This window comes from Ceratotherium simum, chromosome 39, assembly GCF_057802395.1.
Source record: "Ceratotherium simum simum isolate JZ-2026a chromosome 39, ASM5780239v1, whole genome shotgun sequence".
NCBI classification, from domain to species: Eukaryota; Metazoa; Chordata; class Mammalia; order Perissodactyla; family Rhinocerotidae; genus Ceratotherium; species Ceratotherium simum.
The window spans coordinates 618,387-690,475 of record NC_141938.1 but is presented as its reverse complement, the minus strand read 5'-3'; the positions used below and the strand labels follow the sequence as shown (position 1 = coordinate 690,475).

The window sequence follows — 72,089 nt, the reverse complement described above, 5'->3', positions numbered from 1 at the left end:
GGCAAAAAACTTCATATATTTAGAAAAAAAACTGATCAACATAACTCCTAAGTAACTCATGTGTCATATAGAAAATTGCAGTGAAAAGTTTTAAAAATATTTAGAATAGAATTATAGGGAACCCGTTATATTTAATGACTTGTTAGATTTAACTGTATGATAGAGGTAATATATCTTAAATTTATATATTCAAAGAACAGAACAATTGAAATAAGCATTCAATGAAGAGCTAGTAGAAAAAAGAGTAAATCCAAAGAAAAGACATAATTAAGACGAAAGCGATGAGAAAAAAATCGTCAAAATAGAAAAGAAGAAAACAATGAAGGTCCTCAATAAAACAAATACAGTAGACAAACTTGTTAAAACTGATCAAAAAAAAAAAAAACAGAGATGAAGCACAAATTCACCTTGAAGACTCCATGAACCAAGCATCACAATTGAACTTGAGGAAGTGCAGGCTGCAGAGGATCCTTAATCTCCCTCCAGAATTTTGTATTCTTGAACGGTCATGTCATTATTTCTATCAATGATGTAAGGAGAGTTCAAGAGTTTCTGTCTGTGCCCCTGGAGTTAATAAAGTGCCTAAAACATGCTCTATCTCCCGCCACACCTTGTTCCCAAACCAATTATTTGGATGCTCTGGCTCATGGCATTTCTGCTTACACTCATTTTGCTTCTTCTTAGATAAGTGATGAAGATGGAAGCTCTGCCACAAGGAAGACAGAGTCATACATGAAGTCTCTGGTGGATGCCATTTTGTTTCCTTCAAGCCACCTTTGAATGGATCTAGGGGAAATACCTACAATTTCAGTGACTGAACGGATTGAGTTCTCATGATGTGTCATTAAAGAAATTGCTTTACTATCATTATTGTCTGAAATTTAGTGTTATAAAGATCAGGAAGAAAAATAGAGTACTTCTTTGTCAATTGACCATTAGGGACAACTTAGGAGCCTGGTATGGTTTCCCATCCTTCTGGGCTCTGTCTTCCTAGGAGCTCTTCTTTCCTTGGAGGTAGAATCCAGAGAGCGGGGCATATCTTGAGGGTGGCCCCTCTAGCTCTGCAAGCAGTTCCATCACTAAACTAAAGTACTCATTTGGACAAAGTCTGCTGAGATTTCAGAGCTTTGACTCAGGGACAAGGAAACATCTCTGATCAGAACCAACTCCACACAGCCAACCCTAAATGTTACCAAGGCTTCTGTTCTGATTCTGATGGTGGGCACCAGAGCAGAGAAGAGGTCCTGCGGTTAAGAGCATCAGGAGGGAGGCTTATTTTCTGGTGCACATGTTCTTTCTGGGCTTCCACAGATTTGTCGGGATAAAATGGACACAGAATACAGTCATTACCTTCACAAGTTTTAGTCCAGCTGGAGGCGAATGAACATTATGAACCAATCATGACTTTGGTTGTTATGTAAGTTGTACAATTTATGTAACATCTTGCGTGCGTGTGTGTGTGTGCGTGTGTGTGTGTGTGTGTGTCTGTGAGAGAGAGAGAGACACTCTCAGGAATTTCTCTTACCAATCATAAAGTTAGCTTGAGAAACAAAATTTATGTCAGAAAATTACTTGGTGAAAGTTCAGTGCAAAGAGGAAGAACTGAATTTATATAAAACTATCATCCGAATAATAAAATCTTGTGAACCTTTTTTACAAAGAAAGAATAATATGTCATGCTATAATCGTATGAGAGGGAGGAACAATATTTCTGGATAAGAGTCAATTAAGCTGGATCTTGAGATCCAAACCATGCCATGAACCATGAGGATCAGGACTGACTCAGTCTCACAGTTGGCTCCCATCAAGAAGGCCTCATCACACAAGTCCTTCTTCCTCTGTATCAGTAATCACTCCTTTCACTTATGTCTTCAGGTCTGTAGCTGATAAGGGTCACCACTGTTACTAAAACCCAAATACTGCATGATCTCTGGTACTTTCCATACACCATGCTCAAAATTTCAAAACTAGTTCCTCTATTAAACTTTCCTCAAATTACCTAAATTAAACACACCATCTTTTCTCTATAATAATTTTTATTGACATAAGGGAAAGATAATAAGCATATGGAATAATGGAAATGGTGTCTTTGAGGTATATACAGCATATTTATTTGAAGGGGTTAACTAGCTATCTACATAAGGGGGAAGAGAGATTGAGACAATGATATAAATGAAGATGTATTAGAATATAGGCTATGGGGGAAGTGGTGGATGTGAATAACAGGTTGGCAGTGCACAGAGTGATACTATAAGAGGAACAAAGAAAAGATCTTGGGATAATAGGACAGAGAGAGTGGTGGAGGTGGAGGAGGTGGCTAAGGAGAAGTGGCCAAAGAAATAGAGAACTAAAGACTATATTTTCATGGAATCCAATTTTAAGCCAAAAGTGAACAGCTTTAAGTAATGAGAGCAAATGTGTAAATGCCACAAAGAGATAAAGTATAAGAAAGAATGAGATGTGATCACTGACTTTGATAATGCACAGGTGTTCATGTCTTTAGCAAAGCATTATCAGTAGACTGGGTGGGAGTTCAATAGCCCTGCACTGGAAGGCTAATGGTAGGTGAGATCTTCCATTGGGAATGCTCTAGGCAGCAGGAGACAGAAAACACAAATCAAACAGATTTAAGCAAAGGGCATTTATTGGTTAAGTGTTTTCTGCACTAAAACTTAAGTAACGCAGTCAGAGAGGGAAAAATGTTTTCAAAGAAAATTCTGAAGCAGAAATTGCTTAAAATGTAAGAGAATTAAAATCAATGATATATTACCTCCAGGAATAAAGTTCATTGCAGCTTATCTTTTCCTGAGCTAATAAAAGAACCACAATTAGGGCTTCCCAGAGTTTTGAGCCCTGTGATTTGTGAGAATTCTCCAAATCTGAGACAAACATTCCTGTCACATAGAGGATGTTTCTCATTTGAAGAGTTTTTTCAGGGTCTGTTTCAAGTCTTTGTTTCTAAGGCTGTAGATAAAGGGATTCAGCATGGGAGTGACCACAGTGTATGTCACCGAGGCTACTGCACTGGCCCTGGAGTTTGGGGCAGCAGCAGAACTGAGATAACCCCAAAGCTTGTCCCATAAAACAGGGAGACAACTGAGAGGCGAGACCCACAAGTAAAAAATGCTTTATACTTGCCTTCAGCCGATGAAATTTTCAAAATTGAAGATACAATCTTAAAGTAAGAGAAAAGGATCCCAGTGACTGGAATAACACCTATAAGTCCAGTTGCAAAATATATCACTATACGATTGAGGAAAGTATCAAAACAGGCAAGTTGGACCAGCTGATTAAGTTCACAGAAAATGTGGGGGATTTTCAAGTCTGGACAGAAGGACTGCCATAACACCATTAAGCTTTGCAACAAAGAATGCAGGACAGTCATGGTCCAGGATGCCAGATGCAGGAGGAGACAGAGCTGAGGGTTCATGGTGGCTGTGTAGTGGAGGAGGTGACAGAAGGCCACAAACTGGTCACAGGCTACTACAGTCAGGAGGAAGTTGTCCAACTCTCCAGAAAGCAAGAAAAAAAATAAATCTGGGAGATGCAACCCGCATAAGTGATGATTTTGCTTTGAGTCTGGATGTTCACTAGTATCTTTGGGACAGTAGTGGAGGTGACACAGATGTCTATTGAGGACAAGTTGGCAAGGAAGAAGTACATGGGGGTCTGAAGGTGGGAGTCTGAGATGATGGCCAAGATAATGAGGAAAGTCCCAAACACAGTGATCAGGTACATTGATAGGAGCAGCCCAGAGAGGAGAGGCTGCAGCTCTGCCTCCTCTGAAAATCCAAGGAGGATAAATTCTGAAAGCTGTGTTTGGTTTTCTGGTTCCATGTGGCTGGTGTGACTGCCATAAAAGGGGAAAAACACAACAATTATTTAGTGAAAAAGCAGTTATCAGTAACGTAACAGAAATGCTGTTGTTTGTATTTTACACTTAACTAATTATTAATTCCCATATTTTATCTATAGATCTACTGCTTTTTTGTGATTATAGAAAGGATATCAAATGCTCCATTTTTCTCCTATTATTTTATCAACAAATATTTTTAAGCATTTACTATGTACCAAGCATTATTAATGGCAGTGGAAATCCATGTCTGAACCATCAGAAAAAAAATCCTTGCCCTGAAGGAAGTTATATTTAAGCATATTTGTTGGGGGTGGGAGAGAGAGTATTCATAAATCAATGACTGATGTATCATGTGGTGATAAACATTTTCAGGTGAGATGATACTAGTTATAGAGGTTAGAGAAAAAGAAAACAAAATTGACAAAACCTCAGCTAGACTAAGAAAAATAAAAAATGCTTCAAATTAATAAAAGTATAAATGAAAGTGAAGACATTATAATTGATACTACAGAAATAAAAAGGATCATGAAACCACTATGAACAATTATATACCAACAAATTAGATAATTTAGAAGATAAGGGTAAATTCCTAGAAACACAACCTACCAAGAATGTATCATGAAGTAATAGGAAATCTGAACAAACAAGTAAGGAGCAAAAAGACTGAATCAATAATAAAAAAAAATCTCCCAACAAAGAAAAGCCAAGGCTTCACAAGTGAATTCTACCAAGCATTTAAAAAAGAATTAATTCAGATCTTTCTCAAACATTTCCAAAAATTGAAGAGGAAGGAACACTTCCAAACTAATTTTATTTAGCCAGCATCACCCTGATACCAAAGCCAGACTAATCACACCCTAATAAAAGAATATTGTAGGCAAATATCCCTGATAACACAGAAGCAAAACTCCTCAACAAATATTAGCAAATAGAATTCAATAACACAAGAACAAGGTCATACACAATGATCAAGCAGGATTTATCCCTGGGCTGTAAGAATCGTTTAACATACATATATTAATAAATGTGATACCCTATGTTAACCAATGAAGGATGAAAACCACATGATCATCTCACCTGATGCAGAAGAAGCACTTGACAAAAGTCAACACTCTTTCAGAAATTAGAAAGAAATTAGGTATATAAGGAATATATTTCAACATGATAAAAGCCACATATGGCAAGCCCATAGATATCATACTCAATGGTGAAAAATTGAAAACTTTCCTTCTAAGATCAGCAACAAGAGAAGGATGCTCGCTCTCACCACTGCTATTCAATGTAATCCTGGAGCAGGAGCTGCCACACTCAACCTAAATGCCACTTTCATACCCAGCTGTGGGTGAAGGTCTTTCCTCACTGAGGCTAGTCCACAAAGTCTGAAAGAGGTGACTGCTCCCTCAAATGTGCAGCCATCAACAAAAAGGTACAAGAAACATAAAAAATCAAGGAAACATGACACCACTAAAGGAAAACAACAATTTTTAGTAACAGGACCCAAAGAAATGGAGATCTGTTAATTTCCTGACAAAGAATTCAAAATAATTGTTTTAAAGAGGCTCAGTGAACTACAGGAGAACACAGATAGATAAGTCAATGACATTAGGAAAATAACACATAAACAAAACAAGAAGATCAACATAGACTTAGAAATCAGGAAAAAAAAAAAAAACAAATAGAAATCCTGGTGCTGAAGAAAGCAATGAATGAAATGAAAAAATGCAATAGAAAACTTCAGGAACAGACTCAATCAAGTAGAAGAAAGTGTCTGTGAACTCAAAGATAGGTCATTTGAAATTATCCAGTGATAGGAGAAAAAAGAAAAAACAATGAAAAATAATAAAGAAAGCCTATGGGATTATTGGGATAGCATCAAGTGAAGTGATATATTCATATGGGAGTCACAGAAGAAGAGAGAATGAAAGGGGAAGAAAGCTTATTCAAAGAATGATGGCTGAAATGAATATACAGATCCATGAAACTCAAAAAACCCAATGAGGATCAACTCAAAGAATACTACACTGATACACATTATAATAAAATTGTCAAAAATCAAGGACAAATAGAGAATTTTTAAAGTAGTAAAGAAAAGCTACCCATCACATACAAGGGAATGTCCATAAGACAGTCAGCAGATTTATCAGCAGAAGCCTGTAAGATCAGGAGAGAGTGGTATGATACATTCAATGTACTAAACAAAAAAAGCTGCCAACTAAGAATACAATACCAAAAAAAAATTATCCTTTAAAAATAAAGTTGAGATAAATTCTTTTCCTGACAAACAAAAACTGAGGTAGTTTGTCACCACTAGAACTGTCTTACAAGAAATCTTTAGGGGAGTTCTCCAAATTGAAACAAAATCATGCTAAACAGCAATGTGAAACTATATAAAAGCATACTTCTCACTGGTAAAAGTAAACACATAGACAAATATAGATTCACGTAACACTGTAATGGTGGTGCATAAATTGCCTTTGACCCTAATGTAAAACTTAAAAGATAAAAATTTATTAATGGATATACAATATAAAAAGAAGCAAACTCAGTTTACAAGAACACAAAATGTGTGTATGGGGGATAAGAGTTGTGTTTTTGTATGTGATCAATATTGATATCAACTTAGAAGTTTATAACTACAAGATATTTTATGCAAGCTTTGAGCTAACCACAAAGAAAAAACCTATAATAGATATAAAATAGATAAAAATAATCAAAGCCAATCACTACAGAAAACCATCAAATAACAAAGGAAGACAGCAAGTGAGGATGGGGGAGAAAACCAACTGCCAGTAGACAGAAAACAATTAACAAAATTGTAATAGTAAGTCCTCACTTGTCAATAATTACCTTAAATGTAAATGGATTAATCTCATCAATCAAAAGGCATAAACTGCCTGAATGGATACAAAAAATGATCTAGTGGCTTTAAATTTAAATACATATAGGTTGAAAGTGAAGAGATGGAAAAAGACATGCAAATGGTAACTAAAAGAAAGCCGGGGTGGTTATATTTATATCAGACAAAATAGACTTTAAGTCTAAAACTGTCTCTTGAGACAAACAGGGTCATTATATAATGATAAATGGGTCAATTCTACAGGAAGATATAATAATTATAAATATATATGCACCTAATATCAGAGTACCTAAATATACAAAGCAAATATTGACAGATCCGAAGGCAGATATTGATTGCAATATAATAATATTAGGGAACTTCAATAACCCACATACAATAATGAATAGAATTTCCAGACAGCAAGTCAATAAAGAAACAGCTGACTTGAACAACACTATAGACCAAATGGACCTAATAGACATATTCAGAATATTCCATCCAACAGTAGCAAAATAGACATTCTTTTCATTGCACATGGATCATATAGATCACATGTTAGGACAAAAATGAGTTTTAAAGTTAAGAAGATTGAAATCATTCCAAGTATTTTTTCTTACAACAATGGAATGAAAGTAGAAATCAATAATACCAAGAAAGTGGGACAATTCACAAATATATGGAAACTAAATAATACCCAGAATAGAGAGCCTTATATGAAGCCAGTTTTACCGTGATACCAAAACCAGACAACAACATCACAAGAAAAGAAAACTACAGCTGAATGTTCCTTTGGAAATACATTAAAAAGATTTATTTTTTTTTCGTGAGGAAGATCAGCCCTGAGCTAACATCATGCCAATCCTCTTCTTTTTGCTGAGGAAGACCAGCCCTGAGCTAACATCTATTGCCAATCCTCCTCCTCTTTCTTTTCCCTTTTTCTCCCCAAAGCCCCAGTAGATAGTTGTATGTCGTAGCTGCACATCCTTCCAGTTGCTATATGTGGGACGCCGCCTCAGCATGCCCAGACAAGCGGTGCATCTGTGCACGCTTGGGATCTGAACCCGGGCCGCCAGTAGCGGAGCATGCACACTTAACTTCTAAGCCAAGGGGCCAGCCCCCCATGCAAAAATTCTTAGCAAGTGTACCAAGCAATTCGGTGGACAAAGAATATAGAATAGTCTTTAATAAATGGTGCTAGGACAATGGATAGTCAGTTGTAAAAAAAAATGAAGTTGAACTAATTCCTCACCACATACGCAAAAATTAACCAAAATAGATTAAAGACACAAGTGTAAGAGTGAAAACTCCTTGAAGAAAACCCAGGTGTAAATCTTTGTGATCTTGGATCATCCAATAGTTTATCAGATATGACACCTAAGGCACAATCAACTAAATAAAAAATAGATATATTATACATCATCAAATTTGACAAGTTTTCTGCTTCAAAGGACATTATCAAGAAAGTGAAAAGACAACTTACAGAGTGGGAGAAAAAAATTAAAATCTGATAAGGGATTTTTATCCAGAATATATAAAGAACACTTAGAACTCAATAACTTGAAGATAAATTACTCAGTTTAAAAATGGGCAAAGGATTTCAATTCATATTTCTCCAAAGAAGATATATATGTGTATACTTATCCAATGATAAGTGTCCTTATGAGAGAAAGGCAGAAGGGGATTTGAGAGACAGAGAAGAAGAGGAAAAGGTTATGTATGTGAAGCTGGAGAGAGAGAGTGGAATATGCATCTACAAATCAAGGAATGCCGAGGGTGGCCAACAGCCCCAAAATCTAGGAGATTGGCTTAGAACACACACCAAAAAAGAGAGATGATGAGTGAAAATAGCACAGTGGAGGTAGAGATGGGAGGGGGGTATAAATCTGTGAGAGATCGAAACAGTGTATCCAAAAATTCACTGATTAATACTAGGCACACATGGCTTTTTATATTCGTTATTTTCTTTAGTTATTTCATTAACTTTATGAAATCAGCGTCATTATTCCAATTTTGTGTATAAACGATGTGAGACCTACAGCAGTGATATTGCTTGTGCAAGGCATGTAATGGCGTCTGGAGTCAAGTTCAGAGCTCCCTGTACCAAAGTGTTTATGTTTCACTAGTAATTTTAATTTTAATGAACTGTATTTTTAAAATAGTTTTAGACTTACAGAAAAATTGTGAATATAGTGCAGAGAGGTCTTGTAAACTGCACACCCAGTTTCCCCTAGTTATACCTCCCACCCAGGATACCACATTACATTTAGTCGTTCTTTCTTCTTGGCTCCTCTTGCCTGTGACCGTTTCTCAGACCTTCCTTGTTTTTAATGAACTTAAATTTTGAGGAGTACTGGTCAACTATTAAGTAAAATGTCCCTTTATTGGGGTTTGTCTGGAGTCAAGTTCAGGGCTCATTGCACCAAGGTGTTTACATTTCACTAATAATTTTATTTTTAAAATTTATTTTAATAAGGTCACATTGGTTTATAACATTATGTAAATTTCAGATATACATAATATTTTGGCTTCTGTATAGACTGCACCATGTTCACCGCCAAGTCTAGCTTCCATCTGTCACCATACGTATGTGCCCCTTTACCCCTTTCACTCTCCTCCCACCCCCATCCCCTCTGGTAACCACCAATCTGTTCTCCATGTCTATGTCTTTGTTTGCTTATCTTCCACATATGAATGAAGTCATACGGTATTGTCTTTCTCTGTCTGACCTATTTCACTTAGCATAGTACCCTCCAAGGTCCATCCATCTTGTTTCAAATGGCAAAATTTCATTTTTTTATGGCTGAGTAGTATTCCATTGTATGTATATCCCACATTTTATTTGTCCATTTATCCATTGATGGGCACTTAGGCTGCTTCTGTCTTGGCTATTGTGAATAACGCTGCAATGAACATACGGTGCAAATAACTTTTTGAATTAGTGTTTTCATGTTCTTTGGATAAATACTCAGAAGAGTATTTCTATGTTTATTGTTTTGAGAAATCTCAATACTGTTTTCCATAGTGGCTACACCAATTTTAATTTTAATTTTTAATTAACTTTATTTTTTAAATAATTTTAGACTTACAGAAAAATTGTGAAGGTAGTACAGAGAGGTCTTGTAAACTCCACACCCAGTTTCCCCTATTTTTATCTCCCTTCCAGGATACCGCAGTGCATTTAGTCATATTTTCTTCTTGGATCCTTTAAGCTGTGACAGTTTCTCAGACTTTCCTTGGTTTTAATAAACTTACATTTTTAGGAGTACTGGTCAGATATTTTGTAAAATAACCCTTGATTGGGATTTGTCTAATGCTCTTCTCATGGTTGGACTTGGGTTATGGATTTTCAGGAGGAAGACCACAGAGCTAAAGTGCTATATTCATCACATCATATCAATAGTACATTCTATCAGCATAAATTATCACTGTTCAGTGTGACATTGGTTACCTGGCTGAGTGTTTCTCAGTTTTCTTCACTGTAAACTTTCTCTTTTTTCCCCTTTCAAATTGTACTCTTTGTAAGGAAGTTACCACGTGCAGTCCACACTCCAGAAATGGGGAATTATGCTCCACATCCTTGAGAGTAGAATATCTAAATAATTTATTAGATTTCTTTTGCATGAATGATTTGTCTCTATTTATATTGTTTGCTTATTTATAATTTGTTTATATCAATATAAACTAATGAATATTTATTTTATACACTGAGTTACAACCCAATACAACTTTATGTTGTTGCTCAAATTGTTCCAGCTTTGGGCACTGGGAGTTCTTTCAGATAGATCTTATGTCACTTTGATATATCCCCATCATGGTGGGATTTTTTTGAGCACTTCCTTACTTTCTTGCACTACAAAATGCTCCAGGCTCACCAGGTGTATTTCTTGCTCCAGGCCTAGAATTAGTCACTTTTCCAAGAAGCTCAGATTCCTTCTACTGGAGAATGGTATTAGAAATCAGGATTCAAACTAGGTTTGTTCCCTTTTACTGGAGACTTTAGGCCCTGTCAGTTGACAAATAAGGAAATAGTTGTGTGTTTACTAACTTGTGTATATACCTTTGTGTATAACCTGTGTATATATAGTCATGCACCCCATAACGATGCTCTCATCAATGAAGGATCACAAATACAATGGTGGTCCCATAAGCTTAGTACCATATAGCCTACGTGTGTAGTAGGCTATACCATCTAGGTTTGTTTAAGTACACTTTATGATGTTTGCATAATGACGTAGTCAACCAATGTTGCATTTCTCAAAACACATCCCCATTGTTAAGTGACACACGAGTGTATGTCTCTAACTTGAATCATTACCACATCCTCCCCTTGCTTATCTGTAAACCCCACTGCAACAATGAGAATCCTAGTTTTTCCATCTGTCATCTATATATTTAATTGTTCCATTTCAGTATACTTGTATAAAAGCACCAAAATTGTTAATCCATGCCATGGTAAAATACAACTTTATCAATTTGAGTAATTATGTACAATTCTTTTACCTTTAATTTTATAGACTCCACTCATTTCCAACATTAGTTCAGCACTATTTCCCCCATACTTTCAGTGAGGTTTTTTTCACACATTTCTAATACAATTAGATTTTTTTTCACATTCTGCATTTCATCCAATGTTCTCTTGGCTTCCTGACTGATGTCTTCATTTGCATACATTAAGGTTCTATCTTGTGGTGTAAAGTTCAATGTGTTTTGACAAACACATAATGTCGTGTGTTCACAATTACACTATCATATAGAATAGTTTCACTGCTCTGAAAAATCTCCCATGATTCACCTATTCAACCCTTCCTTCCTTCCTTATAAACTCCTGCCAATCATTGATCACTTTATTTTCTCTGTAGTTTTTCTTTTTCTAGAATGTCATATATTTGGAATCGTACAATACATAACCTTTCAGTTTGGCTTCTGTCATTTAGAAACAAGCATTTAAGAGTTATCCATGTCTTTTTGTGGCTCAATGGATAATTTCTTTTAACACTGAGTAATATTCCATTGTATAGATGTACCACAGTGTGTTTATATATTTACTTGTTGGAGGGCATCTTGGTTGCTTCCAATTTTAGACATTATGTATAAAGCTGCTATAAATATATGTGTGCAGGTTTTTGTGTGGACATAAGTGTTCAAATTAGTTGGGTGTATACATAATAGTGCAACTGCCGGATTGTATAAGATTATGTTTAGCTTTGTAAGAACTTGACAAACTATCTTCCAAAGTGGTTATGCCATTTTGTACTCCCATCAGCAATGAATGAGAGTTTGTATGGCTCCACATCCTTGTCAGCAATTGGTATGTCAGATTTTGGGGGTTTTTTGGTCTTTTTTAGCCATTCTAATAGTTGTATAGTGGTATGTCATAGTTGTACTTTCTAATTCTCTAAAGACAAATGATATCGTGTATCTTTCCAGATGCTTCTTTGCAATCAGTAGATCTACTTTGGTGAGGTCTCTTTTCATATCTTTTGCCTATTTTAAATTGGGTTGTTTTCTTATTTTTGGTTTTTAAGAGTTCTTTGTATATTTTGGATGCAATTCCTTTTTAAGATAGGTGTTTTGCCAACATTTTCTCCCAGATTGTGGTGTGCATGTTGTTTCTCTTAGCAGTGCCTTTGCAGAGCAGAAGTTTTTAATTTTAATGAATTACAACTTATCAATTGTTTTTTTCATGGATTATTCTTTTGGTGTTGTATCTAAAAACTCATTACCAAACCCAAGACCCCCTAGATATTCTCCAGTGTTTTCTTCTAGAAGTTTTATGGTTTCACATTTTATGTGTATGATACATTTTGATTTAATTTTTGTAAAATGTGTAAGATCTGTGTCTAGTTCTTTTTGTTTGCATGTGTGTCTGATTGTTCTCGCTTCATTTGTTGAAAAGACTATCCTTTTTCTATTGAATTCTCTTTGTTCCTTTGTCGTAGGTCAGAATCCTCTATTTGCATGGGTGTAATTCTGGAGTTTTTATTCTGTTCCATTAATCCATGTGTCTATTATTTTACCAAGACAGTACTGTCTTGATTACTGTAGCTTTACAGTAAGTATTGAAATTAGGTTGTGTAAGTCCTCCAACTTTTTTCTTTTATTCATTATCATGTTGGCTACTATAAGACTTTTCTTCCCCATATAAACTTTAGAATAAGCTTGTGGATAGCTACAAAATATCTTGCTGGAATTTTGACTGGAACCGCATTGCATGTATAGATCAAACTGGAAAGACCGACGTCTTAAAATATTGGAGCTCCCAATCCATGGATGTGGAATATTTCTCTATTTATTTGGATCTTCTGTGATTTCTTTCACCTGTTTTATAGTTTTCCACCTTATATTCTGTACCTATCTTGTTAAATTCATATCTAAATATTTCATTTTTGAGGTCCCATTTCATCCTTTTATTTTTTTTATTTCAAATTCCAATTGTTAATTTTGGTATGCAGGAAACTGACTTTTGCAAATTTACCTTGTTTCAAGCAACCTTTCTATACTCACTTATTAGTTCCAAGGGTTTTCTTGTTGGTTCTTTGGAATATTCCATATAGACAATCACGTCAATTGTGAACAAAGTTATCTCTTCCTTCTCAATCTGTATATGTTTACTTCCTTTTCTTGTCTAGTTGTATCAAACAAGACTTTCAGTATAATATTGAACAGGACTGGTGAGAGAGGACATCCTTGTCTCTTGCTTGATCTTGGGGGGAAACCATCCAGATTTTCAGCATCAAATATGATGTTAGCTGTAGGTTTTGTGTAGCTGGTCTTTGTCAAGTTGCAGAAGTTCCTTCTATTTCCAATTTACTGAGATTTTTTTTTTTATCATGAATGAGTGTTAGATTTTATCAAGTGATTTTCTACATCAGTTGATGTGAATTCTCTTCATTAGCCTGTTGTGGTGGTGGATTACATTGATTTTCTTTTTCTTTTTAGTATTTTTTTTTTATTGTGGTAAGAACTCTTAACATGAGATCTACCCTATTAACAAATTTTTAAGTACATAATACTGTATTATTAACTACAGGCACAGATTACATTCATTTCCAATGTTGAATCAACCTTGCATAACTGAAATAAATTTCACCTGGTGTAAACTTCTCTCTCTATATTGTTGGTTTTGATTTGCTAATATCTTGTTGAGGATTTTTGCATCTATGTTCATGAGGGAGCTATTTGTCTGTAGTCTTACTTTCTTGTAATATCTTTCTCTAGTTTTGGTGTTAGTTAATGCTGGCCTCACATAATGAGTTAGGCAGTATTCTGACTGCTCCTCTTTTCCAGAACTATTATGGAGAATTAGTGTAATTTCTTCCTTAAAGGTTTGCTAGAATTCACTATCATTTCAGTAACATTTTAAAATATGACTGTTTTATACAGCAAAACATTTCCTCAACTCATTGGATTTTGAAAAAAAATCATTGAAAATCTTCTGTTTCAATTCTGTCAATTTTACTATATGTATTTTCCCTTTTTTATTGATCTTTATTTGTAAGTTATTATGATAGTGTGAGGATATGAATCCTTTTAGTCATAATGATTGAAAATATTTACCTATTTGCATATTCATATTATTATTATTTTTATGGGCATTCTGAGAACTATAACATGAGTATGTAATACTACTAGCACCAAAAGTTGATTCCCCAACACTCCCTCTCTCAATCAAATGCAATCTTTGTTTCTTTTCCCCCCTTTTTGTCTACTTCATTCTTCTCTCCCACTCTATAGACTAGTTTTATCTTTCTCTCCATGCATATGGCAGAAGACGACCACAAAATTCCCTGCCTCAGATCCGGCTCATTATTGAGAGACCTCCAGACCTGGCTTCCCCATTAGGATGCGTGAACTACAAATCTTAATTCTCAGAGGAGAGTGAGCTAATAGGTTTATCTTATAGAGTGTCCTCTGCTGGCTCAATCAGCTCTGCTTCAGATGCAGGAGGACACAATGCCACAATCATGGCTCTGGTGTGTGTGTGAATGGAGTAAAGCTAGTTATCAGTGAAGGGGACACAGGCTGAGCATATATCTCAAGCTGAAGCTGTATTCCACAATCAAAAATACTGGATTCAGACAAAATGGAAATTGAGAGAGAGAGAAATTGTAGTTTACGGAGGGATAAATTATATGTCATTTATATACATTACTTATATACATTATATATAGCATAACATATATACATATAAGGAACAGCAGCTGTAAGATCCCACGTCTTAAGGGCTTTCTATAGCAGCTGGATGTTCTGTCTTCTTGCTTCCTCTTGTATTTTACCTCTATCCCTTATTCCTGTTGTTCCCATTCCAGTCACACCATCCTCCTTTTAGTTCTCTAACGATGCCAGACATGCTTCTGTACCAGGGACTTTGCACTCGCTATTTCTCTGTCCTAATGCTCTTCTTATAGATATATCCTTGGCTTGCATCCAATGACTTCATTTTTTTTCCCCAAATCCCACAATTAGAAGTGGCTAAAGAAGAGAAGGGTTTCCTCTTTACTCTACAACCTCATCATCCTGCACTATTTTGTTTAATAATAATCACCACATGAAATACAGTTTACCTATTTACTGATATTCCATTACCCTCCAGCCACACACATATCCTAGAATAAAACTAGCTAATGACAAGGGTTTTTAAAAATTAATTTTACTATTGTTTCCTAGTGCCCTCAACAATACTTGGTAAAAAATAATTGGTCAAAACTATTTGTTGATGAACAAAAGAAAGTCTCAGGAAATTTGCAGAGGAAAATAGTGCCTTGGGAAAATGTTTGGATTAGGGGCAAGGATGGCTAATCAGTTTCAGAACCAAGGAGAGGATGGAGCATCTGGGATTCTCTGAAATTTTCAGGTAATGAGCACTAGATTCGTGGAAAAAATACAGGAGTTAATGAACTAAATGAGTTTAAATAATATAATAGCATTTCTGTTAATTTTTATAGTTTTGAAAATTATTTTTTTAGAGCAGGTTTAGGTTCACAGCAAAATTGAGAGGAAAGTACAGAGATTTCCCATATACTCCTTGCCCCCACATATGCATAGTCAATCTCATTATCAACATCTGCCATCAGAGCGGTACATTTGCTGCAATAGATGAATTTACATTGACACATCATAATCACCCAAGGTCCACAGTTTACATTATTGTTTACTCTTGGTGTTGTATTTTCTATAGGTTTGAGAAAATATATAATGACATGTATCCATCATGGTGGTATCATAAAGAGTATTTTCATAGTCCTAAAAATCTTTGTGCTCTGTTTGTTCATTCCTTTCACTCCATCAACCCCTGGAAACCACTGAAATTTTTTGTTTCCATAGTTTTTTATTTTCCAGAGTGTCATATAGTTGGAAACATGCGGTACGTAGCCTGTTCATATTGGCTCCTTTCACTTAATAATATGCATTTAAGGTTCCTCTATGTCTTTTCATGGCTTGATAGTTCATTTCTTTTAAGCACAGAATAATAATCTAAGGTCTGGATGTACCACAATTTATATATCCATTCTCCTACTGAAGGATGTCTTGGTTCCTTCTCTGTTAATTTCTTGATCACTGCTGTGGCTAAATTTGCTTTGCTCTTATTTCTATTTCTGCAGTTTTATCAGCGATATGGTGCCAAGAAACCAAACACATGTTTTAAAGTTTATCCTCTTGGGACTTTCAGAAGAGGCAGTGCTGCAGCCTTTCATCTTTTGGTTGTTCCTGTTCATGTACCTGGTCGCCTTCATTGGGAACCTTCTCATTATTCTGGCAATTATCACAAACTCTCACCTCCACACACCCATGTACTTCTTCCTCTCCAATCTGTCCATTTCAGATATCTGTTTCACATCCACCATAGTCCCAAAGATGTTGCTGAACACCCAGACACATAGTCAAGTTATCACCTATGAAGGCTGCCTCATCCAGATGTACTTTTTCATGCTTTTTGGAGGATTAGACAGCATCCTCTTGACAGTGATGGCCTATGACCAGTTTGTAGCCATCTGCCACCCCCTGCACTACACAGTCATCATGAACCCCAAGGTCTGTGGCATCCTGCTTCTGGCATCTTGGTTATTGAGTGCTCTTGACTCTCTGTTACATGGCTTAATGATTTTGTGACTCTATTTTTGTACAGAGTTGGAGATCCATCATTTTTTTTGTGAACTTACTCAGGTGGTCCAACTTGCTTGTTCTGACATCTTCCTCAATGATCTAGTGATGTATTTTGCAAGCGGACTTCTGGGTGTTGTTCCACTCACTGGTATTCTTTTCTCTTACTCTAAGATTGTAGCCTCCATTTTGAGAATTTCATCAGTAATGGCCAAGTATAAGGCATTTTCCACATGTGGGTCTCACCTCTCAATTGTCTCCTTGTTCTATGTTACAGGCATTGCAGTGTACCTTTGTTCAGCTGTTATCCAAAACTCCAGGGCAAGTGCAATAGCTTCAGTGATGTACACTGTGGTCACACCCATGATGAATCTCTTCATTTATAGTCTTAGAAACAAGGACATAAAACAGGCCCTCAGAAAACTCTTCAGCTGAGAAATGGTCTATTCATGACAGCTACTTTTGCCTCAGGATTAGAGCCTTACTCAAAAGTAACAGGTCTGAAAGCCCTAGAAGACCCAAATTATGACGCTTTTATTAGTTAATAGATAGTCTGCAATTTACCTTATATACAGAGTTCAACCTTTATTTTTTCCTACATTATAAATGACTGTTTTTTTCCTGTATTTCCTTGATAATTTTTGATCTTTCCAATTGTGTTCTCTGAGTTCATTGTAGAAAACAATCCTCTGTATGAATTTTCTTCAGTAAAATATTTAACACAGGAATTTGGGGCTTACAAAATTATAGGGGGAGATGGAAGAATGAAAGTGTCTTGCCTCCTGGCCAGAAAAAAAGCAATTGCTTTTTGGGTTATCTGCTTTTGGAGAAAAACTTTTGTCATGTCAAAGTCTGTGTCAGTTGCCAAGGTTTATGTTAATCTACTTCAGAAAAATATCACACCTAGAACTGAAATCATTATCAGATTAAATTTACAGTAATCCACATTCATTGATCAACACCTAATTATCTTCTGAATAGTCTAACATGTAAGTGGAGATGTAATAGAAATTACAATCCCTAGTCCTTGAAATAATATTTATCTTATTACTAATTCTTGTGATTCCTCAGCTATGCATTGTTGCTTTCTTTTAACATTTTGATAGGCTGAAACATGTTCCAGAGTTTTCTCTTGGCATACCCTATCATAATAGCCCTGACTACCAGATCATAGAAGCATTGTGGGTATCTGCCAGCTAGGTCTTTTCCAATTACTGATTCTTAAATTGGAAAATACTAACAGTATATGTATGTGTACTTATTGTATTCTTTGTGAGACTGAGTAGGCTAATGCCTCATTCATCACCTGACTTGAAAAGTCACCACTCTAATTACTAAATTTAATTGTTATTCTGGGATTAGTGTTAGATCAGAGCCATATTCAAAGTTAAAAATATTGGTCTGGGTATTTCCATTTGTGTTCACACTTTTGTAGGTAAGACACCATCGTTCTCCTGGAGCACTAACATTCTGGTAAATGTTTAACTAGTTCTGTCTTAAAAAAGAAAAGGAAGAAGGAATGAATGAAGAGAGAAGGGAAGAATGAAAGGATATAAAGTGTCAAAAAAGTAAGACAGAAAAAGAAAACAACGAAAGTACTTAATTTTGGCATTTGTCAATTTTTGTAATACAAATACTCTTGCCAGGCTAATTTCAAACTACTAATTGACATCAGTAAACAAGGAGTTGGAAAGTGATGCGTGCCATTGGTCTCCAAGTGTCATCATAAGCCAACTCCATTACACCACTGCCTTTGGGTAAGATTAGGAGGAAAATGTAGACCATAAATCTGGCAGTTTTACAGTCCATCCACATAGTTAGCTGGCTTTATGACTTGAGGGCTGGGTTCATGAAAAGTATCAGATCTGGGAATCAAGTGAGACATTTTGACTCTTCACTTAGGTTGCTCATGTCAAGATTCTTTTCACTAGAACTAGAGTGTTTGAAATATTACAGATGAATGAGATCTTAATAGGCTGTCCATATTTTTTATTTTTGGAACTGCCCTGGTCAATTTGACTTTTCCAAGATTCATGTGGCTTAAACTATTTGGATTAAGAAGCTGCCTCTGGTGCCTATTACAGTAACCACGAATGTCATACCTTTGATGGTTGAGTGATTCCTCCATGGCCTTTACCAATTCAGGATGCCACAATCCCCACTGAACTCAAGAAACACCATTTCAATGTCAGCATCTCTCACTTGAGCTCTGTGATACAAGCTTCCATGGAAGCTGTTGCAGACCTCACAAGGGTATTTCTCAATCTGTTGGTGAATGTAGTGGCCTCTGAGCCCTTTCTGAGGGGATCCTTGGGGATGAATGACTGTTCACACACACTAAATGCTTCACAGCCACCCAGATTTCTCATATTTTGATTTCTACACTCTACATTTCAATAAGGTTTTTATGTCACTGAATTTCTTTTATAATCTAGAATTTTTGATAATTCTGGTAATGCAGCCCGTCTTTATATTTCATTTACCCTAAAATTCCTTTCAGTCAAGTAATTGAGAAAAAAATTTCAATATGCTCATTTGCTTAAGATGGCAATTGAAACTAGAGTTTAAAAATTTTTTTATTGATGTTATAATAGTTTATAACATTGTGAGATTCCAGTTGTACATTATTATTTGTCAGTCACCATATAAATGCACCCATTCACCCCTGTGACCACCCCCATTCCCCTTCCCCCTGGTAACCACCAAACTGTTCTCTCTGTCCATGTGTTAGTTTATATTCCACATATGCGTGAGTCATACAGTGTTTGTCTTTGTCTGGCTTATTTCACTTAACATAATACCCTTCAGGTCCATCCGTATTGTTACAAATGGGACGATTTTTCTTTTTTTATGGCTGAACAGTATTCCATTGTATATATATATACTACATCTTCTTTATCCAATCATCTGTCAGTGGACACTTGGGTTGCTTCCATGTCTTGGCTATAGTGAATAATGCTGCAATGAACATAGGGGTACACAAGCCTCTTTGGATTGTAGTTTTCAAGTTCTTTGGATAAATACCCAGAAGTAGGATAGCTGGATCATATGGTATTTCAATTTTTAATTTTTTGAGGATCTCCACACTGTTTTCCATAGAGGCTGCACCAGTTTGCACTCCCACCAGCAGTGCCTGAGCGTGCCCTTTTCTCCATCTCCTCTCCAACATGTGTTATTTTTTGTCTTGGTGATTGTAGCCATTCTCACAGGTGTAAAAAACCTAGAGTTTTTGACAATGACTCATCAATATATTTGGTTTACTCTAAAATTTCTTTCCTTATGCTGTGGAATAGGACCAATAGAATTCATTCTCACAAATATTCTCCTAGTTTTTATAATAAAATTTGGAAACATATCACAATCATTTTGATACCTTAGTCTCCTTCTTATTTGTATTTGTCTCTTTGTGGTCTCCTGGGATCTGAATTTAGATCTTGAACTGGAGGGAATGAGAAGGGGAGCAGATGTGGCATAAGAAGAGGTGACATTCCCTGGAAAGGTGAATATGTCTTAGGTGAAGTCATTATGGGGCCTTTAGGCAAGGCACTACGTGCCTCATCAACAAGGTTGACACGTGCTGCCTAGGCTAACGTTGAAGCTGTGTGTATTTTGGAATATCAGAGTATACTAATTCACCCAGATCCCTTCACTTGTATCTACTATTTTTCTCAAGTGCCTCTTTTCAAATGATGCCTTGAAGTTTACATAAAACATTTAGCAGACTGTGAATTCAACTTATTTTGTAATCTACCAAACTGCAGTAATCCAGTGATGGAGAATTTGCAGGATCTGACTCTGTTTTGGATACCTATATTAGAGATGCAACATTTAGAGATAAAATATTGTATTCATGCAGTCCTGAAAGTGTCCTGGTTCTTTGATTTTTCTTTGATCTGAGAATATAAATCCTTAGCTTTTCATTTTCTTCCAGTAAGCTCTCCAGTGCCATAAAAAACACCCAGGGCAACCTTCTGTAATCCATCCAGCAATGGAGAATTGATTTGGTAGATTTTACCTTTCTGTGTCCTTACCTGGACCTTGAACCAGGATTTAAAACCATTAATATATTGAGCTGATCATGTTTCTTCTTCAATTCTACCTGTGCACTTAGAAATTAATCCACCAACTCATCACATTTCTCTTGTTCATTAAAATGTTGTAAGGTAGTAAACACTTGGGCTCTCAATGCCTTGCCTTCTACAGCATTGACTTACTGCTTTCTTCAAATGATAACTTCAGTTTCTGTTTGGGCAGATCACAGAATGAATTCCAGTAGGCCAGGCGTAAGGTGTCTTACTTTTGGAACCACTTATGGAATAAATAATTAGAGCTTAATTATTTAATTAAGGTAGATAGAAGTAAGGGTTCCATTATGGAACATGAACCAGTATGAATTAAGAATAATAGATTTATCATAGACTGTAGACCTGACACAGTTATGGATCCAGCCAGGGAAAAGAAGATTCGAAAGGGGGTGTAGAGTCTCAGAAGAGTCAGCAAATAATTAATTGGGAAGCAGATCACATCTAGCTGCTTAAGAGGTGCTACAAATATAAGCTGGTGGTGAAGCTTGTGCAAGTGGGTCACGTCCCTGCTTCTGCAGACAAGGGTTGGGTAACATGCTTGGAGCCACTTTTAGTCATCATGGACATCAGTTGGGAAGAAGAGTTCAGTAGAACAGAATAGGAAGAGGTCAAGCTGGAACTCATTGGCACACTTGCATCTGTCTTCACATCAAATGCAGTAAGTTTCAGAGAGTAATGATTGTTCTCCATCTCTACCTCCCAAATAACATACAAGCTCCTCTATTGGCAGAACTATAAAAGGAACATAGAATAAGACTCATTAACCAAGTTGACATTAGAACAACCCAGCACAAAAATTGTAGTTGTTTTAATGAGGGGGGTCATTCCAGGTACCTAATATGCCTTGTGGATAGAAATAGAACATAGAGTGTGGAATATTGTATTGTTGTTCAATATATTTGCCACCATTCCTTGGGGGAACTTATTTCCTTTCCAGACTGATATCAGGTTTAGACACACTGAATTTCAGTTGACAAGGCTATATCATAATTTTTAAAAATATGATACTTACAGTGTTCCATCTCTATAATTACGTTTATCTTTACATGTAGACTCTTTTTTTATTGAAGTATAATTGACACATAACATTATGGTTGTTTTAGGTATACAACATAATGATTTGAAACTTATATACACTGCAAAATGATCACCACAATAAGTCTAGTTACCATTTGTCATCATGCAAAGTTACAAAAAATTATTTTTCTCATGATAACTTTTTAAGATTTACTCTAACAGCTATCAAATATGCAATACAATATTATCGGGTATAGTCATCATGCAGTACATTGCATTGCCATGACACATTTTATAACTGCAAGTTTGTGCCTCTTGACCCTCTTCATCCATTTTGCCCGCCTCTAAATCCACTCCCCTCTGGCAACCACCAACCTGTTCTCTGTATCTATGAGTTTTGTTTTATTTCTTCATTTGTTTTGTTTTTTAGCTTCCACATATAAGTGAAATTATATGGTATTTTTGTCTTTCTTTGTCTGACTTATTTCACTCAGCATAATACCCTCAAGCTTCATCCATGTTGTCACATATGTCAAGATTTCATTTTTTTTTTTTTGGCTTGATTTCTCCTTCATTCTTGAAAGTTATTTTCACTGTGTACAGAATTCTGGGTTGACTGTTTTTTTCTTTCAACAGTGGGAAAATGTTGCACTGTTTCCTTCTGGCTTCCACTGTGTTTGAAGAGAAGTCTTCTGTTATTAGAATTATTTTTCCTTAAAGGTAAAGTGTTATTTATCACTTGCTGCTTTCACAATTTATTCTTTATTATTAGTTTTTGGAGGTTTAATTATGATGTGTCTTAGAATACATTTATTTTGGCTTTTTTTATTCAGGCTTTTCTTTGCCTCTTGAATCTATAAGTTTGTGCTTGTGACCAAATTTTGGGAAATTTCAGACTTTGTTTTAATACTTTTTCAGCCCCACACTCTTTCTCATTTTTGTGGGGTTTTTTAATTGAGATACAATTGAGGTACCATTGACGAATGAGGTGCAATTGACATACAAAAAGCAGCATGCATTTTTTGTGTACCACTTGATTAGTTTTGATATAAATATTCATCCACAAAAACATCATGACTTTATATGTCATAAACATATCCATCACCTCAAAAAGTTTTCTCTCACTTTCTATCATCATCATCATTATTGCAATAAGAACACAACATAAGATCTACTTTCTTAGGAAAATTTTAAGCATACAATACAATATTATTAACTGTAGGCATTATGCTGACTTCATAAAATGAGTTTGGAAGTGTTTTCTCGTCTTCGTTGTTTTGCATGAGTTTTGGAAGGTTTGGCATTAACTCTTCTTTAAATCTTTGGTATAATTTGCCAGTGAAGCCTTTCACTCTTGGACTTCTCTTTCTTGGAGGTTTTGGATTACTGATTCAGTCTTCTTACTCCCTATTAATGTGTTCAAGTTTTCCATTTCCTCATCATTCATTCTTGGTAGGTTGTTTGTTTCTAGGAATTCACCCTTTTCTTCTAGGTGATCCAGTTTGTTGGCATATAATTGTTCATAGTAGTCTTTTATGATCGTTTTTATTTTTGTGCTACCATTTGTAATGAAATTTTTCATTTACAATTATTTTTTGAGTCTTTTCTTTTTTCTTTAGTCTAGCTAAAGTTTTGTCAATTGTGTTTACCTTTTAAAAAAATCAACACTAAGTTTCATTGGTCCTTCCTATTGTTTCTCCATTCTCTATTTCATTTATTTCTACTCTAATATTTACTATTTTCTTCCTTTTGTTAACTTTGGACGTGGTTTGTTCTTCTATTCTAGTTTCTTAAGGTATAAGTTTAGGCTGTTTATTGGCGATCTTTCTTCTTTTTTAATGTACGCATTTATTGCTATTAATTTCCTTCCTGGAACTGCTCTTGCTGCCTCCCATAAATTTTGCTATGTTGTGTTTTCATTTTCATTTCTCTCAAGTTACTTTCTTATTTCCCTTTGATTTCTTCTTTGACCAACGTGTTGTTTTGTGTTGAGTTTTAATACTTCTTTATATATTCTGGATAGTAGACTCTTATCAGATATATGATTGGCAAATATTTTCTCCCATTATGTGGATTGCCTTTTGATTGTCTTGATAGTGTCTTTTAGTGCACAATAATGGTTAATTTTGATGAAGTCCAATTATCTATTACTTCTTTTGTTTTTTTAATTCCTTGTGATGACTAAGAAACCATAGACGAAGATCAGGAAGGTTATCTCTACACTTTCTTCTAAGAGTTTTATAGTTTTAGCTATCATATTATCTATGGTGAATTAATTTTTGAGGAAGAGGTGCAAATTCATTTTTTTTTTGCATGTGGCCGTCCACTTGTTGCAGCACCGTTTGTTGAAGAGACTGATGTTTCCTCATTGAATAGTCTTGGCATCCTTGTCAAGAATCAATTGAATATGAATATTTGGGTATATTTATGGGTCCTCATCTCTATTCTATTGGTCTACATCTCTCTCCTTTTGCCAGTCCCACTTTGTTTTTGATTACTGAAGCTTAATGGTAAGCTTTGAAACCAGGAACTGTGTGTTCTCCAACTTTGTTCCTCTTTTTCAGTATTATTTTGACTACTCAAGACACCTTGCAATTCCATATGATTTTTTATGATCACTTTTCCATTTCTTCAAGACAAGGCCTCTGTGCATTTGAAAGGGATTGTAGTGAATCTAGAGGTCACTTTGGGGGAGTGTTGCCATTTAACAATGTTAAGTCCTCAATCACAATTCTGCCTTTGACTTCACTTACTGTTTGTGTTGAGCGTGAGACATACAAAAGTGTACAGTGTTTTTAGATGTTTCTGAGCATCAGTCTTTCCCTGGACCATCTGTGGCTTTTTATATTTTGTAATATGTGTGGAAGCCTGTCAAAGCCCTCACTCCACAAACTCAGCATTTCCTGCTTTCATTGTATCTATTGCTTGTCTCAACTGTTATCTTTTGTCGCCAGCTGCAGCAGCTTGTTAATTTGCTTTTCAAACTTTTGAAAAACATCTTCATTGTAGTCACTTCCCAACCACGAGAGAGTTCTGTGTTAGGCAAGTCAAATACCAGCCTCTTAATTTCATTCCCTGGACTACTGCAAGACACGTCACATCACAAACACCATTCCTTGGAAACAGGCTTTATTGTCCTTTCTCCAAAATCAGGAATCCACAATGGGAATGCAGACAGACACTTCCCTGAACCTGCTGGACCAAGGTGGGTGATTAGGGAGGTGCAACTGAAATTGTCTGAAGGCTCTCCTATCATGTTTAATTTACCTTTTTCCTGGTTAAGAGGTTTTTGGTTTCTGCAAACGTTTGAGTATCTTCCAGAGTACCCATGAGGTTGACTCTAATTATGTTTTTTGTGAATTTTGCTGTGTTTCCAGTAAGTTACTGTCCTTCAAGGTCTACTACTCTATGAATTTTGCTAATCAATGATTTTTTTTTTTAAAGATTTTATTTATTTATTTTTTCCCCCCAAATCCCCAGTAGATAGTTGTATGTCATAGCTGCACATTCTTCTAGTTGCTGTACGTGGGACGCGGCCTCAGCGTGGCCGGAGAAGCGGTGTGTCAGTGCGCGCCCGGGATCCGAACCCGGGCTGCCAGCAGCAGAGCGCACGCACTTAACCACTAAGCCACGGGGCCGGCCCTAATCAATGATTTTTAAAATGACACTTTATTATTTTTCTGCCCCTGACATGTGCTCATTCATTCCCCATTATTCTCTTGACACTTCTGCTGTGCTCCTCCCACCCTGCTCCTTTTTCTGTGATTTTTGTAATAGCAATACTTCATTCTTCACACTGTCCCAGATGACCTTCACATAGGGAGAGCTTGATCCTGCACATTCCCTGCCGTAAAACCTGCACTGATGCTCCACCAATTTAATAATGAAGATCAATCCTGTAGCCTAAATCTATGCATCTCTGTTATCTGGCTGCTGCCTATCAGCCCAGGATCATGTTTCCATTTTCATTCTTTGCTCCTGATTGTTGTACAGATAGTATGAACTAATTGAAATGTTTTAAATAGCTCTTTCTAGTTAATTAATCCCCACCTTTACTCCCTGATGCCTTTTCCTCACATCTCCAGCTTCGAGGTTCAGGACAATGATAAGCATGTCTGTGTAGCCTTCACTCATCTCCCCTGGAAGAGTTGACTATGTTTGTATCCTCTTCATCAGATTTCAGTGCCACGTAAGGTTGTTGCATTCATTTATTCTTATGTCTCTTACCCTGTTTAAACTGTGAGTTCCTTAAGAGAAGGAACAATATCTTACACTTTTCTTCATCCTCAGGACATACTTTAGTGCTTACCATATAGTAATTGCTGCATAATCATTTGCAAAATGCCCCCAAAATCAAATGGTTGGGTGATATTAAACAGGTATTGCCTACTGTGGAGAAAGGAGAAACAGAGAAAAAGGAGAAATTCTGTTGGGGCCGGGGGTGGAAGGGAGGGAGTTCCATGATTGTGAGCCAAAACTAGAGAATAGATATTGAAGAAAGAAGATATTTAGGATATCCAGAAACTCTCTTTCAAATCAGGGTGTGGACAATTATTATGAGATATTCTGACATAATAGTGAGGGCATCTAAAGAGATGTGACGTCCTCCTGGGATATAGAAGTTTAATGGGGTAAGAGATGATCGTGGAATGCCAAAGTTCTTTCCCAAGACCAAAATTGGGACAAATTTTCTTTTTTTCCTCCTAGCTCCAGAGAAGTAAGTCCCTCAAGAGGAAGAGAGAAAAAAGAGTATTTCATTAATGAGGCTCATGGGAACTCAGCCCCTAAAGCCACAGAAACTCTAAATGCTTATGCGACATCCACTACAGTATACTCTTCTAAACTCCGGTGATAGGAAAACACTAGTGTGCCTTTCAGAGCCTTCGTGAGTGGGACCATCTACCTGCCCTTCCTGGGGCCATAACTTCCATCATCATGAATCATCTATGGAAGAAACTGGATCAATGACTTCAGGGTGTTCTGTGATAACATCTGGGCCACAGCATCTTCAGAAGTGCTGAGGAAATGTGTCATGGTGTGAGGGATCCCTTTTATTGGCAGTTACTTTTGGGACATCAACAAAGGCAATAAGTTATGGAGAATTTAATGATACCAAGTCCTGCCAATACAAACTTTGATTCTGGAAGGAAACCCTGGATACACTGAAATATCTTTCTCTGATCTGTCTTTTCTGGTGTTTGTGCTTAATTATGGGGTATTCATCCCTAAATAGCATTTTCCCTTCTTTCCTTGTTTTTCTTTTTCTCATTGTTGGGAATGTCTGTTTATCCTTATTCAACAATTTGTTCTTGCTGTCATTCAACAAACTTTTTTCTTCAGCAATTAAAGTAGAGTAGGCACTAAAATTTTTCTGGAAATAAAGAAATGACTGACAGATTGTTTATTCTCTCCAAGTATTTCTTGTCTAAACATGAAGGGAGATGTAAAAAGGAATTAATGTAATATCCTGAGGTGACATTGAAATCTCGTGAAGAGGATCCAAAGAAGTTGACTGTTCAATGAGATGTTAGTGAAGGCTTCACAAACTAGCTTATAATCGTGCCTAACTTTGAGGGAGGTGTTGGAGCTCTTCCAGGTGGTCAAGGGTTATGAGCACTCCAGGAAGAGCCAGCAAGGGAGGAAATTTAGGGCTAAATTAAACTCTAATCTGTGTTTATAAAATTACAACAATTTCTTGCTATCTGGCCAGTAACCATTAGCAGGGTGTGCAAAATAAAGTAACATGAGCCTGGCCAGACAGGCAACACTCAAGTTAACAAAGAATCTTATATTTTGGCTACAGGATTGAAATTTAATTCTGAAATTAGTCCAGAGTATGTGCAGGTTTTATGTCAGGGGACAGCCATGATCAGGTCTGCTCTGTGTAAAAGTTACCCAGGTCAATACGAGGAACAAACTATTGCTGTTTTCAAAGTATGAGAGAGATGTTGAGGGGTGGAACTAGCATATGGATACTGGGAATGGCAGGAGGGGAATGGGTGTTTGTAGGATGAAAAATAATGTATCCAAAAATTCAGACTGATTTTTCATTAATTAGTGAATTTTTTCTAGAAACAATGCCAGATATATTATATTCATTATTTTATATAAATATTTCAAAAACTACAAACTTGATATTATCTTATTTTATGGATGAAGAATGTGACTGCACCAGTGGTAAAGCTTGTAAAAGGCATACAACGGAGTCTGGAGACATGTTCAGAGCCCATTGTTTCCAAGGATTTTGCATTTCAAACTAATATTTTAATTTTCAATGAACTTTATTTTTTGAACAGTTGTACATTTCCAAAAAATTGCTATGATAGTACAAAGAGTTTGCCTAAATTCCATTCCCAGTTTCTGCTATTATTAACACGTCCTATCCATTATCCTACATTACATTTCTTCCTCATTTCTGTTTAGTCTCCAGTGGCCATGACAGTTTCTAAGGCTTTCATCATTTTTGAAGAACTTGATAGTTTTAGGTAGTACTGGTCAGGTGTTTGGTAAAATATCCTTCAATTTGGATTTCTCTCTTTTTTTTTAATGAGTAGATTTGGATTATGAATTTTTGACAAGAAGACCAGAGAAGTAAGTTGCCATTTTCATCTCATCACATCAAGGGCACATGCTCTCAGCATGACTTACTCCCGTTCATGTTGATCACCTGGCTGAGAGAGTGTTAGTCAAATTTCTCCACTGCAAAGTTCCTCTTTCCTCTTCTTTTCATACTGTATCTGTTGTAGGGATTTTTGTATGTGCAGCCTTTATATATTCACACATCTATAAACATATCTATACACAACCCTCTGTATCTATGTTAAGTGAAAGTAAGCTCATACTGGTGTCCCAACTCAATTTATTACCACATTGATCATTCTGGCCTCTTCCCTTTGCTTATCTGTAAACTCTCACTCCAAAAATGATAATCTCGTTCCCATCACTCACTATCCATTTACTTATTGGTTCAGTTTCAGTAGGCAGGTATAGAAGTATCAGCATTGTTAATAATACCCCTGGGATACAACATTATCAACTACAGTACAGTACTTCCGTACAATTTCTTTCATCTTCAGTTTTGCAGACACCACTTATTTCCCAAATTACATATTTCTGCACCTTTTCACATACCACCTTCATTGAGATTTTTTTTCCTGCATTTGTAACACAGCTAGACTGTTTTTTTGCACATTTTGCATCCAATTATGGAATTCCTTCAGTCACCTAAATGATTGTTTTGTTTGCATAGATTGTTTCACTCTCCATGCTGTAAACTTCAATGTGTTTTGATAAATGCCTGATGTCTTGTATCCCCATTTATAGCATTATGCAGAATAATTTTGCTGCACCAAAAAATCCCCTGTGCTTCATCTATTCAACTCTCCTTCCTCTTCCACCAAGACCATGGCTACCACTGACATTTTTATTGTAGCTATACAGTTGCCTTTTCTAGAAAGACATGTGATTCATGTTATACAATATAGCCTCTTCAAATTGCTTCTTTCACTTAGAAATACACTCTTACTATACATTCATGTCTTTTATGACTAGATAGTTTATTTTTATCTCTGATTAATAATCCATTTTATAGACGCACCACACCTGTTTCTCCACTCACCTAGTGAAGAACATCTCAGTCGCTTTCAGTGCTTAGAAATTATAAATAACTCTACTAGACATATTAGTGCACAGGTTTTTTGTGAACCTGTTTTCAAATTAGTTGGGTAAATATCTAGGAGTGCAATTGCTGGATTGTATGGTAAGACCATGTTTATCTTTGTAAGAAAATGCCAAACTGTCTTCTAATATGGCTGTAACATTTTGCATTTCCATAGGAATGAATGAGAATTTATATTGCCTCACATCCTCATCTGAAGTTGGTATTGTCAGTATTCTGGATTTATTAGTTCTAATAGATTTGTAGAAGTATCTCATTGTGGTTTTACTTTGAAATTCCCAAATGATGTGTGATGATGAGAACATAGGCTCAGAGTGTATATCTTTTTTGGTGAGGGGTAGGTTCATAATTTTTACCCACATTTCAAGAAGGCTGCTTATTTTATCTTTTTATTGTTGACTTTTATGAATTCTTTGTATATTTCGGATACATGTCCTTTATCAGATATGTGTTTTGCAAATATTGTCTCTCAGTCTGTGATTTGTCTTTTGATTCATCAATTTTTGTGTTTCACAGAGCAGAAGTTTTTAATTCAATAAAGTCTAACATCAATTTTTTTCTTACATGGATTATGTTTTCAGTTTTTTGTGTGTGTGTGAGGAAGATCAGCCCTGAGCTAACATCTGTTGCCAATCCTCCTCTTTTTGCTGAGGAAGACTGGCCCTGGGCCAAAATCCATGCCCATCTTCCTCCACTTTATATGGGATGCCACCACAGCATGGCCTGACAGGCGGTGCCTAGGTGCACGCCCGGGATCCGAACCTGTGAACCCGGGGCCACCAAAGCAGAAGGCGTGCACTTAACCACTGTGCCACTGGGCCAGCCTTTCAGTTTATTTTTAAAAACATAGTTCCACACTCAAGGCCACATAGATTTGGTTGTATACGTATATTTTAGAAGTTTTATTGTTTTGCATTTTATATTTAGGTCTGATCCATTTTTATAAATTTTGTGAAAGGTGTAAAGTCTGTGTCTAAGTTCATTTGTTATAAGGAGCTTTATTGAAATACAATTTATATACAAAGAACCCCACATATTTAATAAATAGTATTTGATGAGTTTTTTTCCCACACCAATTGATATGATTACATGAATTTCTCATTTAGCCTGTGATGTGGTGGATCACATTGATTTGATTTTAGGATGCTGAAACAGACTTGCATACCTCTAATAAATTCCTCTTTGTCCTGTTGTATGATTTTTTTTACATTGTTGGATTCAATTTGCTAATATTTCATTTACGACTTTCCATCCACATTTATGAGAATTGTTGTTCTCTAGTTTTCCCTACTTTTAGTCTCTTTATCTCATTTTGCTTTTAGGGTGATTCCAGCCTCATTGAATGAGGTGGAAAGTGTTTTCTCTGATTCTATTTTGTGGCACAGATTGTTAAGAATTGGTACCATTTCTTTCTTAAATGTTTGGAAGAATTCACTAGCATATCACTAGCAAAATATACTTAACAAAATTTACAATTTTGACCATTCCTAAGTATGAAATTCACTGGCATAAAGTACATTCACATTTTTGTGAAACTACCACCACTGTCTTTCTCCAGAATTTTTATTAATTATTAATGTCTCATATAAGTAGAACCATGCAAATTTCTTTTTTGTGCCTGTGTGTCTGGATTACTTCATTTAGCATATGTCTTCAAGGATCACCCATGTTGTGGCAAGTATCACAATTTCACTCATTTTTAAGGCTGAATAATGTTTCATTTATGTATATACCACATTTTGTTACTCTATTAATCCATTGGGGAGATTCGGACATTTTTACTATTGTGAAGAATGCTGTTATGAATGTTGGTGTACAAATATCTGATTGAATCCCTGCTTTCAATTCTCTTGGGTATGTACCTAGGATTGGAAATGCCAGGTCATAAGTTAATTCTGTGCATAAATTTTCAGGAACAGCCATACTGTTCTCCACAGGGGCTGCACTATTTTGTATTCTCAGCAATGTACAGAGGTTCCAATTTCTCCACATCCTAGCCAACAGTTGTTATTTTCTGTTGCTTTTTCCTTAAATAATATCAATTTAATGGGTATTGAGAGGTATAGAATTATGGTGCTGATTTTCATTTCTTTAATGACTAATGATTTTGAGCATCATTTCATGTACTTATTGGCTATTTGTAGAAGAATAGAAATTTCTTCTTTGGAGAAATGTCTGTTCAAGTCTTTTGCCCATTTTTTAATCTGTTTATTTATTTTTTGGTTAAGTTGTAATAGTTTTGTATATATTCTAAGTATTAATCACTGATCAGATATATGATTTGCAAATTTTTCTCCCCATTCTATGGGTTGCCTTTTCACACTCTTGATTGTGCATTTGATGTACAAAAATTTTAATTTTCATGTAGTCCAGTTTATTAATATTTTTGGTATTGTCTGTGCTTTTGGTGTCATTGTCAAAGATATCATTGTCAAATTCAATGTCACAAGGTTTTCTTGCTATGTTTTCTTCTAAAAGTAATATAATTTTAGATCTTATGTTAAGTTCTTTGATCTATTTTCAGTTATTTTTTGTGTATGGTATAATGAAAGAGTCCAACTTCATGCTTTTCCATCCAACTTTCCTAGCACCATTTGTTGAATGCTGTCATTTCTATATTGAATATTTTTGGCATCCTTGCCAAAAATCATTTTTACATATATGCATATATATGTTACTTTCTGGGCTCTCCATTATGTTCTACTGGTTTATATGTCTGTCTTTATGACAGTAAAACATTGATTTTATTACTGTACATTTGTAGTATGTTTTGAAACCAGGAAGTGTGAGTCCTCCAACTTTGTTCCTCCTTTTCAAAATTATTTCAGCTATCATGGGTCCCTTGAAATTCCACATGAATTTTAGAATGGGTTTTTCTAATTCTGCAAAATAGATGTTGGTATTTTGATAGAAATTGCATTGAATCTATAGACGACTTTTTGTAGTATTGTCATCTTAACAATTTAAAATTTTCCAAACCATGAACATGGGGTATTGTTCTCTTTATTTATATCTTCTTTAATTTCTTACAGAAACGTTTCATAGTTTCAAGTGCACAAATATTGGTTAATTTTATTCTTAAATAATTATTCTATGATGCTATTTTACATGGAATTATTCTCTTAATTTTCTTTATGAATTGTTCATTCCTAGTGTGTAGAAAATCAATTGATTTCTGTGTGTTGATTTTGTATTCTGCAAATTTGCCAAATTTGTTTATTAATTCTAACAGTTTTTCTTTTTTGGAGTCTTATGTTGTTGTTGTTGTTTTAAATAAGATAATGTCCTCTCTGAACAGAAATCATTTTATTTCGTCCTTTTTAATTTTGATGCTTTTATTTCTTTTTCTTGCCTAACTTCTGTGTTTAGAATATGCAATATCATTTTGAATAGAAGTTGTGAAAGAAGACATGCTTTTCTTGGTCCTGATCTCAGGGGAGACTTTTAGCCTTTCGTCATTGAATACGATGTTAGTGGTAAGTTTTCATATGTGGCTTATATTATGTTGAGGAAGTTTCCTTCAATTCCTACTTTATTGAATGTTTTTATTATGACATTATGCTGAATTTTCTCATGTTCTTTTTCTGTAACAGTTGAATTGATCATAGTTTTTGCCTTTCATTTTGTTAATACGATGTATTACACAAATGATTTTCATGAGTTAAACCAACTTTGCACTCCAGGAATGAATTCCACTTGGTCATGGTGTATAATCTGATATACCTTGAATAAAAGGCTCCTAAATTCAATTAGCTAGTATTTGGTCATAAATTTTTGCATCCGTAGTCCTAAGGAGTATTATTCTGTACTTTTCTTTTCTTGCACTGTCTCTATCTTGCTTTGGTGTCAGTGTAATATTGGCTTCATGAAATAAATTAGGAAATATTTCCTCTTCTTGAATCTTTTGGAAGAATTTGAGAAGGATCTGTGTGAATTCTTCCAATTATGTGTATTTTTTGTGATCCTTAATCCATGATTACCTCCTTGGAATGCCTGAATTACAAAACTCAATTCTCCTAGGAGAGAGATCTCTTTGGTTCATTTGGTATCATGTTCTCTGCTGCCTAAATCAGCTATGATTTAGGTGAAGGGTACACAATACCACAATCATGGGTCTATCTCTTCATTTAGCCTTGTGTTTGTGTGTATGTATGTGTGTGTGTCTGTGTGCATAGGGACTAGGGAAGTTATCAATGAAGTATACACAGGTAAATAGTTTATAGTAAGCTGACGCTGTGTTACGTAGAATTTAGACCAACTGGAAATTGAGAAAGAGAGAGAGAATTGTGGAGGGAGGAATTATATTCCATGTGTATACATTACATAAATATATGCTGTTGTAGATATCATATATAATATAATATATACATCTATAAACAGCAGCTGAAACGTAGTATCCAATATGTTATGTTTCCACAACAGCAGGAGGTTTTGATCTCCTTTTCTCTCTATTACCTTACTTCCAAAATCTACTGTTGTGCTACCCACTCCACTCTCAGCATTCTCCTTGATGTTGTCTGATGGTTTGGGGTAAGATCTTCTCTCAGTATCTTTGTACAGGCTATTTCTCTGCCCTAAATGTTTGTGCAAACTTATCTGCTTGGTTCCTACATCTACTGCCTGCAGTTTGTCCACTGAAAGTCCCCTTATCAGAGATGATGATACAATGGAAAGTTTTTCTATGATTACCTTGTCCTGTATTAATTTACTTAATAGTAATAACCATCACTTGAAACATCATTTACTGATTTATTAATATTCTATTGCCAAGCTGACATATTCTAGAATAAATCTCGTTAAGATCAAACTTATTTAAAGTTAACATCACTGCTTTTCCCAAAGTTTTCAACAACACTGGGCACAAAAATAATGATTAGAATATTTGTTTAATGAACAAAAAATGTCATTTTCCTAAAAGTGGGAAAACTTTGCCTTGGGAAATGTTTGGAATAGGAGCCAGGATGGATAGTCAGCTTCATCCACGTGGAAGACATGGACCATTTGGGAGTCCTTGAAACTTTCATCTACATGTGCTAAATCTGCAGACAATATGTAAAAATTAATTAAAGTTGTTGAAAACAGTAATCACAGCATTTCTCTTAATTTTTTGATCACTACTTTTCCCTAAATTTGCAATGCTCTCGTCTCTGGTCCAGCAGTTTCATCAGTCACTTGGAATGAAGAAATCAAATTTGTGTTCAGAATTTGTCCTCCTGGGACTCTCAGCAGAGGGAAAGCTACAGCCACTGCTCTTTGTCTGTTCCTCTCCATGTGTCTAGTCACCTTCTTTGGGAACTCTGATTATTTTGCCCATTATCACTGACTCCCACCTCCACACTCCCATGTACTTCTTCATTTCCAACCTGTCTTCTGCAGATATCTGTTTCACCTCCATCACCATCCCCAAAATGTAGCTGAACATCCAGACATAGAGCAAAGTCATAACCTATAAAGCCTGCCTCAGCCAGATGTGTTTTTCCTTGCCTTTTGGAGGACTTGATGACTTCCTCTTGACAGTGATGGCTTATGATCCGTTTGTGGCCACCTGTCACCTATTGCAGTACGTGGTCGTCATGAACCCCAAGCTCTGCGGTATCCTGCTTCTGGCATCCTGGTTTTAGAGTGCTCTGCAGTCTTTGTTACAGGGCTTAATGATTTTGCACCTGTCTTTTTGTAGAGTCAGAAACCCCTCACTTTTTCTGTGAATTCAATCAGGTGGTCCCCCTTGCCTGACACCTTCCTCAATGATCTAGTGATGAATTTTGTAATTGGACTTGCGGGTGTTATTTCACTCACTGGTATTCTTTTCTTCTCCTCTAAGATTGTTACCTCTGTTTTGAGAATTTCATCAGCTTGGGGCAAATATAAATCATTTTCCACATGTGGGTCTCACCTCTCAGCTGTTTCTTTTTCCTATGGTACAGTCCGTGGAGCGCATCTTAGTTCTGCCGCCACAGAAACTTCCAGGGCAGGTGCAGTAGCCTCCATGATGTACTGTGGTCACCCCCATGCTGAGCCCTTTTATCTACAGCCTTAGAAACAAGGACATAAAACAAGCCCTAAAATAACTCTTCAGCTAAGAAACATTCTCTATGTACAGGATACTTTGCCATGGAATTATGGAGTTGGTCTGGACTAATACATCTCAAACCCTGGAAGACTTAAATCATGATACTTTAATGTGTTTGTAGAAAGATAATCGGCAATGTATCTTTTTCATAGTTCAATCTCTTATCACATGTTATAAACACCTGTTCTTTGTTAATTCCTGTAATTTTCTCTTTGACCTCTCTTACTGTATTCTCTGGGTTCAGTATAGACAGGAGAATGCACTGTATAAATTTTCTGCCGTAAAATATTTAATACAGGGAATAGGGTACTTATAAAATTTTAGGAAGGGCTTGGTATATGATAGTGTATTGCTGTCTTTGCCAAATGAAAACAACTGCTTCTTGGATTATATCTCTTTGGAGAGAAATTATTTGTCACATCAAAAACTGTGTGGCAGGAATAAAGGTTTATGTTAACTGCACCAGAAAAATTTCATATGTGGAACTGCAGTCATGATATAATTAAGTTTACAATAACCTTCTTCTGTTCCCCAATATCTAAGTTTCTTCTGCACAGCAGAAATCTTAACTGGAGATTTAATAGAAATTATAATCTCTGATCTTTCAAACATTTATGTTGTTGCTAATGTCCCTGATTGCCCATCGATGTGTATTGCTGATTTTCTTTTAACATTTTGAGAGTGCCACTTTCAGGATAGAATCCCTGGCAGTTTCTACCACAATAGTTCTCATCCACAGATCGTGAAAGCAACGTGCATATTATGTCAATTGCCAGCTGTGTGTTTTCCAGGTATGCCTCCAGATGTCCCTGTACATATCCGTGTATCTCCATCACAAGTAATGCAGAGGATGCTTTGTATTCTTCGTCATAGAGTAAGGCACAGGGTTCATTCATCACCTGGCCGTCAAACTATCACTCTGATTTGTAAACCACAGCTGCATGTATTGAACTTTGTTGTCTGATTTTTAAGCAATGGGTGCATAAGGGTTTTTCCTCTTAAGCAGTTTCCAATTTTCAAAAAGTTGATCTAGATACTTCTTTTTCCCAGCTCACACTTTTTAGGGTAAAAGGCCACAGTTCCTTTCTAACACTAATATTCGGGGAAATAGTTAACCAGCTTTTGCTGAAAAAAATGGAAAAAAGAGAATGAGGGAAAGAAGAAAGGAAGAGAAGGAAGGAAGGAAAGAAGAAAGAAGAAATGAGGAAACAAAGTAGATAATGATGGAGAGAGGGAAGAAAGAATTAATACAAGATGGTAAGAGAAAAAAGAGAAGGATGGAAAAGTACTTATATGTAGCATTTCCAATTTATTTGATATGAATACTCTCTTCATGGTCTATGTCAATGTGACATTACTGCCAATGTAACATTACTAAGCAAGGAGGGAGTGGGGCAGAGACATTCGCAACAGGGCCTCATAAGACGTTCTGAGTCAGCTTCATTATAGCCTGCCTTTAGGTGAGATTATGAGGAAAGTACAGAGCATAAATCTGTGGCAATTTTTCAGTCTTACTCAAGAGTACCTGTCCTTATCATTATAGAATTTGGGTATGTGAACAGTCTCAGGCCTGAGAATCAAGAGAGAGATTGTAATCTTCATTTTGGTGACACAGGTCAAACCTCTTTTTACCAGAACTAGAGGATGTTTTGGGTTATACAGATTGAGGAGACCTAAAAAGGTGCCCATATTTTTTATTCACGGAAATTCCATGACTAATGTGCTCTTTCCAAAGATCCTTGTGGTTCAATCTATTTGGATGAAGATGCTGGCCCTGCCGCCTATTTCATTAACTGTGAATGACGTGCCTCTGATTGTGGAGCGATTCCTCATAGCCATCGTCACTGCAGGATGCCACAATCCCCACTGAGCTCAGGAAGCACCTTTTCAATTTTAGCGTCTCTCGCTTTAGGTCTATGATACAAGAAAAGCCTTGACAAAGCTCCCTGGGTGCTGTTGCACTCCTCACAAGGGCATTTCTCAATCTGTTCATGAACATAATGGCCTCTGAGCCCTGTCTGAGGGGATCCCTGGGGTGAGTGACTGTTCACACATGATAAATGCATCACAGCGTCCCAGACTCCTTGTGTGTTTAATTCCTTGCTCTACACTATCACATTTTTATATCACTTAACTTCTTTTAGAACAGATCACTGTTGAATCTAAGCTTCAGGAAATTGACTGAAAAACAATTTTAAATATGCTCCTTTGCCAAACCTGTGTGTGGATTCCAGAATTCTAATAATGCACCCATCATTATATTTGGTTTACTCTGAAGTTCTTTTTTTGTTTGTTTGTGAGGAAGACCAGCCCTGAGCTAACATCCAATGCCAATCCTCCTCTTTTTTGCTGAAGAAGACTGGCCCTGGGCTAACATCCGTGCCCATCTTCCTCTACTTTATATGGGACGCCACCACAGCATGGCCTGCCAAGAGGTGCATTGGTGCGTGCCAGGGATCCAAACCGGCAAACCCCGGGCCGCCACAGCGGAGCGCACGCACTTAACCACTTGCACCGTTGGGCCAGCCCCTGAAGTTCTTTTAGTGAACTAATTGAGAAAAAAATTTAAATATTCTCATTTGCCTAAGGTGACAATAGACCTAGAGTTTTTGATAAAGCACCCCATCAATATATTTGGTTTACTCTAAAATTTCTTTCCTTATTTCACGGAATAGGACCAGTAGAATGCATTCTCACAAGTATTGTCCAACTTTTTATAACAAAATTCCAAAACATATGGCAATCATTTTGATACCTTAGTCTCCTCTTATTCATACTATGTGTTTTTCCCTCTATGGTCTCCTGGGATTTGACTTTCTATTTTGATCTGGAGGCAATTAGAAGGGGAGCTGATGGGGCATGAGAAGAGTTGACATCCCCTTGCAATGTGAACTTCTCTTAAGTCATTAAGACTTAAGACAAGGTGCTACGTGCCTCATCAGCGAGGTTGACATGTGCTGCCAAGGCTAGCATTGAAGCTGTGTGTAGTTTGGGGAATGAGAGTACTCTAATTTACCCAGAGCCTTGCACTTGTGTGTGTTTTTTCAAGTGCCTCTTTTGAAATGATGCCTTGAATTTTACTTAAGAGAATGAGCAGGCTGTGAATTCAACTTGTTTTGTAACCCATCAACATGCAGTAATCCAGTAATGGAGAAATTGTGAGAGCTGACTCTGTTTTGGATACCTACATTAGAGGTGCAACTTCAAGAGATAAGAGATTCAATTCATGCAGTCCTGAAAATGTCCTTGTTGTTCTTTGATCTGAAAATTTAAAATCCTCAGCTTTTCATTTTCTTCCTGTAAGCTCTCCAGTGCCGTACGAATCACACACGACACTCCTCTGCAGTCCCTCCAGCAACAGGACATTTATTTGGTAAATTTTAGCTTTCTGTGTCTTTACTTGGAGCTTGAACTGGAAATTACAACCATTCAAAAACTGAGATGATCATGTTTCTTCCTCACTTTTACCTGCGCACTTTGAAAGCAATCCACTAACACATCATATTAGTTATGTTTACTTAAATGCTGTAAGATAGCTAACACAGGCTCTCAAAGCCTTGCCTTCTACAGCATTGACTTACTGCTTTCTTCAAGTGGTCACCTCAGTTATCATTTAACCATCAGTTAACCTGTTTCCATTTGGCCAGATCACAGAATGAATTCTAGTTTGCCAGGCTTAAGTTGTCTTTCTTTGGAATCACTTCTTGAATAAATAGTTAGAAGTTAGGGTTCAATCATGGAACACAATGGAATACAGTCAGCCATCTCCCTGACCCCCATTGATCCAGGGTGGAGGATTAGAGAGGTGTAACTTAAATTTTCCTAAGGCTCTCCTCCCACGTTTAGTTCAACTTTAACCTAGTTAAGAATTTTCTTGGTTGCTGCAAACATTTGAGTCTCCTCCTGAGTTCCAATAAGGTTGATTCTGATTATATTTTCAGCCAGTTTTGTTGTGTTTCTGGTAAATGACTCCCCACCAATGTCTCCTACACTATAATTTTTGCTATTCTACAATTTTTTAAAATAATTTTTAATTTTTCTTTTGTCCCTGACATGTGCCAATTCATTCCCTGTCATTCCATCCACACTTTTCCTGTGGTCCTCCAGTCTTCTTCATTTTCCTATGGCTTTCATAGTAGCAATACTTTATTCTTCATGTTGACCCAGGACAACCTTTATATAGAGAAAGCTTGATCCTGGACATCCCCTGCCGTAAAACCTGCACTGACCCTCCACCAATTTAGTAATTAATATCAGTCATATAGCCTAAATATATGCATCTCTGTTATCTGGCTTCTGCCTATCAGACCAGGGTCATGTTTCAATTCACATCCTTTGCTTCTGATTGTTGGTCAGATAGTATGAACTATTCGAAATATTTTCAGTAGACCTGACAATTTAATTAATCCCCACATTTCTCCCTGATGCCTCTTCCTGGAGAGCTCTTACTCATATCTCCACATTCAAGGCTCAATATAATAATACACATGTCTGTGTACCCTTCACTAATCTTCCCTGGAAGCATTGACTGTGTTTGCCTCCTCTTCATCAGATTTCAGTGCCATCTCAAGTTATTGCATCACTTATTTTTGTGTCTCACCTTGTGTAGCCTGTGAGCTCCTTTAGAGTAGAAACAATTTCTTACACTTTTCTTCATCCTTAGGACATAGTTTAGTGCCTACCATATAGTAATTGCAATATAAATATTTGTAAAATGCCTGAAAAGGCAAGTGGTTGAGTGATGTTAAACAGATATTGCGTACAATGAAGGAGAAAAGAGAAACATGGAAAAAGGTGGAATGCTATTGAGAGAGGATGTTCTATGACTATGAACCAAAGCTAGAGGATATAGATTGGAGAAAGAAGATATTATATGGTATCTAGACATAATAGTGAGAACATCTAAGGAGAGGTGACCTCCTCCTAGGATAAAGGAGTTTAATGGGATAATAAATGATCAAGGAATATCAAAGATGTTTTTCAAGACCAAAATTGGAACAAATTTGCATTCTATTTTTTTCTCCTAGCTCCAGAGAGTAAGTCTCTTAAGGGGAAGAGAGACAAAAGAGTATTTCATTAATACAACTCATGGGACTTCAGCCCCTAAAGCCACAGAAACTGTAAGTGCTTGTTACACCCACTACAGGCTATTCTCCTAATCTCAGATGGTAATAAAACCCGACTGTGTCTTCCAGAACCTACGTGAGTGACCTGATCTCTCTTCCCTTCCTGGTGACATAACTTGCATCATCATCAATTAACAATGGAAGAAACTGGATCATTTATCCTAGACTGTGCCCTGTGAACATCTAGGTGAGACATTTCATGTTCCTAAGGGTGGAGAGAGTGTGGTACAGAGTGAGGGACCCCTTTTATTGGTAGTTACTTTCAGGTCATCAACATGGATAATAAGTTAAAGAGAGTTAAATAATGCGAAGTCCTGCCAATTAAAGACCTAGATCCTGGAGGGACTTTCTAGAGACACAAAAACATCTTCTTTCTCTGACCTGTCTCCTTTGGTTTTGGTGCTTCATCATGGGCTCCCTGTATTTCAATTGCATTTTTCTTAATTTTATTGCTTGTCCTTACTTCCCCATTATTGAGAGTGTTTGGAAATAAAGAAATGACTAAGATATTCTGGAAATAAAGAAATGACTAAGATACTGTTTATTCTCTGAAGGTACTCACTGTGTAAACATGGCAAGAGCTGTAAAAATAAATAAATGCAATATCCTGAGGTGACATTGAAATCTGGTGAAGAGGATCAGAAGAAGTTGACTCTTCAATGGGAGGTTAGTGAAGGCTTCACAGACAAGCCTATAGTTGTACTGAACCTTAAAGGAAGTGTTGGAACTCTTCCAGGTGGACAAGGGGTATGAAACCTCCAGGATGATACAGCAGAGGAGGAATGTGGGGTTAAGCTATAAGGTGTGTTTATGAAATTACAAATATTTCTTAATATCTGACCAACAGTCTGATGCAGGGGATGCAAAGAGAAACATAAGCTTGGCCAGGTAGGCAGGAGTCAGATTAACAAAGAACTTTATATTTTGGCCACAAAATTGATATTTAATTCTAAAATTAGTGGCGAGTAAATGCAAGTTTTACATAAGGGCATGGCCATAATTAGGGCAGGCCTGTGGAAAATTCACTAGAGCCAATGTGAGGACCAGATCACTGCTGTGAAAATGTGAGATGATGAGGGATGGACATAGCTCAGAGGTAGTAGGGGTAGGATGAGAGAAACAGGTCTGTGAGGGATAGAAAAACAAAATGTATCCAAAAATGTGTTTTTTACTACTAGAAAAAATATTAGGCACTTTCTACTTATTATTTTATTTAAATCTTTCAAAAGCTTTATGCAGTCGGCATCATGATACTGTTTCATGGCTGGAGCAGGTGAGATTCACAGCAGTAATGTTGCCTGTCCGAGGTGCACAGTGGGATCTGGAGTCACCGTCAGAGCTTAGCACTTCCAAGGCCTTTCAATTTACTAATACTTTACATTTTCAATAAACCTCTTTTTTAAACAGGTGTGCATTTACAGAAATGATGCTAAGATAACGCAGATAGTTCTCATAAGCCCCATTCCCAGCTTCTACTATTGCTGACATTTCCCACCCTGGGTTCTCCATTAAGTCTTCATTTCCCTGTTACCTCTCTTGGCTGTGACAGTTTCTGACTTTCATTGTTTCTGCAGGCCTTCATAGTTTTGAGGAGTATTGGTCAGGTGTTTTGTTTGGTAAAATGTTCTTTGATTTGAATTTGTCTGATGTTTTTCTCGTGATTAGACTGGGATTATGCATTTGCAGCAGGAAGACCAGAGAGGTAAATTGTCATTTTCATCACGTCATAGGAAAGATACACACTGTGAACATGAGTCATCACTGTTGATGTTGGTCAGTTGGCTGAGATAGAGTTTGCCAGGTTTCTTAGCTGTAGCGTTGCACTCTAATTTCCCTCCCTCACTGTGCTGTTTTCAGTCCACATTTCAGGAATGGAGAGTTATCCTCCACCTTTTTGAGAGTGGAATATCTACATGAATTATTGGGATTCTTCTGTACAGGAGACATTTTTCTTCTTGTTTGTTTATTTATACAGTCTTTTATTTATACTGTTGCATTCATTGGTATTTACTATATTCTTTGTCTTGTAATCCAATACTACTTTCTTTGTTGCTTATTGTTCCAACTGTGGCCACCAACAGCTCCTTCAATTAGCAGATGTGTGTCTTTGGCATACTCCCATCATTCTTGGACTTTTTGAGGAGGGATCACTTCATTACTTTCTTAGACTACAAGATGCTACGGACTCACTTTCTTACATTTCCTGCCCCAGTCCTGGAATCAGTCATTTCTCCAAGGAGCCCTGTTACCTCTTACTGGAACTTGGTGTTAGAATCAAGATCTGGGTTCTGGGTATATTTGTTGCTCCCAGGGCCTCTAGACCCTCTCAACTAACATGGCAAAGAAACATGTCTGTATACTAACCTGTGTGTATGCAGATATCTATAAAAGTATCTATGTGTAACCATCTGTATCTGTGTTAAGCTAAAATAAGTTCATGCTCATATCTTAACCCTAATGTATTATCACACAGGTCATTCTAGACTCCTCCCCTTGTTTATCTTTAAAGTCCCACTCCAGAAGTGATAACCCTGCTTCCACCATCCACCATCTGTTTAATTAATTGTTCAATTTCAGTATATAGGTATAAGAGTATTACCATTGTTAACAATATCCTCTAGGATGCAACTTTATCGACTCTAGTACCGTGCTTCTATACAGTTTCATTTGCCTTTATTTTTGCAGACTCTATCCAATTCCAAAGGCACTTTCCCCCCACCCTCTTCATTTAGGTTGTTTTATACGTCTGCAATACAACTGGAATGTTTTTTTCACATTCTGAATTCTGTTAGGGATTCTCTCATCTCCCTAACTGATTTTTTCAGTTTGCGTACATCTTTTTCACTCTCCATGCTGTAAAATTCAACGTGTTATGCCCACAAATGCTGTGTGTCATGTATCCACATTTACATTATCACGCAGAATAATTTCACTGCACTAAAATTTTCCCTGTGTTTCATCTCTCCAACCCTCCTTCTCTACCACTGTACACTGTACACTGTACACTGTACTTCTCTGTACACTGGCCTTTTTCTGAATGACCTATAATTGGCATTATACAGAATGTAGCTTTTTCAGACTGGCTTACTTCACTCAGATATAAGCTTTTAAGATTCATCCATGACTTTTGTAGATTTATAGTTTATTTTTAAATCTGTGAATAATAATCCATTTTATAGATGTACCACATTTTCTCCCCCCTTCACCCTTCACCTGTTTAAGGACGTCTTGATTTCTTCCAGTGTTTGGAGATTATGAATGAAGCTACTATAGACATTTACATGTGAGTTTTTTTGGTGAATATTAGTTTTGAAATTAATTAAAAATACCTAGAATTGCAATTGCTGGATTGTATGGTAAGAATGTGTTTAACTTTATATGAAACTGCCAAGCTGTCTTCTAATATGGTTGTACCACTTTGCATTCCCACTAGCAATGGATGAGAGTTTGTATCGCCTCACATTTGTATTGTCCCACAACTGTTGCATTTTAAGAGATTTTAAAATATTTTTGATCCAAGTTCTATATCAGATATGTGTTTTTCAAATATTGACTGCTAGTATCTGACCTGTCTTTTGGTTCTGCCACAGTGTCTTTCACAGAGCAGGAGATTTCAATTTCATAAACTTCAACCTATCAATTTTTCATGTGTGGATCATGTTTTTGGTGTTGAAGGTAAAAATGTATCTCCTAACTCAAGGCCACCTAGTTTTCTCCTACATTTTTTTCCCAGGTATTTTACACTTTGTAGTTTATACTTTGGTCTAAGATCCCTTGGATTTAATTTTTGAAAAAGGTATAAAGAATGTGTCTAAGTTCATTTTTATTTTTTTATATGAACATCCAATTGTTCCTGCACTAGTTTTTGAAAAGACTATCTTTTCTCCATTGAAATGCCTTGGGATCTTTGTCAATGATCCGTTTACTGTATAAGTGGGTCTATTTTGCTCTATCTTTTCTGTTCCACTGATATATATTTCTATTCTTTCAACAAGCCTTATAGTGAGTCTTGAAATTGGGCAGGGTGAGCCCAATTTCTTTCATTATTGTGTTGCCAACTCTAGGCCTTTTGCTTTTTCATGTAAACTTTAGAATCACTTTGTAAATCTCTAATTGAGTAGACTTCAAGGTTTTCATTGGGATTGCATTGAATATATAGATCAAGTTTGAAATAATTGACATCTTAACTCTATTTAGTCTTCCATTTAATCAACGTGGGATAGCATCTCTTTTATTTAGCTCCTTTTAGATTTCTTTCCTCAGAGTTTAAAAGTTTTCTGCATATAGATCTTGTACATTTTTTGTTAGATTTCTATCTAGGTATATAATTTTTTGAGGGGGTGTTATTTTAAATGAGAATATTTTTATACATTTCTCATCCCAACTTGTTTTTGTGGGCATATAGGAAGCATCTGAATTTTGTATAATTACCTGTATCCTGTGACCTTGCTATACTGGTTTTAAAGAGTCATTTGCCTGGATATTTAGGATTCTCCATACAGAGATTCGTGTCATTTGTGAACAAAGATGATTTTATTTCTTCCTTCTAAATCTGAATTTATTTTCTTTTTTTGTCTTACTATACTAGCTAGGATATCCAGTTCAATGTAGTTTAGGAGTGGTGAGATAAGACATCCTTGTCTTGTTCCCATTCTTAAGAATAAAACGTCCTGTTTCCCCCTAATATGGTGTTAGGTTTAGGATATATGTCGATGTACTTTATCAAGTTGAGGAGGTTCCCCTCTAGTTCTACTTTGCTGAGAGTTTGTATCATGTATTGGTGTTGGATTTTCTTAAATGCATTTTTTCTGTCCAATTTATAAGATGATATGAATTTTCTTCCTTAGCCTATAATGTGACAGATAACAGTGATTTAATTTTGGAATTCTGAAGCAACCATGCATTCCTGGAATAAATCCCACTTGTTCAGGGTGTATGATTTTCATTACACTGTTGGATTCAACTTGCCAATATTTTGTCAAAGATTTTACACTTACATTCATGAGAACTATGTTCTTCAGTTTTCCTTTATTTTAATCGTTTTATCTGTTTTTGCTTTTAGCGTATTTCTAGCCTCATAGAATGAGTTAGGAAATGTTTCTGTTGCTTTTATATTCTGGAAGAGATTGTCAAGGATTGGTATCATTTTTTCCTTAAATATTTGGAAGAAATTACTGTCATGTCACTAATGTTTTTTATTGTGGTAATATATATGTAATATAAAATTTACCATTATAACCATTTTTATGGGTACAGTTCACTGGCACATGTGCTAAAGGCACTACATCTGAAAAATATGTAAGAATTAATCAATTAAATGTGTTTAAAACACAAATCACAACACTTGTCTTAATTTCTTGATTGTTGCTTGAGGCTAAACTTGCAATGTTCTTGTCTCTGTTCCAGCAGTTTCGTCAGTAACATGGAACAACGAAATCAAACCTCTTTTTCAGAATTTGTCCTCCTGGGACTCTCAGAAGGGACAGAACTGCAGCCCTTGGTCTTTTGGCTGTTCCTGTCCATGTACCTGGTCACCCTCATTGGGAACTCGCTCATTGTCTTGGTTATTATCACTGATTCACACCTGCACATCCCCATGTACTTCTTCCTCTCAAACCTGTCCTTTTCTGATATCTGTTTAACCTCCACCACCATCCCAAAGATGCTGTTGAACATGCAGACACAGAGCAAAGTCATAGCCTATGAAGCCTGCCTCAGCCAGATGTACTTTTTCATGCTTTTTGGAGCATTAGACAACTTTCTCCTGACAGTGATGGCCTATGATCGGTTTGTAGCCATCTGTCACCCCCTCCACTACACAGTCATCATGAACCCCAAGTCTTGTGGCATCCTGCTTCTGGCATCCTGGTTATTGAGTGTTCTGGAGTCTTTGTTACAGGGCTTAATGATTTTGCGCCTGTCTTTTTGTACGGAGTCAGAAATCCCTCACTTTTTCTGTGAATTCATTCAGGTGGTCCCCCTTGCTTGTTCTGACACCTTCCTCAATGATCTAGTGATGAATTTTACAAGTGGACTTCTGGGTTTTATTTCACTCACTGGTATCTTTTTCTCTTACTCTAGAATTGTTATCTCCGTTTTCAGAATTTCATCAGCTGGGGGCAAGTATAAAGCATTTTCCACTTGTGGGTCTCACCTCTCAGTTGTCTCCTTGTTCTATGGTACAGGCCTTGGGGTGTATCTTAGTTCCACTGCCACACAAAACTCCAGGGCAAGTGTCATGGCTTCAGTGACATATACTGTGGTCACACCCATGCTGAACCCTTTTATCTACAGTTTTAAAAACAAGGATATAAAGCAGGCCCTAAAAAAATTCTTCAGCTGAGAAACATTCTCTACATACAAGATCCTGTTTCAGAATTGGTCGTTCATCATAAAGGCTTGAAATCCTGGAAGAACCAAGTCATGGTACTTTTCTCAACTTGCAGAAAGATATCAGCATTTATATCATTTCCATGGTGCATTCTCTTAGTTTTTCATGCTTAAAAACTATTTCTTGGGGAATGACGTCAGCTTCATGGCGGAGTGAGCTTTCCCGTGAATTCATCCCCTGACAAGATACAACAAAAGGAACAGTCACAGACCAACAACGGAATCTCAGACAGTGAAAAGCTAGAGCGGAAAGATCCACACTGCCACACATCTGAGAGTGGAACGTGCTGTGCCCCTGGAGGAAGTGGGGAGAGGTAAGGAGAACTCCTCTCCCTCCCCATCAGAGCAGCGATCCCGGTCAGCGCGGCTCCCAGAGATGGGGGAGGGGCGGCCCTTGGCTGGGAAACTGTAGCTCTTCAGACTCTCTCAGCCAGTGAGAAACTCCCGCACAGAGGACTCAGAAGAGCCACAGGGCTATCATCAACATCTGAGCACCCCAGACAGTGGATAAAGAGGGGCCAACGAGAAGCCTCCCATGTCAGGGACCCAGAGGGCAAAAGAGAGAGCCCCACCCCCACCCCACAAACCGGACACTGCAGATCAACCGACCAGACCAGACCTAGCGATCCGCAGCAGACCAGACCAAGAGATCCATGACAGACCAGACCAAGCTATCCGCGGCAGACCTGATCAAATGACCGGACCCATGGATCGTAGCAGGGGAAAAAAAAAATAAAACAGAAAACAAAACTGCGGATCACAGCAGAAAAACCGGGCAGAGCTCAGGGGGCTTAGACTACACAGCCCTTTACCACCAGACAGTGGTGGCAGGTGGAAATTGCAACCAGAGATTTCCAGGATGAGGAAAAACAAAACCAACACAGGAACCACAATGCAAAAATATATGAAATCACCAGACCAGAAACAAAATGACAAGCACCCAGAAATCAACCTTGAAGACACAGAAATCCATAATCTAAATGACAGAGATTTCAAAATAGCTATCATAAAAACACTCAACGAAATACGAGACAACACAGATAAACAATTCAATGAGATTAGGAGTGTCTTCACAAAAGAGATTGAAATCATAAAGAAAAACCAATCAGTGCTGATGGAGATGAAGAACACAATGGAGGAGATAAAGGAGAATCTGGAATCTTTAAAGAACAGAGCTGACAATATGGAGGAAAGAATTAGCACTTTAGAGGATAGGAATACAGATATACTCCAGATGGAAGAGGAGAGAAAACTAAGACTAAAAAGAAATGAAGAAAGACTCCGAGAAATATCTGACTCTATTAGAAAATGTAACATAAGAATTATAGGTATTCCTGAGGGAGAAGAGAGGGAAAGAGGAACAGAGAGCCTATTCAAGGAAATAATAGCTGAGAATTTCCCAAATCTGGGGAAGGAGCAGGAAATACCAGTAAGCGAAGCCAACAGGACACCTATATATATTAACAGACAAAGGCCTTCACCATGACACCTAGTGGTAAGGCTAGCCAGGGTCAATGACAAAGAAACAATATTAAGGGCAGCTAGACAAAAACAAAAATAACATACAAAGGAACTCCCATCAGGCTCTCAGCGGACTTCTCAATAGAAACTTTACAGGCTAGAAGAGACTGGAATGATATATTCAAAATACTGAAAGATAAAAACTTTCAGCCAAGAATACTCTATCCAGCAAAATTATCCTTCAAATATGATGGAGAAATAGTAACTCTCCCAGATAAACAAAAGCTAAGGGAGTTCATGGCCACGAGACCCTCACTACAAGAAATACTCAAGAAGGCCCTCAGGCCTGAAAAAAAGAAGAGAAAGGGAACACAAAGCTTGGAGCAAGGAGAAAAGTAGGTAGACAAACTCAGAAAAATAGTAGATCTTTACCGGAATAGGTTAGCAACCACTTAAATACTAAATTCAAAGATCAAAGGAAGAAACTCACCAAAAATAAATTTAACCTCATCACTGTAAACACACAGCCACAACATGAGATAGAATAAGGTATAACAAGAACAACTTAGAAGGGGAAGAGGAAAGTGATTGAATTGACTTAGTATAAGGAAATAGGCTATCAGATAATGGACTATATCGTACACAAGATTTTTTGCCCAAACCTCAAGGTAACCACTAAACAAATAATCAAAACAAAACCACATATGATAAACAAAGAGAAAACTAGAGGAGTCATAAGACAGAACAACCAAACTGAATTGGCAGTCCAAAACAAATGGGACAAGAAACAAAGGAAATGCAAAAGAACCAGAAAATAAGTGACAAAACAGCAACATTCAGCCCTCATATATCAATAATTACCCTAAATGTAAATGGATTGAACTCTCCAATCAAAAGATACAGAGTGGCAGGATGGATTAAAAAGCAAGACCCAACAATATGCTGCCTTCAGGAAACACATCTTAGCACTAAAGACAAGCACAGGCTCAGAGTGAAAGGATGGAAGACAATACTCCAAGCTAATGGCAAACAAAAGAAAGCAGGTGTTGCCGTACTCATATCAGACAAAGTAGACTTCAAGATAAAACAGGTTAAGAAAGACAAAGAAGGGAAATATATAATGATAAAAGGGACACTCCATCAAGAAGACATATCACTTATAAATATATATGCACCCAACATAGGAGCACCAATGTACATAAAGCAACTATTAACAAACCTAAAAGGAGACATCAACAACAACACAATAATAGTAGGGGATCTTAACACCCCACTTACAGCAATGGATAGATCATCCAGACAAAAAGATCAATAAAGAAATAGTAGACTTAAATGAAAAACTGGACGAGATGGACCTAGTAGACATATACAGAGCACTCCATCCAAAAACAGCTGACTACACATTCTTCTCAAGTGCGCATAGAACATTCTCTAGGATAGACCATATGTTGGGAAACAAAGCAAGCCTCAATAAATTTAAGAAGATTGAAATCATAACAAGCATCTTTTCAGACCATAAGGCTATGAAACTGGAAATGAACCAGGAAAAAAAAACTGGGAAAGTGACAAAAATGTGGAGATTAAACAACATGCTACTGAACAACCAATGGATCATTGATGAAATTAAAGGAGAAATCAGAAACTATCTGGAAACAAACGAAAATGATAATATGCCATATCAAACCATATGGGATGCAGCAAAAACGGTCCTGAGAGGGAAACTCATAGCGATACAAGCCCACCTTAACAAACAAGAAAAAGCCCTAATAGGCAACCTTAAATTCCACCTAACAGAACTAGAAAAAGAAGAACAAACAAAACCCAAAGCCAGCAGAAGGAGAGAAATAATAAAAATCAGAGCAAAAATAAATGATATTGAGACCAAAAAAACAGTAGAAAGGATTAATGAAACAAGGAGTTGGTTCTTCGAGAAGATAAACAAAATAGACAAACCCTTAGCCAGGCTTACTAAGAAAAAAAGAGAAAAGGCTCAAGTAAATAAAATTAGAAATGAAAGAGGAGAAATTACAATGGATACCATGGAAATACAGAGGATTATAAGAGAATACTATGAGAAATTATATGCCAACAAATTGGACAATCTAGAAGAAATGGATAAATTCTTAGACTTATACAACCTCCCAAAATTGAACCAAGAAGAAATGGAGAATCTGAATAGACCAATAACAAGTAAAGAGATTGAAACAGTAATCAAAAACCTCCCAAAAAATAAAAGTCCAGGACCAGATGGCTTCTCCAGTGAATTTTACCAAACATTCAAAGAAGATTTAATACCCATCCTCCTCAAACTATTCCAAAAAATAGAGGAAGATGGAACACTTCCTGAATCATTCTATGAGGCCAACATCACCCTGATACCAAAATCAGACAAAGACAATACAAAGAAAGAAAATTACAGGCCAATATCGCTGATGAACATTGATGCAAAAATCCTCAACAAAATATTGGCAAACCGAATACAACAATATATTAAAAAGATCATACACCATGATCAAGTGGGATTTATACCAGAGACGCAGGGATGGTTCAACATCCGCAAATCAATCAACGTGATACATCACATCAACAAAACAAAGAATAAAAACCACATGATCGTCTCAATAGATGCAGAGAAGGCATTTGACAAGATACAACATCCATTTATGATAAAAACTCTCAATAAAATGGGAATAGAAGGAAAGTACCTCAACATAATAAAGGCCATATATGACAAACCCACAGCTAACATCATACTCAACGGGGAAAGACTGAAAGCCATCCCTCTGAGAACAGGAACGAGGCAGGGCTGCCCACTCTCACCACTCCTGTTCAACATAGTACTGGAGGTTCTGGCCAGAGCAATTAGGCAAGAAAAAGGAATAAAAGGAATCCAAATAGGTAACGAAGAAGTGAAACTCTCACTATTTGCAGATGACATGATTGTATATATAGAAAACCCTAAAGAATCTGTTGGAAAACTGTTAGAAACAATCAACAACTACAGCAAAGTTGCAGGGTACAAAATCAATCTACAAAAATCAGTTGCATTTCTATATGGTAATAATGAACTAACAGAAAGAGAGCTCAAAAAGATAATACCATTTACAATTGCATCAAAAAGAATAAAATACCTAGGAATAAATCTTACCAAGGAGGTGAAGGACCTATACAATGAGAACTACAAGACATTATTGAGGGAAACCCATGATGACATAAAGAAATGGAAAGATATCCCATGCACGTGGATTGGAAGAATAAACATAGTTAAAATGTCTATATTACCTAAAGCAATCTACAGATTCAATGCAATCCCAATCAGAATCCCAATGACATTCTTCACAGAAATAGAAAAAAGAATACTAAAATTTATATGGGGCAACAAAAGACCCCGAATAGCTAAAGAAATCCTAAGAAAAAAGAACAAAGCAGGAGGCATCACAATCCCTGACTTCAAAACATACTACAAAGCAATAGTAATCAAAACAACATGGTACTGGTACAAAAACAGACACACAGATCAATGGAACAGAATTGAAAGCTCAGAAAAAAACCGCACATATACGGACAGCTAATTTTCTACAAAGGTGCTAAGAAAATGTAATGGAGAAAGGAAAGTCTCTTCAATAAATGGTGTTGGGAAAACTGGACAGCCACATGCAAAAGAATGAAAGTGGATCATGTGCTATCGCCATTCACAAAAATTAACTCAAAATGGATCAAAGACCTGAAGGTGAGACCTGAAACTATAAAACTCATAGAAGAAAATATAGGCAACACACTATTTGACATTGGTTTTAAAGGAATCTTTTCAGATGACATGCCTACCCAGACTAGGGAAACTAAAGAAAAAATAAACAAGTGGGACTTTATCAGATTAAAGAGCTTTTATAAGAGAAATGAAACCAGAATCAAGATGAACAGACAACTAACCAGCTGGGAGAGAATATTTGCAAAACATACATCTGACAAGGGGTTGATCTCCATAATATATAAAGAACTCACACAACTGAACAACAAAAAAACAAACAACCCTATCAAAAAATGGGCAGAGGAAATGAAGAGACACTTCTCCAAGGAAGATATACAGATGGCCAATAGGCACATGAAAAGATGCTCAGCATCACTAATCATCAGGGAAATGCGAATCAAAACAACACTAAGATACCACCTCATGCCCGTTAGAATGGCTATAATCACCAAGACAAAAAACAACAAAAGTTGGAGAGGATGTGGAGAAACAGGAACCCTCATACACAGCTGGTGGGAATGCAAATTGGTGCAGCCTCTATGGAAAATGATATGGAGATTCCTCAAAGAATTAAAAATAGAGATGCCCTATGATCCAGCCATCCCACTACTGAGAATCTATCCAATGCACCTGAAATCAACAATCCAAAGAGGCTTATGCACCCCTATGTTCATTGCAGCATTATTCACCATAGCCAAGAAGTGGAAGCAACCTAAGTGTCCCTCGACTGACGATTGGATTAAGAAAATGTGGTATATATACACAATGGAATACTACTCAGCCATAAAAAAGACAAAATCGTCCCATTTGCAACAACATGGATGGGCCTGGAGCATATTATGTTAAGTGAAATAAGCAAGAAAGAGAAAGACAAAAAGTGTATGATCTCACTCATATGTGGAATATAAACCAATACATGGACAGAGAAAACTGGACTGTGTTTACCAGGGGCAGTGGGGGTGGGGGTTGGCACAAGGGGTGAAGGGAGTCATATATATGGTGATGGACAAACAAAAATGTACAACTTAAAATTTCACAATGTTAAAAACCATTAAAACATCAATTAAAAAAAACTATTTCTTCAGTATTTCTTTTAGAAATTTTTTGACGTCTCTGATTGTGTTCAGTGGGGTGAGTGTAGAAACAAAATTAGATGCATGAATTTTTGCAGTAAAATATTCAATACAGGAAATTGGTTATTTACCAAATTACAGGAAAAGGTGAATGAATGAAGGTATATTCTTCCTCCTGCCAGACAAAGGCATCTGCGTCTTAGATGATCCTCTTTAGGAAGAAAATAATCTGTTTTTTTGTGTCCCAGGCTGAAGATTTATGTTAGCTACTTGAGAAACAGATCACATGTGGAACTGGAGTCATTATCTTATTAACTCTATAGTAAATCACATTTAGTCTCCAAGATCTAATTTTCTTCAGCATAGTTGAAAATATAAGTTAGTGGACATAGAGATAGAAATTACAATCCCTAATCCTTCAATTGTTTTGTCACTAATCTATGTGATTCTTCTAGAGATCCTTTATTGCTTTCTTTTAATGTTTTGATAGGCAGGGCCACTCTCAGGACATACGCCTTGCCGGTTCCTACTATAATAGCCTCATTTATTGATCACAAAAGCAATGTGGATATTCTGTCTATTGCCAATTTTGTCTTTTCTAAATATGCAGCCCATAAATTAGGCATCAATAACAGAATATATTTGTGGATCTACCATAGTCTTTGTGATGCAGAATAAGTCAAATGCTTCATTCCTCACTTCACCGCTAGGCCACCACTTTGATTGGTAAGCCACAATGGCATTTTGTATTAGGGTTAGCACAGAGCCAGTGTCCAATTTTCAAAGAATTGATCTTGATATTTGCTTTTCCAGGTAAAAGGCCATAGGTCATTTGAGCACCAGTATTTTGGTAAATGTTTAACTAGCTCTCACTTACAAAAATGAAAGAGGGGCTGGCCCAGTTGCATAGTGGTTAAGTGCACATGCTCCGCTGCTGGCGGCCTGGGTTCAGATCCTGGGCGTGCACTGATGCACCACTTGTCAGGCCATGCTGTGGCAGCGTCCCATATAAAGTAGAGGAAGATGGGCACGGATGTTAGCTCAGGGCCAGTCCTCCTCAGCAAAAAGAGGAGGATTGGCATGAATGTTAGCTCAGGGCTGATCTTCCTCACACACACACAAAATAATAATAATAATAATTATTGAGAATTGTTTTGCGGCCTAACATGGGGTCTCTCTCTTATCATGTGCACTGGTGGACAACGTGTATTCTACCATTGTTGGGGGCGTGTTCATAAGTGGCTGTTCATAAATGTCTCAAGTCCTCTACTTCCTTCCTGACCTTCTGTGAACTTGTTCTACTTACTATTGAAAGTGGGTATTGACGTCTTCAACTGTTATTGTAGAGCTGTCTGTTTCTCCTTCAATTTTCTCAATGTTTACTTCTTAGATTGGGACTTTTCAAAAAAAGAGTGTATGTGTTTATAATAGTTTTATCTTCTTGTTAGATTTATTTTTTATCAATATATAATGATCTTATTGGTCTCTTGCAACAATTTTTCGTGTAAATCCTACTTTGTTATTAATATAGCCACCCCAGCTAACTTTTGTTTACTATTTAGTGGACTATATTTTCCCATCATTTCCCTTTCAACCTATTTGTGACTTTGTAACCAAAGGGAGTCTTTTGCAGTCAGCATATATACGGATGATGTATTTTTATTTATACTGTCAATCTTTTTTTTTTTTCTGAGAAAGATTAGCCCTGAGCTAACATCCATTGCCAATCCTCCACTTTTTGATGAGGCAGACTGGCCCTGGGCTAACATCCATGCCCATCTTCCTCTACTTTATATGGGACGCCACCACAGCATGGCTTGATAAGTGGTGTGTAGGTTCACGCCAGGGATCTGAACCTGCCAACTCCAGACCACCGATACAGAGTGTGTAAACCCAACCACTATGCCACCAGGCCAGCTCCCAATATTTACCTTTATATTGTAGAATTTAATCCATTTACATTTAATAAGGATGCACTTTTTTTTTTTTCTGAGGAAGAGTGGCCCAGAGCTAACATTCTTGCCCATCTTCCTTATTTTATATGTGGGACACCTGCCACAGCATGGCTTGATGAGCGGTGCATAGGTCCACACCCGGGATCTGAACCTGCAAATCCCCAGCTGCCAAAGCGGAGCACGTGAACTTAACCACTAGGCAACCAGATCAGCCCAAGGATAGACTTTATGATAAGGAAGGAATCATTTTTTTCCATTTTGTTATTCATTTTCTGAAATTTTTTTGTTGCTCTGTTCCTTCTTTACTTCTTTCCTTTCTGTTGAATTGATTTTTCTGTATACTGTTTTGATTCTCTTGTGATTTCCTTTTCTACATACTGTTAGATGTTTTTAGTGGTTACTTTGGATTTTAAAATTAACGTATAACTTATAACTGTCCTGTTTCAATTAATACAAACTTAGCTTCCATAGTATACAAAAACTGCTTTTATACATCTTCTTCCCTTTCCCATTATGTCATTATAAATTAGATCTTTATATATTCTGAGTCCATTAACATAGACTTATACTCATTTGTTTATAGATTTGTCTTTCAAATTATATAGAAAAAAGAGAATTTACAAACCCCAAATAAAATAATTCTGGCTTTTTTGTTTAACACTGAGATTACCTTTATTAGTGTTCTATACATCTTCAAAAGGCCTTGAGTAACTGTCTAGCATCCTTTCATTTCAGCCTTAGTCCCCCTGGCCTTCAGCCTGTGTCCCTTTAGCACTTTTTGTTGGGAAAGGCTACCAGTGATAAACTCCCTAAAGCTTTTGTTTGTCTGAAAATGGCTTAATATCTTCTTTATTTTGAAGAATAGTTTTGCTGGATATAGAATTCTCGGTGGACAGATTTTTCTGCCAGCACTTTAAATATGTCATCCTAATAAATATTGGCCTCCATCGTGTCTGATAAAAAAGTCAACTGTTAATTTTACTGTGGATTATTTTTATGTGATAAGTCCTTCTCTTTTGCTGCTTTCAAGACCTCCATTTGCCATTTTTTTCTCATCAGTTTCATCGTAACGTCTCTCAGTATGAATGAATCTCTTTGGGAATATCCTACTTGGAATTCATTGAGCTACTTAGATGAGCAGATTCTCTTTGTCTAAATTGAAATCTTTTCTACCTTTACCTCTTCAAATGTTATTTCTATCCTGTTCTCTCCCTCCTTCCCTTTTCAGACTCACATTATGCATATGTTGGCATGGTTGATATAATTGATGTTGTACCACAGGTTTCTCTGGATCTGTTTATTTTTTTCATCATGTATCCTTCTATTCCTCATATTTAAAATATTCAATTGATCTATTTTCAAGTGATGCTGATTCTTCTTTCTCCTCAATCTGCTGTTGAACCCCTCTAGGGTACTTTTAATTTCAATTTTGTAATTTGTGTGTGTGTGTGTGTGTGTGTGTGTCAGGAAGACCAACCCCGAGCTAACATCTGTTGCCAATCTCCCTCTTTTTTTTTAAACAGTTTTATTTATTTATTTATTTTGTGAGGAAGATCAACCCTGAGCTAACATCCATGCTAATCCTCCTCTTTTTGCTGAGGAAGACAGGCTCTGAGCTAACATCTATTGCCAATCTTCCTCCTTTTTTTTCTCCCCAAAGCCCCAGTAGATAGTTGTGTGTCATAGTTGCACATCCTTCTATTTGCTGTATGTGGGACATGGCCTCAGCATGGCTGGAGAAGAGGTGCGTCAGTACGTGCCTGGGATCCAAACCCGGGCTGCCAGTAGCAGAGCTTGCACACTTAACTGCTAAGCCATGGGGCTGGCCTGCAAATCCCCCTCTTTTTGTGCTGAGGAAGATTGGCCCTGAGCTAACATCCATGCCCAACTTCCTCTACTTTATGTGGGATGCCACCACAGCATGGCTTGACAAGTGGTGTGTTGTTCTGTGCCTGGGATCCAAAACTGCAAACCCCAGGCCACTGAGGTTGAGCGCATGAACTTAACTGCTGTGCCACTGGGCCAGCCCTCAATTTTGTAATTTTTACCACCAGATTTTCTATTAGTTTTTAAAAATAATTTATATCTCTTTATGATATTATCTATTTGTGCATTATCCTTCTCTTGACTTCCTTAATTTCTTTTTCCATGGTTTCCTTTAGCTCTTGGAACATGCTTAAAACAGATGTTTTAAAGTCTTTATCTAGTAAATCTAATGTTTGTACTTCCTCAGAGTAGTGTTAGTTTTTGTGTTAATTTGTTTTTTCTCTGTGGACGTGCCATACTTTCTTGTCTCTCTGAATGCCTTTTAATTTTTTTTGAAAATTGGAAAAATTCAATATTTCAGTGTGGTTACAATGGGGATCAAATTCTCCACTCTTCTCAAGGTTTTTCTTATTATTTGCTCTGGGTTATAGTTTTTTGTTTAGTAATTATTCTAAACTACTTTTGTAAAGACTGTATTCCTTTTCACATGTGGTCTCTGATGTCTCTTTTCCTTTAGCTTAGTCATCAGTTAGGAGATTGGAAGATAATTCATTTAATGACTATAACAACAGTGGAAGAAAGAAAGAAAGAAAGAAAGAAAGAAAGAAAGAAAGAAAGAAAGAAAGAAAGAAAAGAAAGAAAGAAAGAAAGAAAGAAAGAAAGAAAGAAAGAAAGAAAGAAAGAAAGAAAGAAAGAAAGAAAGAAAGAAAGAAAGAAAAAGAAAGAAAGAAAGAAAGAAAGAAAGAAAGAAAGAAAAGAAAGAAAGAAAGAAAGAAAGAAAAATAGAGAAAGAGATAAATAGAGAAACAGAAGGGAAAGAAAAACAGAAAAGGATAAAATACTCTCCAGGACTTTGCAGATTGACTTTCTTGGGGTCCTCCTTCATCCTTTGGCAAATCCATGTACAGCTCTGCTTGACTTTAGCTTCTGCTTGTGCTGAGTGTAAATATTGGTTGGATATTTACATAATATCCATAATATTTATATAATACAAAATATCAGTGAAATCTTATGGTCTCCCTTGGTCTTTTCTGAGCATGCTTTGGGACTGTGCATTGCTTTATTTGCTCTATGATATTCACATTAGCTTTTGAAGACCTTACTCCATAAAGCATTTCACTTCCCAGCTTTTTTACTTAGGCTTTTGTACTGGCTATTGTCAGCCTCAACTGTTAGCTTTTACCTGAAGTGGCAGTGGCTTGTTCACATGCCTTTCAATATTTTCAAGGAACGTTGTGCTTATAGCTACTTTTCTTCCCTGAAAGAATTCCAAGTTAGTCAAAAGAAAGGCAAATCCCTTACATCAATCTTTCAGGGAACCCCTAGCCAGGCCAAAACACACAAACACAATTCTTTGAGAACACAGTTTGCTTTACTCCCTCCCAAACCAAGAACCTACAGTGGTAATGTGGCCTGATGCTTTTAAGACAACCATTGGATGGGGAGCATGGTAGGGGAAGTTGTTTGTGCAAAAACACCTCAGGGCTCCCCTATTGAGTTTAAGTCATGTTTCTCCTGGTAAAGCCTTTGCTTGGTTGCTGACTATTTTAAAAAGTTTGACTTAAAATTTGGCTAAAAAATGTTTGACTAATTTCCATAATTCTGATTGGGTTTATTCCTGTTTTTCCCAGCTTTTATTTTGTGTTTTGAGGAATTACAGCACTGTAGAATTCCCTACTCCACCATCATTGCTACTGAATGAATTTTAATTAATATTTCCTTATTTTCACAAAATTTTATTTAAAAATTTATATTTATGAGAACATATATGAAAAAAAATATCAAGTTTTATGATGTTAGATACCTTGGAATTATCTTTGTTGGAGATGTTGAATTTTGCTAGACCTTTTTAAAAAGCAGCTTTATTGAGCTATAAATATATACCTACCATAAACCTGATAAGGGATAATTATCCAAAATGTAAAAGGAACTCCTACAACTCTGACTTTAAGTGACTTTAAAAAAATATTTTATTTCATTTACACTCACACATCTCAATTCATTTCCCTCCTTTATACATCCACCTCCAGTATGCTATTTTCACTTCATCTATTATCTGTTAATTTGATATCAGCAATAGTGCGTCCCTCATACTATTCTAGGATGGTCTTTCCATAATCAGGGTGAACTTGATTATGAACATCACCTGTCATACCCCTGCACTGACTCTCCACTAACTTTAGAATTAATCACCAACCTTGCAGCCAAACTTTAAGGTTCTCTGTTATCTAGCTTCTGCCTACATAGCTGAGCTCATGTTTCATTTTCCATCTGCTGCCCCTCATTGTTCACCATATACTAACAACTATTTACATTTCCTAAGTACACTTTAGACTTTCATTATAATGCCCAATGACTCTTCTGTAGCATCTTCTTGGTATGTGCTTACCCTCTTCTGCACCTGGAATCTCCAATCCTCCTTCAAGTTTCAGTACAATTATAAGCTTTCCTCTGAAGCCTTCAGTAATCTCCCCAGGAAAATTTGACTATTTTGGGGGTCCATTTCAGAAGGCTTACAGTGCCACTATACAGTACTGAATTTATTTATTTACACGACTTTTCCCAAGTTTAGACTGTGAGCTCCTTAGGAGAAGGAACAGTCTTACTATTTTCTTCATCCTCAGAACAATTACCATGAAATAATTGCTTAATAAATATTTGTAGAAGACTAAAAAACCAGATAGATGAGTGACGTATACAGATACTTCCTACATGGTGGGAAAATGAGAAGCAGTGAAACAAGGAGAAATGTTCTTGAGGGGGAGAGGCCCCACACTTGAGGCCAACACCAGAGAAGACAGATGAGGGAAAGAAGATATTTGTTATATCCAGAATTTCTCTCCAGAATCAGGGATAGAGCAGTTATTGTGGGGTTACCTGCATTATAGCAACTATATCTAAAGAGTGGTAACCTCCTTCTGGGAGAAAAGAGTCCAAAGAGATAAGAACTCCAAAGATGTCTCTTAAGACTAAATCTGGCACAAGTTTGCATTCTGTTTTTCTCTCCTTGCTCCAGGGAACTAAATCTCTCAGGGATTAAAGAGACAAAAGAAAACTTCAACAATGTGCCTCCTGGGAATTTAGCTCCTCAAGCCACAGAAACTCTTAAATGCTTCCTAAGCTCTCTTAGGTCTACTTTAATAATCTCAGATTATGGAAAACACAATTGTGCCTTCCAGAGGCCTCATGAGTAGCTCCATTTCTCCTCCTTTTCTGAGGGCAACCTCATTAATCATACAAGGAAGAAACTTCATGAGTGAACTCATACTCTTTTGTGATAATATCTAGGTGAACCACAGCACGTACACAGGTGCTGGGAAATGTGGCAATAGTGCATAGAACTCTTTTTGTTTGTAATAACTTTATGTGATGCAAAATGATAGCAAGTAAAGAAAAGTTTGATAATACAAAATGCTGCCAAGTTAAAGCCCCAAATTCTGGAGGTCGATTCTGGATAAGTTAAAATATCTTTTTGTTCTCATTTGTCTCCTTTGATGTTGCCTGTCACTCACTGGGCCTCCCTCTTTCGACAGCATGCCCCCTAGTTTCTTTGTTTCTTCTTTCTCTCCCATTGTTAGGGTATCTCTGTTTAATGTCACTCAGCTGTTTGTTCTTTTAGTCATTACAAACATTTATTCAGCCATCACTGTATGGTAGGCACTAAATTATTCTGGGAATAAGGAAATGAATAAGATGTTGTTACTTCTCTCAAGGTGGTCATGTTCTAAACAGGGTAAGAGACATGAAAATAAGGAAATGGAATATCCTGGCATGGCACTCCAATCCTGATGAGGGGGAACATAAAATTGGAGCTTTTTCCTGGGGATATTAGTGAAGGCTTCACAGTCAAGGTTATAAAAGTACAAGCCTTGAGGTAGACATGGAGTCATTCCAGGTGGAGAAAGGGTGAGCGTACTCCAGGAAGGGCAGCAGGGCAGTAAATGTGGGGATTAAATAAATGATAAGTTGGGTTTAGAAAATGGAAAGTAGGTAGTGTAGTGGTTAAGTTTGTGTGCTCTGCTTTGGTAGCCAGGGTTTCACAGGTTAGGATCCCAGGTGTGGACCTATGCCCCACTCATCAAGCCATGCTGTGGTGGCGTCCCACATACAAAATAGAGGATGACGGGCACAGATGTTAGCTCAGGGCTAATTTTCTTCACAAAAAAAAAAAAAGAAAAGAAAAGAAAATGGAAAATAGTTCTTAATACCTGACCAACAATGTGAGGCCAGGGATGAAAAATAAAATGTGGGCCTGGACAGGAAGAAGCTGCCAAATAACAGAGAGCCTTCCATTCTGGCTATAGAATTGACATGTAATTCTGAAATCAGTTCAGAGTCAGTGTAGAGTTTGCATAGGTGTCATCCGTGATCAGACTCTCCCTGTGTCACCTGGGTCAATGTGAGGAACACATTATTGCTGCTGTAAATGCCATAAAGAGATCATGAGGGGTGGAAATAGGAAGTGGAGGTGTAGATAGGAGGTGGGACATAAATCTATGAGGGTTTGAAACGGTTATCCAAAGTTTCACTGTCAATAATGGACATCGGTGGGCATTTTATATTCCTTATTTTGTTTAATACTTTTAGTGACTCTATGTAATTGGTATCATTATTCAGATTTTATGGTTGAAGAATGTGAGATTTAGGCCAGGCATGTAATGGAGTTTGGAGTCAAGCTCAAATCTCACTGTTTCTAAGGCTTTTTCATTTCACTAATTTTTTTAATAAACTTTAATTTTTGAACAGTTTTGTATTTATAGGGAAATTTCAAAAATACTACAGGTATTTCCCATAAACCTGCACCAGTTTCACCTATGATTAACATCTGTCATCCAGAATACATTACATTTGGTCTTCTTTTCTCCTTAGGCTCCTCTTGGCTACGAAAGTTTCTCAGACTTTCATTGTTTTTGAAGAATGTGATAGGTTTTCATGTGTGTGTGTGAGGAAGACCAGCCCTGAGCTAACCCCTGTTGCCAATCCTCCTCTTTTTGCTGAGGAAGATTGGCACTGGGTTAACATCCGTGCCCACCTTCCTCTACTTTATATGGGACACCACTACAGCATGGCTTGACAAGCAGTACATTGGTCCATGCCCCGGATCCGAACCTGCGAACCCCGGGCTGCTGAAGCCAAGCATGTGAATTTAACCACTATTCCACCAGGCCAGCCCTTGATAGATTTAACAATTACTGGTCAGGTATTTTGAAAAAATTTTCTTCTGTTAAAATTTGTCTGATGGATATCTCCTGATTAGACTGGGGTTATATTTTTTTATGTGGGGGAGACCACAGAGGTTGCCATTTTTCTCACTTCATATTAAGGAAACTCTCAACTTGGAAAACAGGAACCAGTTTAAGATGGAAAGTGTTTATTTGGGATCAAAGAATTGCAATTTGGGGAGCACAGATTCAGGTAGAAACCCAAATAATATCCCAATTACTGGTAAGGTCTTAGGGGTTTTGTGAAAAAAAGGAGAATGAGGTGAGTTGTATTAAAGAGTACACTGGTGCTGGATGAGGTGAGGCTGTATTTGTATTTCATAGATTGGCTTGAGATTTGGTCAGCAGGCAAAAGGCTAGACTTGTATTTCATTGATTGGTTAGCAATTTGATAATCAGCAAAGTCCAAATTCATCAGTCTTTACAGAGAGGAGATTCTTGTCTTTACTGACTTCTTGGAATATTTAGATTTTGGTTCAGTTTGGAAGATAAAGAAAATAAGACGCAAGGCAATTCCTCTAAAATGGCTACCCTGGCTCTATTTTAATATGGCTCCACTCATGTCATCTTTCATCAAACATACTATCATCATGACTTATCACTGTTGGTTTTGATGTTGATCATATGACTGAGATACTGTTTGTCAGATTTCGCCACTGTAAAGTTATTCTTTCTCTCTCCTTTTTATATTGCACTCTTTGTAAGGGAGTTACTACGTGTTGCCCCGGTTTCACTAACGGTAAGTTATTCTCCACTTCCTTGAGTGTCGAATATCTATATAAATGACTGGACATCTTTTGCATGGGAGATTTGTCTCTTCTCACTTATTCAATCATTCACTTATTTGCACCAGTGTGAGTTTTCTGAATTGCTCTGGAGTTTCTGGAATTCACCCTCTAATATGATTAGACTTAAAGATTAATGACCTATTTCCAGTAGTAAAGAGAGCACTGATAATACATGGCATGAGCTGGCAATAGAAATATGTAAAATATTACCATTGGATACTTCTAATTAACCAATTATTAGAAGGGAGGATCTGGGTGACCGTGTATATGATACTTTCAAACACTTTTGACAAGCTAATGAATATAATGAAATCGACTTATTGCTCCTAATTTTGCTGAACAGAGAGCGGAAATAAAAGAATTAAACTCAGAGACTTGAATTTTCATCCCAAGTCCCTGCATAAAAGATTTGAAAGCTTTTATGTGTGCCCTGAGGGAGACCTTTATCTTCTGTACCTGCAAGGCTGAGACTGCTGAAAACCTCTCATCCTGTGACTGGTTGAATTACAACACAAGTTGAATGCCCAGCCACATATGGCATCTACAGTTAAAGTGAGGCCATTAATTTGGAAGGAATGGGATCCTGAATGTTGGAATTGGGACATATGGGAAGGCCTTGATGAAGCTGGATGCATTGAACCCCTAATTCTTGTGGATCTTCTTTGCCAGAGGACGTTGTCTCCCCACCTCCAGTGGACTTGGCCTCCTCCCCTCGGGGAATAGGGTCATCCACACCCTCAGTGGTATTGCCTTCCTACCTCAGTCTGAGGGGATTAACCCTCCTTGCCTGAGGAAACTAATGGCCTCCACTGAGGCAGTTGCCATTTCAAGACAATGCTGGTCTCCTCAGGCTCCACCCTCACCACTCCTATTTGCTTTGAGGTCTCATGGACTCATGTACCAGCAGGCCTCTAAAGGCAAAGTACAAAGTGTGACCTACAAAGGGATGTGCTGCATTCCAAAAGAACTACTTGAGTTTTCTAGTTTATATAGACAGAAATCCAGGAACTATGTGTGGGAATAGATATATTAAGAGTGTGGGCTAATGGTAAAAGGAACATAAAGTTGGATCAGGCTGAATTTATTGATATGAACTCATCAAGCAGAGGTTCTGTATTTAATGTTGCAGCTTGGGAACGGAGGAAGGGCTCTAATAGTTTGTTTGGTTGGTTGAAACATGGACCAAAGGTGGCCCACAGTGAGTGAGTTAGAAATGCCAAACTTACCTTGGTTTAATCTAGAAGAAGGGATTTGATAAACAAATGACAAGCAATAGGATATACTGGAGAATATGAAGAAGCCATTTGGTGTAAAACTAATTCAGCCTGACCTTGTTTTTCCAAAAGGGCCTGATGTGGCCGTTGAAGATGCATTGTATATCTTTTTTAAGCATTTACTATGTCCCAAAGACAAGAACAATGCCCTTTATTATCAAGATTTAACTTCCCACACATCAGCATTTCCTTAAGGATAAGCATCTCTTCATTGCTGGCCTGTTGTGTTCACTTGTGACCACCCAACTTGAGACAACAGACCTGCTACCTGCTGTGTTCATCAATTGCTGAGTGAATTGCTATGCCTGTGAGGCAATCTCATGACTATTGTAAAAGGGAAATTTCAATCACATGTGATACATGCTCTTTGACAGTATATAACCACTCTGTATACCCCCACTTGTTTGGAGTGCTCCATTCCTTTGTGAAATGACTCTCCTGGGCTATATGGTCCTCAGATCTGGCTCATAATAAACTCACCCCAATTTTGATTTATAGATTGATTATGGATTACTTGTGTTGACAGATTCAAAAGCTTAGTGAGAGTGTAATGTTAGAGTGGATTTATCATTTAAGACCTACTCACTCATAATAGAAGGGTCCAGAAGACATACCTTTCACCACAACTGTGAGAAATAAATTTATGAGAGGAGCCCCAGCATCCATGAAGAGCTCTGTGATTGCTCTTCTTTGTAGGTCGGATCTTACAGTGGAAACTTCAGCCACTGAATTAGGAAACCTAAATGCAATAGGAATAATGGGATCCTGGGATGGTAGAGACCAAGTGGTGACACTAAGGAAAGGTGGGTGTGGTTACCATACTAAACAGACAGCAGACACAAAGGCACCATTGAAATAGTCTGTCTGCTTCAGTCATGTGATGTTGGCTAGTTGATCATGCTGTTCATAGAAGTGAAATGGAAACCCACTAAATTCATACTTGATCTGTATAAGCAAAAAATTTCTAGGTCAAGTAAACAAAAGTCTACACTGAATCAAATCAGCCACAGCCTCTCAATCAATTCCCAAAACCAGTTTACAGACCCAGAACTCCTTGAATGAAGGAGAGGCTGTGTCCTCTTGGGGAAAGACCTTGGTATATTGCCAAAAATTTATTCTGTTAATATTTATCCTAGTCTTCCCCAGTGAGACCTTCAGCCTTTTACCAGGGTAACTGGGCATTGAAGAAAAGGAAATAACTAGATCTTTCGGGGATTACTAGACACTGGTTTTGAACTGACACTAATTCCAGGAGACCCAAAATGTCACTGTGGCCTCCAGTCAGAGTAGGGGCTAATGGAAGTCAGGTTATCAATGAAATTTTAGCTCAGGCTCATCTCACAGTGGGCCTAGTAGATCCCCCAAATCATCCTGTGGTTGTTGCTCCAATTCTGGAGTATATAATTGGAATAGATATACTCAGCAGCTGAAAGAATCCTCAGTTTGGTCCCTTGATCTGAGTAGTGAGGGCGATTATGGTGGGAAAGGCCAAGTGGAAGCCACTAGAGCTTACAATTTTCCTATTTACCTAGGAAAATATTAAGCCAAATGCACTATGAAATTCCTGGAGAGATTGGAGAGATTAGTACCACCACGAAGGACTTAAAGATGCAGGAGTAGTGATTACCATCATATCCCCATTCAGCCCTCCTGTTTGCAGGAGACAGATGAATCTTGGAAAATAAGAGTAAATTATCATGGGCTTAACCAGATGGTGACTGCAATTGTAGCTGCTGTACCAGATGTGGTTTTATTGCTTTGGCAAATTAACACATCCCCTGGTTACCTGGTATGCAGCTATTGACCTGGAAAATATTTTTATCTCCATATTTGTCAGTAAGTTCCCACAGAAGCAGTTTTCTGTCAGACCAGAAATCAATCTTCACTGTGCAACCTCAGGGGTATACCAACGCTCCAGCCCTATGTCATAATTTAGTTCACATGTATCTTAATCACCTTTCCCTTGCCTAAGGTATCACATGGATCCACTACATTGTTGACATTATGCTGACTGGAAAAAATGAGCAAGAAATAGCAACCATTCTAGATGTATTGGTAGGATATTTGTGTGCCAGAGGGTGGGAAATAAATCTGACAAAAATTCAAGGGTCTTTTACCTCAGTGAAATTTTTATGGGTCCATTGGTGTGAAGCATGTTGGATTTGATTTGCTATTTTTATGAAGATTTTTGCATATATATTCATGAGAGATATTGGTCTGTAGTTTTCCCTTCTTTTAATGTCTTTGGTTAGGTATTTGGGTATTGTTGGTATCATCCAATGAGCTAAGAAATGTTATCTCTGTTTCTATTTTCTGGCAGGTTGTGGAGCATTGGCACTTATTCCCTAGGTATTTGGTAGAATTCACTAGCTTTTCATTAACAATGTTTTAAAATGACTGTTTCATATACCTAAATATTTCTCATCCTTATTAAATTTTGAAAGAAAATCATTGGAAACCTTTTGTTCAAACTCTTTGTTAATTTTCTTTGTGTGTATTTTTATTTTTTTGATGTATATTTGTGAATTAATCTTGATGCTGTGAGGATGTAAATCCTTTTATGTCATAAGGAGTGGAGATATTTATCTTGTTGGATATTACCAATATTATTGTCTTTTCTGGGCATTTCCTAGGGATGATAAGTAGAAACTGTAATGCTTCCATTGGTTTCCCATTGCTGCTGCCTCAATTCTGTGCCATTTTTATCTATTTCCTATGACTACCCCCATAGGAATACCTGAATTATAAAACTCCAATTTCAAGGGAGAAGGAAGTTGATTGGCTCATAATTACAGAGAGAGCTACAAAAACCAATCACCTATGCATTGTTTGCAAGAATGTACAATAGTACTGTCATTGCATTGGATGTGTGTGTGTGTATAAAGGGGATAGGAGAAGTAATCACTAAAGGGGACACAGGTTGAGCATATATCCTCAACTGAAATTGTGTTCCAAAAGCAAGATGCAGAATTTAGACAAAATGGAAATTGAAAGATAAAAAATGTAGTTTATGGAGGAATGATCTATGTATTCTTTATATACATTATATTTAGTCTATACAACTATATAAATATAACATATGATATGATTTGCAATGATATGATGTAATATAATATACACATGCATATAAACATCAGCAACTCAAATATAGGATTACATGTGTTAGTAGCTATTAACAGGAGCAAAATAATCTAACCTCGTTTTCTTTCTCTGATCTTACCACAAACTTGATCTAGGTTGTTTTTTTCCATTCAAGCCACACCATCTTTCTTGCTATTCTTGATGGTTCTAGGAATGCTCCTGTCTCTAGGTCATTAAACTGGCTATTTCTCTACTCTAAATACTCTCCTAAAGATATAGTCTTGGCTTACATCCCCATTTCCCTTAGATTCTCTTCTCAAATGGTCCTAATCAGAGGTGACCTACAAAAGAAGACTTTTCTTCTTCAAACTGTATTATACTTACATTGTACTAATTACCTTATTGTACTCAAGGTAATTTAATCACAGGAAATATGATTTACTGATAATTTACTGTCACCCCAATGCACACACATACCATGCAATAGTACTTGTTAAAGATAAGGATTTTTTTATTGAAGTCACATTGGTTTATAACATTTATAATATATAATATATAAATTTATATATTATATATATTATAGCTTATAATATATAAATTTCAGGTGTATGTCATTATATTTTGACTTCTGTATAGAGTACATCAAGTTTACCACCAAAAGTCTAGTTGCCACTCATCACTGAATACATGTACCCCTTTAGACCTTTCACTCTCCCCCTGCACCCTTCCCCTCTGGTAACCACCATTCTGTTCTCTGTATCTACGTTTGTTTTTTTACTTATCTTCCACATGTGAGTGAAGTCATAAGCTAATTGTCTTTCTCTGTTTGACTTATTTCAGTTAGCATAATATCCTTAAGTTCCACCCATGTTGTTGCAAATGGCAAGATTTCATCTTTTTTATGGTTGAATAGTATTTCATGGTTTATCCATTCATCTTTTTATCCATTCATTCATCCATATAATTTTATGGAGGCTGACTCCTCCATAAAATTTTATCCATTTTATCCACATCTTCTTTATCCATTCATCTGTTGATGGCACTTAAGTTCTTCCAAGTCTTGGCTATTTTGAATAATGCTGTAATGAACATAGGGGTGCATATATCTTTTTGAATTAGTGTTTTCATGTTCTTTGGATAATACCCAGAAATGGAATATCTGGATAATGTGGTATTTCTATTTTTAATTTTTTGAGGAATCTCCATACTGTTTTTCATAGTGGCTGCACCAATTTACATTACCACCAGCTGTGTACCAGGGTTCTTTTTTTCCACATCCTCTCCAACACTCGTTACTTCTTGTTTTTTTTTTAACAATAGCCATTTCTATGTGTGTGAGATAATATCTCATTGTAGTTTTGATTTGCATTTCCCAATGTAAGACCTGAAATGATAAAACTTCTAGAAGAAAACATAGGAAGTACACTCTTTGATACCGATCTTGGCAGCATCTTTTTGAATATCATGTCTCCTCAGGCAAGGTAAACAAAAGAAAAAATAAACAAATGGGACTACATCAAACTTAAAAGCTTCTGCAGGGCAAAGAAAACCATCAACAAAATGAAAAAACCTAGCTTTGAGAGGAGATATTTACAAATCATGTATTTGATAAGGGGTTAATATCCAAAATATATGAAAAACTCATACAACCCAACAACAAAAAAAACAAACAACTTGATCCAAAAATGGGCATGAGGATATAAACATACATTTTTCCAAAGAAGATATACAGATGGCCAACAGACACATAAAAAGGATTTTTTTTAAATTAACTTCACTGCTATATCCACGGACTTGAACAATACTTGCCACAAAATAATTGGTCAAGTATATTTGATGAATGAAGAAAAGAAAGTCTCAGAGAATTTGCAGGGGAAATTACCTAGCGCAAATATTGAGGACAAAGGGCTATAATGGCTATCAGTGACAGCATCAAGAATAAAAGGGAGCATTTGGAATTCCCTGATTTTTCAGCTAAAAACACATTGATCTATACATAATATATGATAATTCATTAAATAGGTGCAAAGACAAATGTCATTTCTATTAATTATTTCAACACTGTTTGAGGCTAAATTTGTATTACTTTTGTCTCTTTTTCAACAGATTCATTGGCTACATGGAACCAGAAAACCAAACACATATTTCAAAATTTATCCTCCTGGGACTCACCAAAGAGGTATTACTTCAGCTCTCTTCTTTGGGCTGTTTTTATCCATGTACCTGGTCGCATTCTTTGGGAACCTTCTCATTATACTGGCCATCCTCACTGACTCCCACATCCACATGGCTGTGTACTTCTTCCTCTCCAATCTCTCTTTTGCAGACATCTGTTTCACCTCCACCACAATCCCCAAAATGCTGCTGAACATCCAGACACAGAAAAAGTCATTACCTATGCAGGATGCATCACTCAGATACACTTCTTTATGCTTTTTGGAGATTTGGATAACTTCCTCCTGACTGTGATGGCCTAAGATCAGTTTGTGGCCACCTGTCACCCCCTCCATTACATGGTCATCATGAATCCCTGGCTTTGTGGCCTTCTGCTTATGGCATCATGGGTCATAACTGCCCTGCAGTCATTGTCACAGAGGTTAATGGTTTTGCAACTGTCTTTTTGTACAGAGTTGGAAATCCCTCACTTTTTCTGTGAACTTAATCAGCTGGTCCAGCTTGCTTGTTGTGACACATTTCTCAGTGATATAATGATGTATTTTGCAACTGAAATTATAGGTGTCATTCCACACAATGGGATCATTTTTTCATACTCTACGATTGTAGCCTCTATTTTGAGAATTTCATCAGCTGGTGGCAAATCTAAAGCATTTTCCCACCTGTGTGTCTCACCTCTCTATCCTCTCCTTGTTCTATGGTACAGGACTTGGGGTGTATGTGAGTTCTGCTACTACCCCAAATTCTGAAGTCAGTACAATAGCTTCAGTTATGTACTCTGTGGTGACGTCCATGCTGAACCCTTTTATCCACAGTCTTAGGAAGAAGGACATAAAAGCTACTTTGATAAGTCTTGTCATGACTCTCACTTTCTAAGAGTGACAGGGATGCTTGTCTTCGGACTGCAGAAGTGCCCATTAATAGCACAAAACTAAAAAATATCTCTTGAGATTCAGAAATCCAGATATTTTGGTGGGTGTGAATGTCTGTCTCTTTTTCCTTATTCCTAAAGTTCCTAACTCTTTAAAATCTCCAGTTCGTGTGTTTTCTAACATCTGCTTCCTTAATATTACACTGATAATATATCTAGATATCTCCAAATAGTTTTCACCATTTTCATGTTTTCCTTTACCTAAAATTCATCTCTTATTTTGGAAATGAAGAAATTTGGTAGTAATCATTTATTAATTAAGTGGTGACATTTATATTTTGAACAACTGTATTAAACTAGTCCAATCCATAGAAATATTAATATACAGATGATGTTTTCCCCTTTTATGTGTCATATCTGTGATGAAGGCTAAAATTTCTACAGATATAATAAGAGATTGAACTTAATTTTTCGTTCAGAATTATACCATTGATTACAATGATGTCATCTCCACGTGTAAATCTTTCAGTATCTGTATCTCCATATTATTTTTCTAATAATCTAGATCACAGGTTGTCCAGTTTTTCTGTAAAGAGCCAGAGAGTAAATAATTTTGGCTTTGCAGGTCACATGATGTCTACCACAACCATTCAACTCTAGCGTTGTGACAAAACTCAGCCAAAGACAACATGAAAACAACTGAACATGCCTGCATTCCAATAAAACATGATTGACCCAAATAAGCGGCGTACAGATTTGGCTTACATGCCATATTTTGTTTACCCCTTATGTAGACTTTAATACACTTAATATTTTGTAAACAGAGAGACTTTTATCTTATTCAGTAGTATCAAACACGACCTTTGGTACAAATTAGCGATGTAATAATTGTTTGCATGGTTAATTATAGTAAAATGGAGTCTACTTGGAAAATAAGTGTAATTGCATAGATTGATTCACTATAGACATTGTATTTAACTGAAATTCACTGTAGCCAAACTAGTCAATGGAGGAGGGAAACATATTTCACTGAATGAGTGGTGGTAAATATTTTGAACAGTAACATAGTTTGCCACACTCTAGAACATTTCTGACCAGCCACATGAAAGTTTAGAAACTGAATCCTGTCCTCCTGCCTAATACCATCTAACCAGGAGGATGTGTTGGTTGTGCTGAGCTGTTCTATATCAACTTGGTTAACAGGTTTTCTAGAATCAGCTTCCCTCAAGCTAAAAGAGAATTATCATGTGATTTAACAGGCAGAAGTGAAACAATAATTACTCTCTGAAGGTT

The 72,089-nt window shown here is 36.8% G+C and overlaps 1 protein-coding gene and 4 pseudogenes across 1 annotated transcript; 4 read left to right on the top strand and 1 right to left on the bottom strand.

Moving 5' to 3' along the window:
* Positions 1–2,915: 2,915 nt before the first annotated feature.
* Positions 2,916–3,837, bottom strand: LOC101397903 (olfactory receptor 7A5-like; annotated as a pseudogene).
* Positions 3,838–16,310: 12,473 nt separating this feature from the next.
* Positions 16,311–17,231, top strand: LOC101397644 (olfactory receptor 7A17-like; annotated as a pseudogene).
* A 17,480-nt stretch (positions 17,232–34,711) lies between these two features.
* LOC106799974 (olfactory receptor 7A10-like) lies at positions 34,712–35,644 on the top strand (annotated as a pseudogene).
* A 10,550-nt stretch (positions 35,645–46,194) lies between these two features.
* On the top strand, positions 46,195–47,115 carry LOC101400496 (olfactory receptor 7C1-like). The gene has a single exon (XM_014797635.1). It carries the CDS (start codon positions 46,195–46,197, stop codon positions 47,113–47,115), a length of 921 nt encoding a protein of 306 aa, XP_014653121.1.
* A 22,730-nt stretch (positions 47,116–69,845) lies between these two features.
* On the top strand, positions 69,846–70,924 carry LOC101400227 (olfactory receptor 7A17-like; annotated as a pseudogene).
* Positions 70,925–72,089: the final 1,165 nt, after the last annotated feature.

Bases quoted from the DNA above. Each gene is read 5' to 3' on its own strand.
- LOC101400496 (XM_014797635.1), top strand. From the start codon at position 46,195: ATGGAACAACGAAATCAAACCTCTTTTTCAGAATTTGTCCTCCTGGGA.